Here is a 71,611-nt window from a genome sequence, read left to right as displayed (position 1 = left end):
TGGTACTGTGCAGTGTATATATAGAGGAGGACGGTACTGTGCAGTGTATATATACAGGAGGAGTGGTACTGTGCAGTGTATATATAGAGGAGGAGTGGTACTGTGCAGTGTATATATACAGGGGGAGGGTACTGTGCAGTGTATATATACAGGAGGAGTGGTACTGTGCAGTGTATATATAGAGGAGGAGTGGTACTGTGCAGTATATATATACAGGAGGAGGGTACTGTGCAGTGTATATATATACAGGAGGAGTGGTACTGTGCAGTGTATATATAGAGGAGGAGTGGTACTGTGCAGTGTATATATACAGGAGGAGGGTACTGTGCAGTGTATATATACACAGGAGGAGTGGTACTGTGCAGTGTATATATACAGGAGGAGTGGTACTGTGCAGTGTATACATATACAGGAGGAGGGTACTGTGCAGTGTATATATACAGGAGGAGTGGTACTGTGCAGTGTATATATAGAGGAGGAGTGGTACTGTGCAGTGTATATATACAGGAGGAGGGTACTGTGCAGTGTATATATACAGGAGGAGGGTACTGTGCAGTGTATATATATATACAGGAGGAGTGGTACTGTGCAGTGTATATATACAGGAGGAGTGGTGCTGTGCAGTGTATATATACAGGAGGAGTGGTACTGTGCAGTGTATATATACTGGAGGAGTGGTACTGTGCAGTGTATATACAGGAGGAGTGGTACTGTGCAGTGTATATATACAGGAGGAGTGGTACTGTGCAGTGTATATATACAGGAGGAGTGGTACTGTGCAGTGTATATATACAGGAGGAGTGGTACTGTGCAGTGTATATATACAGGAGGAGTGGTGCTGTGCAGTGTATATATACAGGAGGAGTGGTACTGTGCAGTGTATATATACAGGAGGAGTGGTACTGTGCAGTGTATATATACAGGAGGAGTGGTACTGTGCAGTGTATATATACAGGAGGAGTGGTACTGTACAGTGTATATATACAGGAGGAGTGGTACTGTGCAGTGTATATATACAGGAGGAGTGGTACTGTGCAGTGTATATATACAGGAGGAGTGGTACTGTGCAGTGTATATACAGGAGGAGTGGTACTGTGCAGTGTATATATACAGGAGGAGTGGTACTGTGCAGTGTATATATACAGGAGGAGTGGTACTGTGCAGTGTATATATACAGGAGGAGTGGTACTGTGCAGTGTATATATACAGGAGGAGTGGTACTGTGCAGTGTATATATACAGGAGGAGTGGTACTGAGCAGTGTATATATACAGGAGGAGTGGTAATGTGCAGTGTATATATACAGGAGGAGTGGTACTGTGCAGTGTATATATACAGGAGGAGTGGTACTGTGCAGTGTATATATACAGGAGGAGTGGTACTGTGCAGTGTATATATACAGGAGGAGTGGTACTGTGCAGTGTATATATACAGGAGGAGTGGTACTGTGCAGTGTATATATACAGGAGGAGTGGTACTGTGCAGTGTATATATACAGGAGGAGTGGTACTGTGCAGTGTATATATACAGGAGGAGTGGTACTGTGCAGTGTATATATACAGGAGGAGTGGTACTGTGCAGTGTATATATACAGGAGGAGTGGTACTGTGCAGTGTATATATACAGGAGGAGTGGTACTGTGCAGTGTATATATACAGGAGGAGTGGTACTGTGCAGTGTATATATACAGGAGGAGTGGTACTGTGCAGTGTATATATACAGGAGGAGTGGTACTGTGCAGTGTATATATACAGGAGGAGTGGTACTGTGCAGTGTATATATACAGGAGGAGTGGTACTGTGCAGTGTATATATACAGGAGGAGTGGTACTGTGCAGTGTATATATACAGGAGGAGTGGTACTGTGCAGTGTATATATACAGGAGGAGTGGTACTGTGCAGTGTATATATACAGGAGGAGTGGTACTGTGCAGTGTATATATACAGGAGGAGTGGTACTGTGCAGTGTATATATACAGGAGGAGTGGTACTGTGCAGTGTATATATACAGGAGGAGGGTACTGTGCAGTGTATATATACAGGAGGAGTGGTACTGTGCAGTGTATATATACAGGAGGAGGGTACTGTGCAGTGTATATATACAGGAGGAGTGGTACTGTGCAGTGTATATATACAGGAGGAGTGGTACTGTGCAGTGTATATGTCACGATATGGTATGAAATATCATAAGTTAGTTTTCCTGCTAGCATGCGGGGGCTAAACCCCCCTTCTCTCTGGTTCTCTTTCTTTCCCTGTGTTTCTAGCTGTCTGTGTAGAAGAGCTTGCCTTGTGGGGGAGTTTTATTGACGAAAGGTATTTACGACGGGCATAGCTGCAAGAGAAATTTGTGTTAGCAGGAACTGTTAGAGAAACTTCTAGAATGCATGGGATTTCTTTGTTCTGTTTTTGGAAGATATTATGCAAACCGTTTAAGTTACGAACACCAAAATATATCGTCATAATCACACTCGGAGGATCTACGCATCACTCTAAATACGGGCGTCTAACTCCATCTGGTGAAGAAGTAGGGATTTCTCTGTAAATATGTATCCCAGACAGGGCATATTTGATCTCATCGGAATGCCCACGATACTATGAGATGAACGATGGGTATGGTGCGATTATTTTATGTTCTGTAGCGAAGATACGGGCATCAGATATATTTAATGCCCAGTTAGTGAAACCGAAGAGGTAGGAGGAGTTGGAAAACCAAGCCCTTTCTGTGAGGTCACAGACTGTAGGTTTTAAGTGCTGGCAGGCATCCAAGAGAGTTGAGTTGTGAGTTTTTACCTGAAGCGACCAGACTGCGAGTGCCCAATGCACTGGGATAGATGGAAAGCTCCTAGCCTGTTGCCTGCAATGCAATGATCTAAGAACATGTGAGTTATCTTTTCTTCCTTTAATCCTTTTATTTTTATAATTACCTTGTACATATTTGCAATTGTCTCATTTGTAACATCTTTGTAAAATATCTTTATAAACACTGCCTAAAAATCATTTATGGGGTATATTATTTAATACTAGTTCGTTCTTCCTGCCCTAAACCGTACCCTGTCTCTGAAGGGAATTACGCTACTGTTTTTTGGGGTTTGCTCCAGACCCGTTCAATTGGAGCTGGTGGCAGCGACCGTGTGCCGGCTTTTGGGGAGTCACTGTAGCGACTGCGGCTTGATAATTATTGTTCCTGCCTGAGCGGGAGTAGTTATCGCATCGCTGCAGTACACCCAATAGCCAGTACATAGCAGGCAGCGTCTCTGGCGACTAATTACCCCAGGTGCAGTACCTAATCTGACCTGACAGAAAGGGGGGCGCCAGAGAGCTGCAAGGTTTAAGTGGAACTGTAAGCGGGATACACAAATCCCTGCAGTTCATGGTATATTGAAGAGCAGTGGGATACCTAAAATAAGCCCCTGCTGTAAACTAAGAGGTCAATAGCCTCGTGTGGGTTTTTTTTTTCATCACATTGTGGCAGTGGAGGGATAACTAGGATAAGCCCCCTGCACATGTGATAGCCGTCTGCTGGTCTAAGGTCACCCCCGTCCGTGACAGATTGTGGGCAGCGGCTAAGGGATCCTGACAGTCACGGAGTGAATCGTGACATATTGGTGGCAAGGCGGTGGGATATTAGAGCATTAGTGATTTGGTTTGAGCAATCATTCCTCTCACTAAAAACTTGCAGAAAGTTCTTGCGAGAACTCTGCGCAAATAAGTTTGGAGAACGAACTCAGTGTTTATTAGTCTTGAGACAATTGTGTGTACTGGTGATTATCCCCTCCCTTTTTCTTCGTTTTTCTATCCTATCTTTTATTTGGCAACCATGGCAACGAAAGGAGAAGCCTGGTACAACCAGCAGAAGAAAGACACTCTTGCTGGGATATGCACGTATCATGGCCTGAACCCCCAGAGCATGACCAAGACTCAAATGGTCGCTGAACTGGTGCAATGGGAAGCCGCTCTAGACCACTCACAGAGCCCAGAGGCCGCAGATGCCAGCACCAGCGAACGTGGTGCTGCAGCAGAGGTTCAACCACTGAATACGGGCCCTACTGGCAACCAGGGGGGTGCAGACCACCTCCTGCAGCTGGCTCTGCAACAATGCTCCGCAGATGACCTGGACCGACGTCTGCAGCTGATCCAGCAATACCAGGAGCGAGCCGAGGCCCGAGCCGAGCGAGAGGCCCAAGCGCAGCGGGAGTACCAGCTGCAGATGGCCCAACTGCAAATGCAGGGGTCGTCCCAGTCAAGTCGTGAGCCCAGCAGCGCTCAGACACCAAAGCCCCGGCCCGACCACTTTCCTGTTATGGAAAAGGATGGGGACTTGGACACGTTTCTGCGGGCCTTTGAGAAAGCCTGCAGACAGTACCAGCTGCCTACACAAGAATGGGCACGATACCTGACACCAGGGCTGAGAGGAAAAGCTCTGGAGGCGTTTGCTGCCCTCCCTCAAGAACAAGATGGTAACTATGAGGCCATCAAGCAGGCTCTCATAGCTAAGTACCAGCTTACACCAGAGGTGTACCGTAAAAAGTTTCGGACCCTCCTACGTGGCCCACACGACAGTTACAGTGATGTGGTGCATAGACTGGGGACCCACTTTGACCAGTGGACCCAAGGACTGTCAGTGACCACCTTTACACAGCTGCGAGACCTGATGATCAAAGACCAGTTCTTCCGTCTTTGCCCAACTGAAGTGCGACAGTTCGTGATGGACAGAGAACCCAACGATGTGACGAAAGCAGCGCAGATTGCCGATGCCTATGAGGCCAACCGTAGATCGGAAGTGCGGAAGCCAGTCACCACCAGCTGGAGAGGGGGTAAGCCTGCAGCCAACGCCAGTACCCCTGCCAGCCAACACACCAGAGGTCCTGTCCCCGTGGCCAACAGCACCAGACCTACCACCGAACTTCGCCAGTGTTACCACTGCAGGCAGACTGGACACCTCAGTCACCAATGTCTAGCCAAGCAGAAGAACCCCTCATCCCAGGCCCCAGGGCCTAATGCAGCAGTTCTTTTGGTGGGTGGTGTGGTTGGGAGGGTGTGTGACAACGTACAGCCCGTCACTGTGGGAGGTCGTGTTGCTACAGGCCTCAAGGACACCGGGGCTGAACGAACCCTCATCCGACCCGAACTGGCGGCCCCTGAAGAAATCATTCCGGGGAAAACCCTAACTGTCACTGGGATTGGGGGCATCAGCTGTCCCTTACCGATGGCCCGGGTTTTTATTGATTGGGGTGCCGGGAGCGGGGTGAAAGAAGTGGGGCTGTCTGATAATTTGCCCACTGATGTTTTGTTGGGGACTGATTTGGGGAGGTTGTTTGCATACTACGTCCCTGACACCCCTCCCCAATCTACTAATGAGGGTAAAGTTAACCCTGGGGATGATGATGATGATGATGATGATGGGAAATCGCATGTGTTACCTGACCATGCTTTATCTTGTAGTGATGCATCTGCTAACCATTTTTTCCCTAGGATTGATGGTGAAAATGTTGTACCTGTGCCAACTGTATCTGATAATGATGTTTCTGTAAAAGTTGATGTGTCCATAGGTACAGGAGTGCTCAGCCACGTTGCTCTGCGGAGTGAGACGGCTGAGGAACCCCTAGCAGGGGCAAGTGTCGGTGCTACAAGAAATGGGGAGATACATGGGAACCGTGAGACAGGTGATGCCATGAAATTGACCAGTGCCACCGAGGAAGGTAACTGGCCCATAAGTAGCAATGCTCCTGAGGTGACGGGGGTGGATGGGGAGGTAGAGCCCATAGCAGCGTCGGCTGTTGGGTCTGTAGAAATCCCCGGGGAGACAGCCTACGTAGCTGCTGTCACCCGCAGTCAGAGTGCCCGGAACACAGATACCTGTCTGCCTCCCGGGCCCTCCTCAGTCATCAGTATGATTGAACCAGAGGTGGACCCAGAACAGGTCCCAGAGGGCTCCCGTGGGGAAGGGACCCTAACGTCACTTCTGGCTTCCCCTAGCCAGGAGTTTAAGGCCGCTCTGCACACAGATGCGAGCCTAGAGAGTTTGAGACAACTCGCCGGGACGTCATTCTCTGAAACTGATAAGGAGAAGGTGTTCTGGGAAGGAGGAAGGTTGTACCGGGAGACAGTACCCGGAGAATCACAAAAGGAGTGGTTGAGGGAAAGACAGCTGGTCGTCCCACAGCAATTCCGGGGTGAGTTGTTGCGGATTGCCCATGAGATCCCGCTAGCTGGACACTTGGGGATCAGCAAAACTAAGGCCCGGCTGTCTCAACACTTCTATTGGCCTAAGATGGGGACAGATGTGTCAAACTACTGCCGCTCCTGTATCACCTGTCAAAGAGTGGGGAAGGCGGGGCCTGCTCTTAAGGCTCCCCTGATCCCTTTGCCAGTGATAGAGGAGCCTTTCCAGAGGATTGCGGTGGACATTGTGGGCCCGCTGGCCGTCTCCAGCAGCTCTGGAAAGCGATTTATTCTTACTGTGGTAGACTATGCTACCCGGTACCCAGAGGCAGTAGCTCTGTCGTCAACTAGGGCAGATAAGGTGGCGAATGCCCTGTTGGCCATCTTTTCACGGGTAGGATTTCCCAGGGAAATGCTTACTGATCGAGGGACCCAATTTATGTCTCACCTAATGGAGGCTCTCTGTAAGAAAATGCAGGTGAAGCACCTGGTATCGAGTGCGTATCACCCACAGACCAATGGCTTGTGTGAACGCTTCAATGGTACCCTCAAACAGATGCTACGCATGCTGGTTGAGACACAAGGGCGCGACTGGGAGCGGTACCTCCCACACCTGCTATTCGCTTACAGAGAGGTTCCGCAGGCCTCGACGGGGTTCTCCCCCTTCGAGCTCCTGTACGGCAGGCGTGTCCGGGGACCCCTTGGGTTGGTAAGAGAATCCTGGGAAGAGGAGCCGAACCCTTCTGAAGTGTCCATAGTGGAGTATGTCATGCGCTTCCGTGACAAGATGCAGACCTTGACGCAGTTGGTGCATGACAACATGACGCAGGCTCAGGCTGATCAGAAGCACTGGTACGACCAGAACGCCCGGGAGCGGACCTACCACGTGGGTCAAAAGGTGTGGGTGCTGGTTCCTGTACCAACGGATAAGCTTCAGGCAGCCTGGGAGGGCCCGTATGTCGTCCACCAACAGCTCAACCCGGTCACCTATGTGGTCACGCTTGACCACACTCGGGGTAGGCGAAAGGCCTTTCACGTCAACATGATGAAGGCTCATCACGAACGTGAACCTTTCGTCCTACCGGTCTGCAGCGCACCCGAAGACGGGGAGGAGGACACCCTCCTGGACATGCTGGCCCAAGCCAAGGCCCGTGGGTCCATTGAGGACGTGGAGGTAAGCGCCTCGCTAGATGAACCACAGCGGTTGCAGTTGCAAACCACCCTGGAACCCTTCCGGGTCGTGTTCTCCAACCGGCCTGGAAGGACTGAGTTAGCGGTCCACGAGGTGGACACCGGGAATCACGCCCCACTACGGCGAACACCCTATCGAATCTCTGACCAGGTGCAGCAGATTATGCGCCAGGAGATCGATGAGATGTTACAGCTGGGGGTGATTCGACGGTCAAAGAGCGCGTGGGCCTCACCTGTAGTTCTCGTGCCAAAGAAGGACCGGACCACCCGGTTCTGCGTGGACTACAGGGGGCTCAACGCCATTACAGCCTCTGACGCGCACCCAATGCCGCGCATCGAGGAGCTGCTTGAGAAGTTAGCTGGCGCAGAATACCTGACAATAATGGATCTGAGTCGCGGATACTGGCAGATTCCCCTGAGCCCTGAGGCGCAGGAGAAGTCCGCCTTTATCACACCCTTTGGACTGTACGAGTCCACGGTCATGCCCTTCGGCATGAAGAATGCCCCTGCCACTTTCCAGCGGATGGTCAATCTCCTGCTTCAGGGACTGGAGAAGTACGCCGTGGCGTACTTAGATGACATTGCCATCTTCAGTCCCTCCTGGGATGAACACCTGCAGCATCTTGAGGAGGTGCTCGGGCGAATTCACCGAGCAGGACTGACTATCAAGCCGGGAAAGTGCCAGATGGGCATGAGGGAGGTCCACTACCTGGGGCACCGGGTAGGCGGAGGCACCCTGAAACCGGAGCCTGACAAAGTGGGCGTGATCGTGAACTGGCCCACTCCCAGGACCAAGAAACATGTGATGTCCTTCCTGGGCACTGCAGGGTACTATAGGCGCTTCGTGCAGCACTATAGTAGCCTGGCAAAACCTTTGACGGACCTCACCAGGAAGAAGCTACCCCACATCGTCAACTGGACAGATGGCTGTGAGGGGGCCTTCCAGGCGTTGAAAACAGCACTGTGCAATGCCCCTGTGTTGAAAGCAGTCGACAGCAGTCGACCGTTCTTGGTACAGACCGACGCCAGCGAGTTTGGCCTTGGTGCTGTGCTCAGCCAGGTTGACTCGGAGGACCAAGAGCACCCCGTGTTGTACCTGAGCCGGAAACTTTTGCCGAGGGAAGTGGCCTACTCCACCATTGAGAAGGAGTGCCTGGCCATAGTCTGGGCCCTGCAGCGCTTGCAGCCCTACTTGTACGGTCGCACCTTCACCGTGGTGACTGACCACAACCCTCTGCGCTGGCTAAGCACCATGTGTGGAACCAATGGCAGGTTGCTGCGCTGGAGCCTTGCCCTTCAGCAATTTGACTTCACCATTAAGCACAGAGCGGGCAAAGAGCATGGTAATGCAGATGGACTTTCCCGTCAGGGTGAACCCACGGACGTGCGCATGGAGGCATACCGAGAGGTCCTGCCGCCGTAGCGCACGCTAAAAGGGGGAGGTGTCACGATATGGTATGAAATATCATAAGTTAGTTTTCCTGCTAGCATGCGGGGGCTAAACCCCCCTTCTCTCTGGTTCTCTTTCTTTCCCTGTGTTTCTAGCTGTCTGTGTAGAAGAGCTTGCCTTGTGGGGGAGTTTTATTGACGAAAGGTATTTACGACGGGCATAGCTGCGAGAGAAATTTGTGTTAGCAGGAACTGTTAGAGAAACTTCTAGAATGCATGGGATTTCTTTGTTCTGTTTTTGGAAGATATTATGCAAACCGTTTAAGTTACGAACACCAAAATATATCGTCATAATCACACTCGGAGGATCTACGCATCACTCTAAATACGGGCGTCTAACTCCATCTGGTGAAGAAGTAGGGATTTCTCTGTAAATATGTATCCCAGACAGGGCATATTTGATCTCATCGGAATGCCCACGATACTATGAGATGAACGATGGGTATGGTGCGATTATTTTATGTTCTGTAGCGAAGATACGGGCATCAGATATATTTAATGCCCAGTTAGTGAAACCGAAGAGGTAGGAGGAGTTGGAAAACCAAGCCCTTTCTGTGAGGTCACAGACTGTAGGTTTTAAGTGCTGGCAGGCATCCAAGAGAGTTGAGTTGTGAGTTTTTACCTGAAGCGACCAGACTGCGAGTGCCCAATGCACTGGGATAGATGGAAAGCTCCTAGCCTGTTGCCTGCAATGCAATGATCTAAGAACATGTGAGTTATCTTTTCTTCCTTTAATCCTTTTATTTTTATAATTACCTTGTACATATTTGCAATTGTCTCATTTGTAACATCTTTGTAAAATATCTTTATAAACACTGCCTAAAAATCATTTATGGGGTATATTATTTAATACTAGTTCGTTCTTCCTGCCCTAAACCGTACCCTGTCTCTGAAGGGAATTACGCTACTGTTTTTTGGGGTTTGCTCCAGACCCGTTCAATTGGAGCTGGTGGCAGCGACCGTGTGCCGGCTTTTGGGGAGTCACTGTAGCGACTGCGGCTTGATAATTATTGTTCCTGCCTGAGCGGGAGTAGTTATCGCATCGCTGCAGTACACCCAATAGCCAGTACATAGCAGGCAGCGTCTCTGGCGACTAATTACCCCAGGTGCAGTACCTAATCTGACCTGACAGAAAGGGGGGCGCCAGAGAGCTGCAAGGTTTAAGTGGAACTGTAAGCGGGATACACAAATCCCTGCAGTTCATGGTATATTGAAGAGCAGTGGGATACCTAAAATAAGCCCCTGCTGTAAACTAAGAGGTCAATAGCCTCGTGTGGGTTTTTTTTTTCATCACATTGTGGCAGTGGAGGGATAACTAGGATAAGCCCCCTGCACATGTGATAGCCGTCTGCTGGTCTAAGGTCACCCCCGTCCGTGACAGATTGTGGGCAGCGGCTAAGGGATATATACAGGAGGAGGGTACTGTGCAGTGTATATATACAGGAGGAGTGGTACTGTGCAGTGTATATATACAGGAGGAGTGGTACTGTGCAGTGTATATATACAGGAGGAGTGGTACTGTGCAGTGTATATATACAGGAGGAGGGGTACTGTGCGGTGTATATATACAGGAGGAGTGGTACTGTGCAGTGTATATATACAGGAGGAGGGGTACTGTGCGGTGTATATATACAGGAGGAGTGGTACTGTGCAGTGTATATATATACAGGAGGAGTGGTACTGTGCGGTGTATATATACAGGAGGAGTGGTACTGTGCAGTGTATATATATACAGGAGGAGTGGTACTGTGCAGTGTATATATACAGGAGGAGGGGTACTGTGCGGTGTATATATACAGGAGGAGGGGTACTGTGCAGTGTATATATACAGGAGGAGTGGTACTGTGCGGTGTATATATACAGGAGGAGTGGTACTGTGCAGTGTATATATATATATATACAGGAGGAGTGGTACTGTGCAGTGTATATATACAGGAGGAGTGGTACTGTGCAGTGTATATATACAGGGGAGCGGTACTGTGCAGTGTATATATACAGGAGGAGTGGTACTGTGCAGTGTATATATACAGGAGGAGTGGTACTGTGCAGTGTATATATACAGGAGGAGTGGTGCTGTGCAGTGTATATATACAGGAGGAGTGGTACTGTGCAGTGTATATATATACAGGAGGAGCGGTACTGTGCAGTGTATATATACAGGAGGAGTGGTACTGTGCAGTGTATATATACAGGAGGAGTGGTACTGTGCAGTGTATATATACAGGAGGAGTGGTACTGTGCAGTGTATATATACAGGAGGAGTGGTACTGTGCAGTGTATATATACAGGAGGAGTGGTACTGTGCAGTGTATATATACAGGAGGAGTGGTACTGTGCAGTGTATATATACAGGAGGAGTGGTACTGTGCAGTGTATATATATACAGGAGGAGTGGTACTGTGCAGTGTATATATACAGGAGGAGTGGTGCTGTGCAGTGTGTATATACAGGAGGAGTGGTACTGTGCAGTGTATATACAGGAGGAGTGGTACTGTGCAGTGTATATATACAGGAGGAGTGGTACTGTGCAGTGTATATATACAGGAGGAGTGGTACTGTGCAGTGTATATATACAGGAGGAGTGGTGCTGTGCAGTGTATATATACAGGAGGAGTGGTACTGTGCAGTGTATATATACAGGAGGAGCGGTACTGTGCAGTGTATATATACAGGAGGAGTGGTACTGTGCAGTGTATATACAGGAGGAGTGGTACTGTGCAGTGTATATATACAGGAGGAGCGGTACTGTGCAGTGTATATATACAGGAGGAGTGGTACTGTGCAGTGTATATACAGGAGGAGCGGTACTGTGCAGTGTATATATACAGGAGGAGTGGTACTGTGCAGTGTATATATACAGGAGGAGCGGTACTGTGCAGTGTATATATACAGGAGGAGTGGTACTGTGCAGTGTATATATACAGGAGGAGTGGTACTGTGCAGTGTATATATACAGGAGGAGTGGTACTGTGCAGTGTATATATACAGGACAGGAGGAGTGGTACTGTGCAGTGTATATATACAGGAGGAGTGGTACTGTGCAGTGTATATATACAGGAGGAGTGGTACTGTGCAGTGTATATATACAGGACAGGAGGAGTGGTACTGTGCAGTGTATATACAGGAGGAGTGGTACTGTGCAGTGTATATATACAGGAGGAGTGGTACTGTGCAGTGTATATATACAGGAGGAGTGGTACTGTGCAGTGTATATATACAGGAGGAGTGGTGCTGTGCAGTGTATATATACAGGAGGAGTGGTACTGTGCAGTGTATATATACAGGAGGAGTGGTACTGTGCAGTGTATATATATACAGGAGGAGTGGTACTGTGCAGTGTATATATACAGGAGGAGTGGTACTGTGCAGTATATATATACAGGAGGAGTGGTACTGTGCAGTGTATATATACAGGAGGAGTGGTACTGTGCAGTGTATATATACAGGAGGAGCGGTACTGTGCAGTGTATATATACAGGAGGAGTGGTACTGTGCAGTGTATATACAGGAGGAGTGGTACTGTGCAGTGTATATATACAGGAGGAGCGGTACTGTGCAGTGTATATATACAGGAGGAGTGGTACTGTGCAGTGTATATACAGGAGGAGCGGTACTGTGCAGTGTATATATACAGGAGGAGTGGTACTGTGCAGTGTATATACAGGAGGAGCGGTACTGTGCAGTGTATATATACAGGAGGAGTGGTACTGTGCAGTGTATATATACAGGAGGAGTGGTACTGTGCAGTGTATATATACAGGAGGAGTGGTACTGTGCAGTGTATATATACAGGAGGAGTGGTACTGTGCAGTGTATATATACAGGAGGAGTGGTACTGTGCGGTGTATATATACAGGAGGAGTGGTACTGTGCAGTGTATATATACAGGAGGAGCGGTACTGTGCAGTGTATATATACAGGAGGAGTGGTACTGTGCAGTGTATATATACAGGAGGAGCGGTACTGTGCAGTGTGTATATACAGGAGGAGTGGTACTGTGCAGTGTATATATATACAGGAGGAGTGGTACTGTGCAGTGTATATATACAGGAGGAGTGGTACTGTGCAGTGTATATATACAGGAGGAGTGGTACTGTGCAGTGTATATATACAGGAGGAGTGGTGCTGTGCAGTGTATATATACAGGACAGGAGGAGTGGTACTGTGCGGTGTATATATACAGGACAGGAGGAGTGGTACTGTGCAGTGTATATATACAGGACAGGAGGAGTGGTACTGTGCAGTGTATATATACAGGACAGGAGGAGTGGTACTGTGCAGTGTATATATACAGGACAGGAGGAGTGGTACTGTGCAGTGTATATATACAGGAGGAGCGGTGCTGTGCAGTGTATATATACAGGACAGGAGGAGTGGTACTGTGCGGTGTATATATACAGGACAGGAGGAGTGGTACTGTGCAGTGTATATATACAGGACAGGAGGAGTGGTACTGTGCAGTGTATATATACAGGAGGAGCGGTACTGTGCGGTGTATATATACAGGAGGAGTGGTACTGTGCAGTGTATATATACAGGAGGAGCGGTACTGTGCGGTGTATATATACAGGAGGAGCGGTACTGTGCAGTGTATATATACAGGAGGAGTGGTACTGTGCGGTGTATATATACAGGAGGAGTGGTACTGTGCAGTGTATATATACAGGAGGAGTGGTACTGTGCAGTGTATATATACAGGAGGAGTGGTACTGTACTGTGCAGTGCTGTATATACTGTGTGCGGTGTCGCATTATCTGTAGCTTTAAGATGAAGCTCCTCCCTTTCTTCTAGCTCCGCCCATCGCCGGGGAGTGGTGGACGATACATAGTAGCAGTGATCGGCTGCAGCGATTCCTCCCTATAGACACACGCGGAGACTTCCGGACAGTCGGCGCTTTATACCGGGGGCTCCGGCACCGCGGACCGCGCTCTGTGAGTAGCATTAACCCTTCCCTGTCCTCCTCCCCTCTCTGTGTTATATTTGGGTGGTGCAGATTACCCAGAATCCCCCGGGAGACTGACGGCTCCGAGCAGCGCAGAGAAGTTGGAGGGAGGACAGCAGTGACAGCTGAGCGCCGCTATTGCTCCCTGTTATCAGCCGCCTCTGTCTGATGGCTTCGGGCCCTTTAAGGTTCCTGTTTCTTTTCTGATACTTTGTATCTAATCATCTAATGGGGCAGATTCTCTCCTAATGTGTGACGTCACCAGAGGCGGGGCCGACAACCTCTCACATATATACACAGGCAGGTTGTCGGCAGTGATTGACAAGGGGGCGGGGCCGACAACCTCTCACATGTATACACAGGCAGGTTGTCGGCAGTGATGGACAAGGGGGCGGGGCCGACTACCTCTCACATGTATACACAGGCAGGTTGTCGGCAGTGATGGACAAGGGGGCGGGGCCGACAACCTCTCCCATGTATACACAGGCAGGTTGTCGGCAGTGTTGGCTCCGCGGTCTCTCCTGGATTCCTCCTGTCTTGTTCACTCCTCTCCCTCATTGTCTGTGGGGTAACTGGGACGACATTTTGGGGGTGAATCAGGCTCATCAGGAGATGTGTTGAGATTTGGCTGCCCCCCCGTCCCGTGTCCCCTGATGGCTTGGTGGAATAAGCCGGGAGTGTGGTGGAATAAGCCGGGAGTGTGGTGGAATAGCCCGGGAGTGTGGTGGGATAGCCCGAGAGTGTGGTGGGATAGCCCGGGAGTGTGGTGGGATAGCCCGGGAGTGTGGTGGGATAGCCCGGGAGTGTGGTGGGATAGCCCGGGAGTGTGGTGGAATAAGCCGGGAGTGTGGTGGAATAAGCCGGGAGTGTGGTGGGATAGCCCGGGAGTGTGGTGGAATAAGCCGGGAGTGTGGTGGGATAGCCCGGGAGTGTGGTGGAATAAGCCGGGAGTGTGGTGGGATAGCCCGGGAGTCTGGTGGGATAGCCCGGGAGTGTGGTGGAATAAGCCGGGAGTGTGGTGGGATAGCCCGGGAGTGTGGTGGAATAAGCCGGGAGTGTGGTGGGATAGCCCGGGAGTGTGGTGGAATAAGCCGGGAGTGTGGTGGGATAGCCCGGGAGTGTGGTGGGATAGCCTGGGAGTGTGGTGGAATAAGCCGGGAGTGTGGTGGGATAGCCCGGGAGTGTGGTGGGATAGCCCGGGAGTGTGGTGGGATAGCCCGGGAGTGTGGTGGGATAGCCCGGGAGTGTGGTGGAATAAGCCGGGAGTGTGGTGGGATAGCCCGGGAGTGTGGTGGAATAAGCCGGGAGTGTGGTGGAATAAGCCGGGAGTGTGGTGGAATAGCCCGGGAGTGTGGTGGGATAGCCCGGGAGTGTGGTGGGATAGCCCGGGAGTGTGGTGGGATAGCCCGGGAGTGTGGTGGGATAGCCCGGGAGTGTGGTGGGATAGCCCGAGAGTGTGGTGGGATAGCCCGAGAGTGTGGTGGGATAGCCCGGGAGTGTGGTGGGATAAGCCGGGAGTGTGGTGGGATAAGCCGGGAGTGTGGTGGGATAAGCCGGGAGTGTGGTGGGATAAGCCGGGAGTGTGGTGGAATAAGCCGGGAGTGTGGTGGAATAACCCGGGAGTGTGGTGGGGTAGCCCGGGAGTGTGGTGGAATAACCCGGGAGTGTGGTGGAATAACCCGGGAGTGTGGTGGGGTAGCCCGGGAGTGTGGTGGGGTAGCCCGGGAGTGTGGTGGGGTAGCCCGGGAGTGTGGCGGGTAGCCCGGGAGTGGTGACGGGTCTCAATTAGACTTTTCCTGTGATTGTTCCTCTCCTGGTTTTGGCCACAAATACTGATGTAAAATCCTGACCGTGTGACCGCGGCCTCATGTTTCTGGCTGCAGACAGGCGACGTCCTGCGCTTCATGATGCTCCTTGTTAGGGCAGCATTTCTCTTTAAAATCTGTGCTAGGATTTTACTGTGTAATCTGAGTCCACCAAGAGGTTCTGGAACAGACCCTGATTCCAGCCATGTGTCACTTACTGGACTTTGTTTTGCTGTTTCAATAAAATCAGTATTTTATCAGCAGGAGATTATCGCAGCAGGACCAAGCGTCTTGTGCCTCCGAGTCCACCTGGCCCCAGCTGTAATTCACGGCTATTGTCAATTGGCTGATTTCTGTGCATACGGCGTATCGAGGGCGGGGTTATACACAGAAAGCTGCCAATTAGAGGTGGGGGCGGGGTTACACACAGCTCAACATTTTGAGCCCTGCTACATTTGCAGCGAATAAACTGATTGTGTCACAACTGCCTAATGCACTAAACTAAGTGACAAATCACTGGAATCAGGGTCTCTGCCCCTACATCATACTGCTGTCAGATTACAGACAATAACCTGCTGACAGATTCCCTTAAAAGACGATGATGAATCAGAGCCAAAGTCAATCAAAAGTATGAACCTGCAATCAGAAAGAAGTGCTGCTGTTTGTCACAATGTGTCAGTGCAGTTGGAGCCTCAAGTCTGGAGTCCGGGACGGAGATCTGAGCGGCTGAGACATTGCAGCAAACCCCCAGCTGTGGAGCAGGAGCGCAGATATTTGGGGAATGTGAGAAATGTTTGCAGGTTTTGTAACAACCTTTGCGGAGGCCGCAGCCGCTGTCTTCTCTCCTCTGGGGCGGTGCGTATGGGGGTCGGTGCGTGGCTGGGGGGAGGGCCCGGTGCGTATGTGTGTGTGTGGGGGGGGGGGGGGTCGGTGCATACGTGGGAGCCGGTGCGCATGCGTGGGGGCGGTGAGTGGGCGGTGCGTATGTGGGGGCCGGTTCGTACGTGGAGGCGGTGTGCATGCGGGGAGCGGTGCGTACACGGGGTGCAGTGTGTATGCGGGGGGTTCGGTGCATATGTGGGGGTGGTGCACATGCGGGGGGCCGGTGAGTGGGCGGTGCATACGTGGGGGCGGTGTGCATGCTGGGATTGGTGAGTGGGTGGTGCGTACGTGGGGGCGGTGTGCATGCGGGGAGCCGTGAGTGGGCGGTGTGCATGCGGGGAGCGGTGAGTGGGCGGTGTGCATGCGGGGAGCGGTGTGTGGGCGGTGCGTATGTGGGTCGGCCGGTGCGTACGTGGGGCGGTGTGCATGCGGGGAGCAGTGCGTATGTGGGGGTGGGTGTGTACGCGGGCTGCAGTGTGTATGCGGGGGGGTTGGTGCATATGTGGGGTCGGTGCTCATATGGGGGTCTGGTGAGTGGGCGGTGCGTACGGGGGCGGTGCGGGGGCGGCGCATACGTGGGGGCGGTGTGCATGCAGGGATTGGTGAGTGGGCGGTGTGCATGCAGTGAATGGGTGGTGCGTACGTGGGGGTGGTGTGCATGCAGGGAGCGGTGAGTGGGCGGTGTGTATGCGGGTCGGCCGGTGCGTATGTGGGGCGGTGTGTATTTGGGGGTGGGTGCGTACGCGGGCTGCAGTGTGTATGCGGGGGGGTTGGTGCATATGTGGGGGCGGTGCTCATATGGGGGTCTGGTGAGTGGGCGGTGCGTACGGGGGGCAGTGCGTACATGGGGGCGGTGTGCATGCAGGGATTGGTGAGTGGGCGGTGTGCATGCAGTGAGTGGGTGGTGCGTACGTGGGGGTGGTGTGCATGCAGGGAGCGGTGAGTGGGCGGTGTGTATGCGGGTCGGCCGGTGCGTATGTGGGGCGGTGTGTATTTGGGGGTGGGTGCGTACGCGGGCTGCAGTGTGTATGCGGGGGGTTGGTGCATATGTGGGGGCGGTGCTCATATGGGGGGCTGGTGAGTGGGCGGTGTGCATGCTGGGGGGCTGTGAGTGGGCGGTGCGTACGCGGGGTGCAGTGTGAAGCTTGGCCCTCTTCACCCCTCGGCTTTGCGGTGCGCCTCCTGTACCCGTTGTGCTGTATACCGTGTGCTGGCATAGTCTTTGGAGGACGGGGCCACATCGTCTGCTGCGCTCAGAAAAAGAGGAGAAAACTCGTCCGTTTCCGTAACGTTCGTAGAAGCCAATGTCCTGCCCTGTGTCAATGTTTTCAGCCTTTTTCATGTTGTGTTTTATTTTATCTCCGACCCTCCTCCTGTGTTCGCTGTGCTAGAGGTTCAGGCAGGTGTGGGAGAATGCTGCAGGGGCCAACGAAGAAGCTTCCAGGAACACAAGGGTTACTTGAATTTTGATAAAGTGGAAAAATATATGTAAATCCCATCGTATCCGGTGGACGCCTGTCACCTCCGTCATCCATCATCTGGTGGCACCCCATAATGCTCCATACAGTATAATGAGCCCATATATTGCTCCATACAGTATAATGGGCCCCATATATTGCTCCATACAGTATAATGGGCCCCATATAGTGCTCCATACAGTATAATGGGCCCCATATAGTGCTCCATACAGTATAATGGGCCCATGTAGTGCTCCATACAGTATAATGTGCTCCATACAGTATAATGGGCCCCATATAGTGCTCCATACAGTATAATGGGCCCCATATAGTGCTCCATACAGTATAATGGGCCCCATATAGTGCTCCATACAGTATAATGGGCCCCATATAGTGCTCGAAACAGTATAATGGGCCCCATATAGTGGTCCATACAGTATAATGGACCCCATATGATGCTCCATACAGTATAGTGGATCCCATGTAGTGCTCCATACAGTATAATGAGCCCCATGTAATGCTCCATACAGTATAATGGGCTCCATACAGTATAATGGATCCCATATAGTGCTCCATACAGTATAATGGGCCCCATATAGTGCTCCATACAGTATAATGGGCCCCATATAGTGCTCCATACAGTATAATGGGCCCCATATAGTGCTCCATACAGTATAATGGGCCCCATATAGTGCTCCATACAGTATAATGGGCCCATATAGTGCTCCATACAGTATAATGGGCCCCATATAGTGCTCCATACAGTATAATGGGCCCCATATAGTGCTCCATACAGTATAATGCAGGAATATATTTGATTGTCTATGATCACGCCCACTGAGGTCTGCTACTTCGATTAAAGCTGAGCACAGACACACGCTGCGGGCTTTCCTATACCCTTCCTCCCAACTCTTGCTCCCTGCTGACAATACAGTTGTAATGTGAGACTCTGTCCCCCCCTCTCGAATGCAGTAGTGCCCAGAAAACCAGTCGTTTATCTGAAACCATGTTCTCTTTTGTTCATATACAAACTTAATAGTAAGGCAAAACTTGACCCCAATTAGTGACAGAGATATGAAAGTTATATATTGGGTATGTGCATCGGCAGGGCCATCACCCAGTGTGTTTTCCAATCTCTTGTACCCTGGGTATCCGAGGAACAAATTACTACGTACTCGCGGTGCATAGCCAGGTCCTGTTTGGTCTTAATACACCATGTTCCAAATTATTATGCAAATGACACTTTTCTCGGATTTTCCTAAATGGTCGGTGCAAATGACAGTCAGTCTAATAAAAGTCATCACCCGTTAGAGTATACATCGAATTTTATTGAAGAAACCTCCCAATGATAACAGTATAATCTCCAAAATGAATAAAACCCCACAATGCACTGTTCCAAATTATTAGGCACAGTAGTATTTCTAAACATTTGATATGTTTTAAAGAACTGAAAATGCTTATTTGTGGAATTTGCAGCATTAGGAGGTCACATTAACTGAACAAAAAAGCTCTTTAACTCCAAAACATCCTAACAGCCAAGTCACATGTAACATAGGACCCTTCTCTGATGTCACCTTCACAATTCTTGCATCCATTGAACTTGTGAGTTTTTGGAGAGTTTCTGCTTGTATTTCTTCCCTCCCAGAGCTGCTGTTTTGATGTGAACGGCCTCCCACCCTCATAGATCTTTTGCTTTATGATACTCCAAAGGTTCTCTATAGGGTTGAGGTCAGGGGAAGATGGTGGCCACACCATGAGTTTATCTCCTTTTATGCCCATAGCAGCCAATGACTCAGATTCTTTGCAGCATGAGATGGGGCATTGTCAGCATGAATATGATTTTGCTCCTGAAGGCACGTTTCTGCTTTTTAGACCATAGAAGAAAGTTGTCAGTCAGAAACTATATACTTTGCAGAGGTCATTTTCACACCTTCAGGAACCTTAAAGGGCCCTACCAGCTGTTTCCCCATGATTCCAGCCCAAAACATGACTCCTCCACCTCCTTGTTGACGTCCCAGCCTTGTTGGGACATGGTGGCCATCCACTACATCCATCTGGACCATCCAGTGTTACTCGACACTCATCGGTAAACAAGACTGTTTGAAAATTAATCTTCATGTATGTCTGGGCACACTGCAACTGTTTCTGCTTGTGAACACTGTTTAGGGGTGGCCGAATAGTAGGTTTATGCACCACAGCAAGCCTTTGAAGGATCCTACACCTTGAGGTTCGAGGGACTGCAGAGGCACCAGCAGCTTCAAATAACTGTTTGCTGCTTTGTAATGATATTTTGGCAGCTGCTCTCTTAATCCAATGAATTTGTCTAGCAGAAACCTTCCTCATTATGCCTTTATCTGCATGAACTCTGTCTGTGCTCTTTCAGTCACAAATCTCTTCACAGTATGATGATCACTCTTAAAAATTTTGTATTTTACGAAAACTTAAGTAGTTTTCCTTGAATTAGAATCACCTGGAAAACTAATTATCACGTGTTTAAGATTGATTTCAGTGATCCATTGAGCCCTGAGACACAATACCATCCACGAGTTTATTTGAAAAACAAAACAATTAAATCTTTATGACACTTAAATCCAATTTGCATAATAATTTGGAACACAGTGTAGAATGCTAGCTGCAAAACAAGATCAGTGGTAATTCCGTCGTCGCTATACATGGTTGCATCCTGGGGCTACGGTGGATATGAATGTTCCATAACTCTGAGTCCCTCTGAGAAAGTAGGAGTGCACTCCATAGCTCCGCCCACTCAGTGATGTCACGACCAAGGGGTATAAGACCATGAGAGCTCACTAGCCTTTGACCAGGAAGCTAGCTGAGAGACGCTCTTTGATGTTGCCCCTCCCCCGAGCCACAGCGTTTGCCATGATCTGAAATGATATGAGAGAACTGTAAGTGGTTTTTTTTTTTCAACTTTAATCCCTTTTTATTTGTAATTGTACATAGGATACTTGTATTCTTTTATAATATCCTTTTACCCTTTTGTAAACACTGCCTACCTTTTGGAGTAAAATATATAAAATTACTACCGTAGCTTCGTCTCTCCTTGCTCTATGACGTACTGTCACGTCGTCTGAAGTGAATTATGCTACTGATTTGGGTTGGCTCCAGACCCGTTATTAATTACGGAATCTGAGCTGGTGGCAATGGATTTGTCCTGTTCGTTTGGGGAACCCACCTGAGTGGGAGTAGTTATATCGACCTCGCTGCAGTGTGGCCATAAGCCAGTACATAGCAGGCAGCCTTTCTGGTGACTAATTATCCTAGGTGCAGTACCCTGTCTGGCCTGAGGGTAAGGGGGCGCCAGAGAGCTGCAAGTTCCAAACTGGAAGTGCGATATACTTAAATCCCTTCAGAAAATAACTGGGCAACCAAACAATCTCGTTTCATGACATATTAGTGTAAACGGTTGGGATGATAGAAATATCCTCCGTGTGATGCGTGACAGGCCCTATATAGTGCTCCATACAGTATAATGGGCCACTATAATGCTCCATACAGTATAATGGGCCCATAGATTGCTCCATACAGTATAATGGGCCCCGTATAATGCTCCATGCAGTATAATGTGCCCATATAGTGCTCCATACAGTATAATGTGCCCATATAGTGCTCCATACAGTATAATGTGCCCCATATAGTGCTCCATACAGTATAATGGGCCCCATATAGTGCTCCATACAGTATAATGGGCCCCATATAGTGCTCCATACAGAATAATGGGCCCCATGTAATTCTCCATACAGTATAATGGGCCCCATATAGTGATCCATACAGTATTATTGGCGCTCCATAGTGCTCCATACAGTATAATGGGCCCCATATAGTACTCCATACAGTATAATGGGCCCCATATAGTGCTCCATACAGTATAATGGGCCCCATATAGTGCTCCATACAGTATAATGGGCCCCATATAGTGCTCCATACAGTATAATGGGCCCCATATAGTGCTCCATACAGTATAATGGGCCCCATATAGTGCTCCATACAGTATAATGGGCCCCATATAGTGCTCCATACAGTATAATGGGCCCCATATAGTGCTCCATACAGTATAATGGGCCCCATATAGTGCTCCATACAGTATAATGGGCCCCATATAGTGCTCCATACAGTATAATGGGCCCCATATAGTGCTCCATACAGTATAATGGGCCCCATATAGTGCTCCATACAGTATAATGGGCCCCATATAGTGCTCCATACAGAATAATGGGCCCCATGTAATTCTCCATACAGTAGAGGATTATACTCACTCAGCTGCAGTTGAGGTAGGCACAGGAAGCGATATTGCTGCAATGTCCAGGCAAGTCCATAAACCGCTCCAGATGGCAATACAAAAACAGCCTTTTCCACCACAAAAAGAAAACATAAAGTAAAAAGTCCATAGAACACACACAGAGGCTCCGCCCGCTCAGAACAGTGTCCGGTTCTTTAGGCCTTAGCACAGACCAACACACAGGAGATCCTTACATCTCCAGCTCCAGACCCCGAATGAGACACTCGGCCTCCATTTTATCTGCCAAACCACGCCCCTGGGGTTAGGATATGTTATCAGTCATTCCCACCCATCTATTATGAATGCTCGTAAAACCCAGCCCTGGAATGGCCCACATAACTCTCTCGGCACTATATGTGCTGGAGCATGCTTCCGAGCTCACATCACCGCAGCTAACAGCTGCGATGACACATATCTCCCCTCAAGGACTTGTCGGGTGGCCATCTTGCATATCCTCCCCCCTCTGCCCAATTCTGGGGGGCTTGGGACATTCTGCCAGCAAACAATGGATCCTCGACAGAGCATCAGCATTGCCATGGCCTATGCTCCACATGGAAGTTAAAATCCTGAAGTGCTAGGAACCACCAGGTCACTTAGGCATTGTTCCCTTTCTTCTCCCTCATCCACTTCAGTGGGGCATTTCCTGACACTAGTCTGAATCTCACATAAGAGGTAGTACCTTAGACTGTCCAACGCCCACTTGATGGCTAAACATTCCTTCTCCACTATGGAATAATTCTTCTCTCAGGATAACCACTTCCTGCTAAGATACATTATGGGGTGCTCTTCCCCGTTCACCTCTTAAGATAAGACAGCTCCCAGCCCAACATCCGATGCGTCCGTCTGGGCCACAAACTCCTTGGAGAAATCGGGTGCTATCAGCATCGGCAGTTTGCACAGGGTCAGCTTCAGTTCCTGGAAGGCCGTCTCAGGTTTTGGAGCTTCTTCCTATAGTCATTGCAAAACCACCATTCTCCATCTGATTTCGGCACGAAGACTATTGAACTCTTGGATTTTTTTGATGACTCCCAGGCTCAGCATCCGCTTCACCTCCTATGAGATCACCTCTTGGCGTGCTTCGGGAATCCGATAAGGCATCAAGTTGACCCGGACATGAGGCTCCGTTTTGGGTCTCATGCTCGATGACCTTCGTATAGCCTGGCAGCTCCGACAAGAGGTCCCTGTTCCGCTGTAGCAACTCCCGGCACTGTTGCTTTTGGGCATGTGACAGCGCCTCCACCACCTTAACTTACTCTACGTCCACTTCAGATTTGGCCACCAAACATGGAGCTTCCACGGACTCCCTATCTCGCCATGGCTTAATCAGGTTGACTTGGTGTACCTGGTAGGGCTTCCTTCTCCCTGGTTGGTGGACATTTATAGGTGACATCTCCAAATTTTCAACTGTTTCGCAGGGGCCCTGTCTCTTGACCGGGAATTTGCTCTCCACCGTAGGTACCAGCAACAGTACTCTATCCCTAGGGTCAAAGTGTCTCACCCTAGCCAACCTATTGAATACCCTCGACTGCGCCTCTCGTGCTATGAGGAGGTGTTCTCTCACGAGGGGCATCATTTTGGCAATCCTCTCGCATCTAGGCCACATGCTCGATCACACTCCAGTAGGGTGTAGACTCTGCCTCCCATGTCTCTTTTGCTACGTTGATGAGCCCACGAGGGTATCAGCCATTCAACAGTTCAAAAGGGGAGAATCCATTAGAGGCCTGCAGGACTTCTCTGATGGAGAAAAGAAGGTAGAGTAGTAGACAGTCCCAGTCCCAACCGTACTTCTCTACGACCTTCTTCAACATGGCCTTTAAGGTTTTATTAAACCTCTCTACCAAGCCATCCAACTGCAGATGCTACCAGAATGAGGCCCAGAGTTGTGTGATTTGCAGGGTTTTGCACAACTCCTTCATCACCTTTGACATAAACAGGGTCCCTTGGTCCATCAGGTTCTCTTTAGGCAACCTCAAGAAGACCTGGACCAACTCTCAGGCGATACACTTGGTGGAGGAGTTGTGTAGAGGAATGGCCTCCTGGTATCGCGTAGCATAGTTCAGTACCACCAAGATATACTGTTGTGATCCATGGGTATGCGATCAAATGGCACCTCAATAATGGGCAATGGCACTAACGGGCTACGAAAGTGGGCCATTGGGGAGGTCAGCTGGCAGGTGGGACAGGACCTACAGAAATTCACAATATCCCGGTGACAACCAGTCCAGTAAAACCTCTGGAGGATCCGTTTCTGGGTTTCCTCTACGCCCAGGTGACCACCTAACATGTGTATGGGCCATGCCTAACACTCTGTTTCTCTACGGCCCTGGCACTAGTAACTGCTCTGTTACCTCCCCTCTCAGCTTGGTGATGCGATATCTCTCCATTCACGGAAAAATATGGGTATCGGGTGTCAGCCCCTGGCTCTTGGGCTCCCCCACTAAGTACCGTTACATTATCAAAGGCCCCTTTTAGGGTACCGTTACACTAAACGATTTACCAACGATCACGACCAGCGATACGACCTGGCCGTGATCGTTGGTAAGTCGTTGTGTGGTCGCTGGAGAGCTGTCACACAGTCAGCTCTCCAGCGACCAACGATTCCGAAGTCCCCGGGTAACGAGGGTAAACATCGGGTTACTAAGCGCAGGGCCGCGCTTAGTAACCCGATGTTTACCCTGGTTACCATTGTAAATGTAAAAAAAAAACAACACATACTCACATTCCGGTGCCTGTCGCGTCCCCCGGCGTCCGCTTCCCTGCACTCCTCCTGCATCCTGTGTAAGCGCCGCCGGAAAGCAGAGCGGTGACGTCACCGCTGTGCCCTGCTTTACGGCCAGCCGGCGCTCACACAGGATGCAGCAGGAGTGCAGGGAAGCGGACGCCGGGGGACGCGACAGGCACCGGAATGTGAGTATGTAGTGTTTGTTTTTTTTTTACATTTACAATGGCAACCAGGGTAAACATCGGGTTACTAAGCGCGGCCCTGCGCTTAGTAACCTGATGTTTACCCTGGTTACAAGCGAACACATCGCTGGATCGGTGTCACACACACCGATCCAGCGATGACAGCGGGTGATCCAGCAACGAAATAAAGTTCCAAACGATCTGCTACGACGTACGATTCTCAGCAGGGTTCCTGATCGCTGCTGCGTGTCAGACACAGCGAGATCGTATGGATATCGCTGGAACGTCACGGATCGTACCGTCGTAGCGACAAAAGTGCCACTGTGAGACGGTACCCTTAGAGTTAAATTCTCTGAGTTGGGAGGTTCCAAAGTTTCCCCCGGACACCTCCAGCTCAGGGATGATGGCCTCAGTGGATGCTGCCTCATCCTCATCGCCAACAAGCACACAAAGGGGAAACTTGTCATCTGCTGCCCGTGACGCGGTTTCTTTGGGAGCGACCTGGCTTTTGTCCAGACAACCAGACGTTCCCTCTTTCCCTCCACAAGTCCCAAAATAACACAAAGTCCCGCCCTATTATAATATGGTGCAATAGGTCCTTGACCACGCCGATGTCATCTCATGGGACTCGGTGCCACAGTTTGTGTTTATGACCACTTGGGCCACAGGATAGTATTTAGCATCGCCATGGATACAGCGCGGATGCCCACCCTCCTTTCAGGAATCAGCCGGTGGGGAATTGTGGCCCTCACTAGGGTTACCATACTCTCCGAGTCCAGCAAACTAGTCATTTGTGCCCCATTCACTGTTATGGGTCAGGCCTGCGGCCCATCACCTGGTTGAGGGACAGCACTGCAGGAGGGATATGCGACATGCGAGCAGCGGCGTCCTAGGCTGCACTCCATTGTCTCTGTGGTCATGGGACAACGGGCGGCTAACTGACCTGGGGTATGAACCTCCAACAAATTATACTACTGGACGGGGCCTTTGACTCTGATGCCTCCTGGGCTCTTGGATGTCCCACCCCTTTTTGGTGTACACCCCCTTTGGTGGAGGGTGAGCTGGTTTATTGCCTTGCATCTATTAGCCTGTCCATGACGACCCTCTCCACCATCTGTGCTGGGGAACAGGATTCAGGTTGCAACCATTTTTGGACCAGGTGTAGGAGATGGAACATTTGGGACCGGGGAGGCTTGTGACTGTGAAATGCCCACTCGTGCACCCTGACAGTCAGTCACTCCTAAGCGTGCCAAGATCTCCGCCTTTACCTTGGTGTACTCTTTTCTGTCCTGCAGCATCAAGTCATAATACGCCTTCTGCGGTTTACCTGTCAAATATGGTGCCCGAACCTCCACCCACTGCTCCGAAGGCAATTTCTCCCACTCCGCCAACCTTTGAAACACCAGGAAAGCCTCGACGTCATCACCCGGGGTCATCTTTTGCAATGCTCTTCTTCCCGTCTTCCTCACAAGAGTCATCACCTGGATTTAGGGTTGGGGCGGTCGTCCTGCCACGGATCGCCTCGGCTAGGAGTTCATCTGCTGATGGTGCTGCTGGATATTAGCCGGCACCAGGTGCTTTACCAACTCCTCCATGTTGTCAGATTCCGCTCCTGCAGCCGCTTCCCCCCAGGACAAGCGGTATCCGTGCCCCTTGGGATCCGTGCCCCTTGGGATCCATGCCCCTTGGGATCCGTGCCCCTTGGGATCTGTGACCCTTGGGATCCGTGCCCCTTGGGATCCGTGCCCGTGCTTCTAGCACCAGTTGTAGAGGTTGCACTCACTCGGCTGCGGTTGAGGTCGGCACAGGCGGCGATATTGCTGCAATGTCCAGGCTGGTTTATTCAACATTCATAACCCACTCCAGATGGCAAAACAAAAACGCTGCGTGGTCAGGCACAAAGTGAAAAGTCCATACAACACACAGAGGATCCGCTCAGGATAGTGTCCGGTTCTCTAGGCCTTAGCACAGACCAACACACTGGAGATCCACACATCCCCAGACACTGAAAGAGACACTCAGCCTCCATTTTATCTGCCACAACACGCCCCTGGGTCGGATATGTGAGCGGTCATTCCCACCCATCTTTTATGACTGCTGATAAAACCCGGCCCTGGAATTACATAATTACTCTCTCAGCACTATATGTGCTGGAGCATGTTTCTAAGCTCACATCACCACAGCTAATATCCACAATGACACATAAATCCCCTCAAGGACCTGTTCGGCGCCATCTTACACTCCATACAATATAACGGGCCCCATATAATGCTCCATATAGAATAATGGGCCCCATATAATGCTCCATACAGTATTATGGGCCCCATATAATGCTCCACACAGAATAATGGGCCCCATATACTTCTCCATGCAGTATAATGCGCTCCTTATAATGCTCCATGTAATGCTACATACAGTATTATGGGCCCCATATAATGCTCCACACAGAATAATGGGCCCCATATAATGCTCCATACAGTATTATGGGCCCCATATAATGCTCCACATAGAATGGGCCCCATATATAATAATAATAATAATAATTTGTATTTATATATTACTCCATACACACTAATGGGCCCCCTATAATGCTCCATGCAGTATTATGGGCCTCATATAATGCTCCACACAGAATGGAGCAATATATGGGGCCCATACAGACTAATGGGCCCCATATATTGCTACATGCAGTATTATGGGCCCCATATAATGCTCCACACAGAATAATGGGCCCCATATAATGCTCCATACAGTATTATGGGCCCCTGTTGTGAATTCCGTTCTCGAACTCCCTCCTGTGGTCATGAATGGTACTTCGGTGAGTTCTGTCCGTGGACTCCCTCTGGTGGCTGTGAGTGGAACTGCTGGTTCTGAGGTTGCTTCCTCAGCTGACCTCGTTTGCGGCTAGGCTGGCTTCCTCTATTTAACTCCACTCAGATCGTTACTCCATGCCAGCTGTCAATGTATCAGTACTGGTTCAGATCTCTCTCGGATCTTTCTGATGACCTGTCTACTCCAGCAGAAGCTAAGTCCCTGCTAGTTCATTTGTTGTTCATTGTGTACTGAATATATTTCTTAGTGCTTGCTAAGTTCTAGTCCAGCTTGCTAACATGATATTGCCTTGCTAGCTGGAAGCTCTGGGTTGCAGAGTGGCACCTCCGCACCGTGAGTCGGTGCGGGGGTCTTTTTGCACACTCTGCGTGGCTTTTTGTAGTTTTTTTGTGCTGACCGCATAGATCCCTTTCCTATCCTCAGTCTATCTAGTAAGTCTGGCCTCCTTTGTTGAAACCTGTTTCATCCCTGTGTTTGTGACTTTCCTCTTAACTCACAGTTAATATATGTGGGGGGCTGCCTTTACCTTTGGGGAATTTCTCTGAGGCAAGGTAAGGCTTATTTTCCTATCTTTAGGGGTAGTTAGCTCTTAGGCTGTGAAGAGGCGTCTAGGGAGAGTTAGGTACGCTCCACAGCTATTTCTAGTGTGTGTGTTAGGATTAGGATTTGCGGTCAGCAGAGTTCCCACTTCCCAGAGCTTGTCCTGTTTTCTAGTTTAACCATCAGGTCATTCCAGGTGCACCTAACCACCAGGTCCATAACAGGCCCCATATAATGCTCCACATAGAATGGGCCCCATATATTGCTCCATACACACTAATGGGCCCCATATAATGCTCCGTGCAGTATTATGGGCCCCATATAATGCTCCACACAGAATAATGGGCCCCATATAATGCTCCATGCAGTATAATGGGCTCCATATAATGCTCCATGTAATGCTCCATACAGTATTATGGGCCCCATATAATGCTCCATGCAGTATTATGGGCCCCATATAATGCTCCATGCAGTATTATGGGCCCCATATAATGCTCCACACAGAATGGGCCCCATATATTGCTCCATACAGACTAATGGGCCCCATATAATGCTCCATACAGTATTATAGGCCCCATATAATGCTCCATACAGAATAATGGGCCCCATATATTGCTCTATACAAAATAATGTGCCCCATGTAATGCTCCATGCAGTATAATGGGCTCCATGTAATGCTCCATACAGTATAATGGGCCCCATGTAATGCTCCATACAGTATAATGGGTCACACGTTTTGTGCCATATGCTAAAAAAAAAATAAAAAAATCCTTCCCTCTCCCGTTCCCTTGCTGCTCCGGTCTTTTCAGCGACTACTGTCTTTGCAGTGCTCAGCATAGAGGAGACCCTCTAGTGACATCGTCGCACCTTCTGCCCTGCGGCGTCAGTCACAAGAAGTAGAATAGACTGGACCTGCGGAGGAACAGTGAGAGATGAGTATTTCACGCAGTTTCAATCATGGGGGGTCCCGGTGCCAACGCGCTGTCACCAGGTAATCCTGACTCGGGCCAATAGCCTGCCAGTGTCCTTGAAAGCAAGTGGGCCCCAGCATATGTCGGGTGCACCATGTGGTGACGCCGGCTCTGCCTGCCTGCAAGGGCCCCCGGTGCAGCAGCGGTATGTTCGCCTCTGCATCTGACTGATCCTATTCTGGCTTTGGCTCCAAAAATTGCATCAAAACTTGCACCAGCCGTTCCTACATGATTCTAAGTTACCAGGTTCTGGGGCCATGAGACTGTCTGCTCCTGTGCTCGGGACAGAGCCATGTGACCTTGTAGTAAATATGGAGGCATTGTCACTTTGGTTTGGATCTTGAGGGTTCCTCAGTGAGCCGACATTATCAGAAGGAAATCCTCCTTGTAAATACTTAGGTGGTGAAACTGGAAGTGAAGGTAGAAGATGCCTCAATAAATGTAATCTCTGTGCATTAGGAGATCCACTGCTGGGATCCGGTAAGGTGACTGCACTACTCAAGTTTCTGTTACAGAAAAAATATTCCAATTAATTAAAAGCCCATATTTAGGACCCCCAACTATTCACCCACATTCCTTGAAATCTTCCGGAACCCTATGTAGTCCACAATGTATCGGTTCCATGCTGAATTACACTTCTCTGATATTTACAGGAACTTTTAAGGTTTTGTATGAAAGTTTGCATTACGGGGGCAATGTAGGACCCCATTATGGTTCCAGATATGTAGGTTTTACATCTTCCAGTATCTCCCGTTCCAGGGTTTGGAGAGATCATTGCCGATGGTTGTCACCTTTACATAATGAGGTATATACTGGTGTCTCTGCACTGAATCCATACTGTCTCCACACTAGTTTTAGGGAATTCTATTTTCTATTTTTTATTGTCCTTTACATCACAGGGTCTTCTGTAGGGACCTTTTTATTAACTACTAACCATATACTATATAGCATGGCTCTACCCTATAAATAGTCAGCCTGGGGTTATATAGAGACCTCTGTGTCCTGTAATGGCATTATAATATCCGGCAGGCACTGTAGCTTTGACGTTCTGCTTTTCTCACCATCTTTCTTTTCTCTTTATTTCACTTACCTGCAGTCAACACCTCTGTGGCCTTCAGCTCTCGCACGCACTGCTGCTCGGAGTAAGCGCTCATGGCAGCGATCTTCTCAGGTATGTTGGCATTGGATCTGCCCTACAGGGCTGGCAGTGTCTGGTGGATTGGATCGGATTGCCCTTGGGTTGTGAATGGGTCCTATGTTGGTGCTTCGTCAAAAAGTAATTGCTTATGGAGCCAGTATACAATGTGGCGCGGAGGCAAGCATGCGGCTTGGGTGGGGATATGGAGCATGGGTGGAGGTGGCATTCGCTGTGGATCCATCACCTGCAGTGTAAAAGTTATATAGGAGAGATCTGGCATGGGGCTAGGGTCCCAGGGAGGCGTCTGGCGGCCAGGCAGAGCCCGGGGAGGCATCTGATGGAACCTTTATGGAATCTTGTCTCGCTCTCCACATTGACCCGTACAGTACAGACCAAAACTTTGGACACACCTTCTCATTTAAAGATTTTTCTGTATTTTCATGACTATGAACATTGTACATTCACACTGAAGGCATCAAAACTATGAATTAACACATGCGGAATAATATATACTTAACAAAAAAAGTGTGAAACAACTGAAATTATGTCTTATATTCTAGGTTCTTCAAAGTAGCCACCTTTTGCTTTGATAACTGCTTTGCACACGCTTGGCATTCTCTTGATGAGCTTCATGAGGTAGTCACCGGGAATGGTCTTCCAACAATCTTGAAGTAGTTCCCAGAGATGCTTAGCACTTGTTGGCCCTTTTGCCTTCACTCTGCGGTCCAGTTCACCCCAAACCATCTTGAATGGGTTCAGGTCTGGTGACTGTGGAGGCCAGGTCATCTGGCGTAGCACCCCATCACTCTCCTTCTTGGTCAAAAAGCCCTTACACAGCCTGGAGGTGTGTTTGGGGTCATTGTCCTGTTGAAAAATAAATGATGGTCCAACTAAACGCAAACCGGATGGAATAGCATGCCGCTGCAAGATGCTGTGGTAGCCATGCTGGTTCAGTATGCCTTCAGTTTTGAATAAATCCCCAACAGTGTCACCAGCCAAGCCCCCCCACACCATCACACCTCCTCCTCCATGCTTCACGGTGGGAACCAGGCATGTAGAGTCCATCCGTTCAGCTTTTCTGTGTCGCACAAAGACACGGTGGTTGGAACCAAAGATCTCAAATTTGGACTCATCAGACCAAAGCACAGATTTCCACTGGTCTAATGTCCATTCCTTGTGTTCTTTAGCCCAAACAAGTCTCTTCTGCTTGTTGCCTGTCCTTAGCAGTGGTTTCCTAGCAGCTATTTTACCATGAAGGCCTGCTGCACAAAGTCTCCTCTTAATAGGTGTTGTAGAGATGTGTCTGCTGCTAGAACTCTGTGTGGCATTGACCTGGTCTCTAATCTGAGCTGCTGTTAACCTGCGATTTCTGAGGCTGGTGACTTTGATAAACTTATCCTCAGAAGCAGAGGTGACTCTTGGTCTTCCTTTCCTGGGGCGGTCCTCATGTGAGCCAGTTTCTTTGTAGCGCTTGATGGTTTTTGCCACTGCACTTGGGAACACTTTCAAAGTTTTCCCAATTTTTCGGACTGACTGACCTTCATTTCTTAAAGTAATGATGGCCACTCGTTTTTCTTTACTTAGCTGCTTTTTTCTTGCCATAATACAAATTCTAACAGTCTATTCAGTAGGACTATCAGCTGTGTATCCACCAGACTTCTACACAACACAACTGATGGTCCTAACCCCATTTATAAGGCAAGAAATCCCACTTATTAAACCTGACAGGGCACACCTGTGAAGTGAAAACCATTCCCGGTGACTACCTCTTGAAGCTCATCAAGAGAATGCCAAGTGTGTGCAAAGCAGTCATCAAAGCAAAAGGTGGCTACTCTGAAGAACCGAGAATATAAGACATAATTTCAGTTGTTTCACACTTTTTTGTTAAGTATATAATTCCACATGTGTTAATTCATAGTTTTGATGCCTTCAGTGTGAATTTACAATTTTCATAGTCATGAAAATACAGAGAAATCTTTAAATGAGAAGGTGTGTCCAAACTTTTGGTCTGTACTGTATGTACAGTGGCATGTAAAAGTTTGTGCACCCCTCGGTCAAAATTACTGTTATTGTAAACAGTGAAGCAAGTTGAAGATGAACTGATCTAAAAGCCCTAAAGTTACAGATGACACATTTCCTCTGTATTTTAGGCAAATAAAAAAACTATAGTTTTTTTTTTCTTTTTTTACATTTTAAAAATTCCAAAATTTTTATGGGCCAATGCAAAGGTACTTGTGCACCCTGCATGGTTAGTACCTAGTAGCGCTCCCTTTTGCAAATATCAGAGTTTGTAAATGCTTTTTGTATCCAGATAAGTCTTTCAGTTCTTTGAGGGATTTTCCTCCGTTCTTCCTTGGAGAATTCCTCCAGTTCTGTGAGATTCCTGGGGCGTCTTCCATCTTCTGCTATTTTGAGGTCTCACCACAGATTTTCAATGATGTTCAGATCCTAACGATGATGATGAGCAAGCCATAACCCCAACAGGATAATTACGGTCTGACACCTTGGTCACAGTTATCTGAGCGCACAAATCTTTAAGGGTGCACAAACTGTTTGTTATATATTGTCATCTTTTATACTTTACATTTTTGCGTAAAATACAGAGGAAATGCGTCATCTGTAGCTTCAGGCCTTTTAGATCAGTTCATCTTCATCTTGCTTCACTGTCCACAATAACAGTAATTTTGACCAGGGGTGCACAAACTTTTACATGCCTCTATTTGATGGTGAGTTGAGCGTCCATATTTGGGGAGCGCTCACGGTGATGGATTCTCAGCAGCATCTCGTCTGTATGACGACTTACTAATCCCTCTACCAATAAGTAAACACACTCGCACAAGTCTGCCCTCTTGCATAGGACTGCAGGTTCTGAGTGGGAGGAGCAGTGTAAATATTGATGTATGTAGGCATAATATTTGGTGGCTGGATGATGGTGGGATTCTGCTGGCGTCTCCCAAACAGGAGGATTCTGGGTAATCCCATTGTGCGATGGAGCAATGGCGTCAGCAGCTGGAAACCTCTGGGACCTAAATGTTTGGCGAGGAGGAGGGTCTGCGGGGAGGTCCCGAAAGTCACCGCACATACAACGCAAGCAATGCCTCAGTGCCCAAACTGTAGAGGGCCGCGCTCTGCCTGCAGATCATGTGACCGCACCAACCCATCACCGCGCTCCCTGCAGATCATGTGACCGCGCCAACCCATCACCGCGCTCCCTGCAGATCATGTGACCGCGCCAACCCATCACCGCGCTCCCTGCAGATCATGTGACCGCACCAACCCATCACCACGCTCCCTGCAGATCATGTGACCTCGCCAACCCATCACCGTGCTCCCTGCAGATCATGTGACCGCACCAACCCATCACCACGCTCCCTGCAGATCATGTGACCTCGCCAACCCATCACCGTGCTCCCTGCAGATCATGTGACCGCACCAACCCATCACCACGCTCCCTGCAGATCATGTGACCTCGCCAACCCATCACCGCGCTCCCTGCAGATCATGTGACCGCACCAACCCATCACCGCGCTCCCTGCAGATCATGTGACCGCACCAACCCATCACCATGCTCCCTGCAGATCATGTGACCTCGCCAACCCATCACCGAGCTCCCTGCAGATCATGTGACCGCACCAACCCATCACCGCGCTCCCTGCAGATCATGTGACCGCACCAACCCATCACCACGATCCCTGCAGATCATGTGACCTCGCCAACCCATCACCGTGCTCCCTGCAGATCATGTGACCGCACCAACCCATCACCACGCTCCCTGCAGATCATGTGACCTCGCCAACCCATCACCGCGCTCCCTGCAGATCATGTGACCGCGCCAACCCATCACCGCGCTCCCTGCAGATCATGTGACCGCGCCAACCCATCACCGCGCTCCCTGCAGATCATGTGACCGCGCCAACCCATCACCGCGCTCCCTGCAGATCATGTGACCGCGCCAACCCATCACCGCGCTCCCTGCAGATCATGTGACCGCACCAACCCATCACCACGATCCCTGCAGATCATGTGACCTCGCCAACCCATCACCGTGCTCCCTGCAGATCATGTGACCGCACCAACCCATCACCGTGCTCCCTGCAGATCATGTGACCTCGCCAACCCATCACCGTGCTCCCTGCAGATCATGTGACCGCACCAACCCATCACCACGCTCCCTGCAGATCATGTGACCTCGCCAACCCATCACCGCGCTCCCTGCAGATCATGTGACCGCACCAACCCATCACCGCGCTCCCTGCAGATCATGTGACCGCACCAACCCATCACCGCGCTCCCTGCAGATCATGTGACCGCGCCAACCCATCACCGCGCTCCCTGCAGATCATGTGACCGCACCAACCCATCACCGCGCTCCCTGCAGATCATGTGACCGCGCCAACCCATCACCGCGCTCTGCCTGCAGATCATGTGACCGCGCCAACCCATCACCGCGCTCCCTGCAGATCATGTGACCGCACGAACCCATCACCACGATCCCTGCAGATCATGTGACCGCGCCAACCCATCACCGTGCTCCCTGCAGATCATGTGACCGCACCAACCCATCACCATTCTCCCTGCAGATCATGTGACCTCGCCAACCCATCACCGCGCTCCCTGCAGATCATGTGACCGCACCAACCCATCACCGCGCTCCCTGCAGATCATGTGACCGCACCAACCCATCACCGCGCTCCCTGCAGATCATGTGACCGCGCCAACCCATCACCGCGCTCCCTGCAGATCATGTGACCTCGCCAACCCGTGACCGCGCTCCCTGCAGATCATGTGACCGCGCCAACCCGTGACCGCGCTCCCTGCAGATCATGTGACCGCGCCAACCCATCACCGCGCTCCCTGCAGATCATGTGACCGCGCCAACCCATCACCGCGCTCCCTGCAGATCATGTGACCTCGCCAACCCATCACCGCGCTCCCTGCAGATCATGTGTCCGTGCTCCCTGCAGATCATGTGACCTCGCCAACCCATCACCACGCTCCCTGCAGATCATGTGACTGAACAACACAGCCGTGCCAATCATTAACGCACTCCCTACGCCATACAGGTGCTCCAGCCCGTCACCGCGCTCCCTGCACATTATGATATCATCATTTGGACACCAGGATTATTATGGTCCAGTTATTATATCACATTCTCACATCAGCAGAGATTCCGCTTCATTCACTGCTGGGATTTGGCTGAAGACCAATGTGCTGACTCAGGGGCGAGCGATGGGAGAGCGGGGGAGGGGGCTGTGCGGAATACCTGGGATGGGGGGGCTTAAAGGGGCCGCTGCTCCACCTCCTGACAGATACATAGTGATATATCCTGCAGATTATTACACCACTGACCTCTCTGCAGAGCATCGCTCCTCCACCTCCTAACAGATATAGTGATATATCCTGCAGATTATTACACCACTGACCTCTCTGCAGAGCATCGCTCCTCCTCCTCCTGACAGATACAGTGATATATCCTGCAGATTATTACACCACTGACCTCTCTGCAGAGCATCGCTCCTCCTCCTCCTGACAGATACAGTGATATATCCTGCAGATTATTACACCGCTGACCTCTGCAGAGCATCGCTCCTCCACCTCCTGACAGATACACAGTGATATATCCTGCAGATTATTACACCACTGACCTCCCTGCAGAGCATCGCTCCTCCACCTCCTGACAGATACATAGTGATATATCCTGCAGATTATTACACCACTGACCTCTGCAGAGCATCGCTCCTCACCTCCTGATAGATACATAGTGATATATCCTGCAGATTATTACACCACTGACCTCTCTGCAGAGCATCGCTCCTCCTCCTCCTGACAGATACAGTGATATATCCTGCAGATTATTACACCGCTGACCTCTGCAGAGCATCGCTCCTCCACCTCCTGACAGATACACAGTGATATATCCTGCAGATTATTACACCACTGACCTCCCTGCAGAGCATCGCTCCTCCACCTCCTGACAGATACATAGTGATATATCCTGCAGATTATTACACCACTGTCCTCTGCAGAGCATCGCTCCTCCACCTCCTGACAGATACACAGTGATATATCCTGCAGATTATTACACCGCTGACCTCTGCAGAGCATCGCTCCTCCACCTCCTGACAGATACACAGTGATATATCCTGCAGATTATTACACCGCTGACCTCTCTGCAGAGCATCGCTCCTCCACCTCCTGACAGATACACAGTGATATATCCTGCAGATTATTACACCGCTGACCTCTCTGCAGAGCATCGCTCCTCCACCTCCTGACAGATACATAGTGATATATCCTGCAGATTATTGCACCTCTGCAGACTATCTCACCCCCTACTAGCCTTCCTGGTTTCTTGCTCTCCTGTGTAAATATGTCTTGGGTGTATTTCCCATGGGGAGGTGACGCAGAGTAAATATTCTCTGATCTGCGGTCAGGGTGGGGGGACGGGCGACTTTCTGCAATCTACGGTCACAATGTGTGAAATGATAGAATGAATCCAGCGATTGGGAAATCTCCACCTTTTACCTTGAGGGACACATCAGCTCTGAGATGGTCGGGAGCTGCGGTCACAGCCCATCATTCCCGATACAATGAAAGCCAAACCTCCCTGCGCCCTCTGCGCTCTGCCATACGGGGGTGCACTTACATCCCAGGGTCCCAATATTCCTCTGTCGGGCGCGTCCTTGTGACCATCAGTGTCCTCATCTCAACAGTTACAATATTTTCCTCTCTCCTCCATCCCTGGCCGGTGTCTGCTCCTCCGTGCAAGGACTTTCTCTTCGTAACTTGGTGGTAGACCTGGTGCTAATGCCGCGGGCCGACGAGCCACAGGGTGAAGCCTTCTCATGATCACATAGAATAGGTCAGAACTGGACATTTCCTTTTGTATAAAAAAAGCATGAGAGGCAGAGTCTCCGAAGCAAAGATGGTCAGAGGTCATCGATCCGTGACAACTGCAGCTAAAAATGGTGGAAGAATTCCAGAAAAATGTTCCTCAATGTAAAATCACAAAGGCTGCGAAAGTCCTCCATTAACAGCCATAATCTAATCAGAGATTCTGGAGAAATCCGTGTGCACAGCTGACAAGATCAAGTGGACCAAAAATCATTATGGTTGGAGGCAAAATGGAAAACTGTTCTGTGGTCAGATGAATGAAAATGTAAAATTATTTATGTAAACCCCGGATGCCGTGTCCTACATACTCTGGAGGAGCGGAGCCATCGAGCTTGCTGCAGAGGAGCGGGACCATTGAGCTTGCTGCGGAGGAGCCTGACCGTTGAGCTTGCTGCGGAGGAGCCTGACGGTTGAGCTTGCTGCGGAGGAGCCTGACCGTTGAGCTTGCTGCGGAGGAGCCTGACCGTTGAGCTTGCTGCGGAGGAGCCTGACCGTTGAGCTTGCTGCGGAGGAGCCTGACCGTTGAGCTTGCTGCGGAGGAGCCTGACCGTTGAGCTTGCTGCGGAGGAGCCTGACCGTGGAGCTTGTTGCTGCGGAGGAGCGGGACCGTCGAGCTTGTTGCTGCGGAGGAGCGGGACCGTCGAGCTTGTTGCTGCGGAGGAGCGGGACCGTCGAGCTTGTTGCTGCGGAGGAGCGGGACCGTCGAGCTTGTTGCTGCGGAGGAGCGGGACCGTCGAGCTTGTTGCTGCGGAGGAGCGGGACCGTCGAGCTTGCTGCCGAGGAGCGGGACCGTCGAGCTTGCTGCCGAGGAGCGGGACCGTCGAGCTTGCTGCCGAGGAGCGGGACCGATGAGCTTTCAGCCGAGGAGCGGGACCGATGAGCTTTCAGCCGAGGAGCGGGACCGATGAGCTTTCAGCCGAGGAGCGGGACCGATGAGCTTTCAGCCGAGGAGCGGGACCGATGAGCTTTCAGCCGAGGAGCGGGACCGATGAGCTTTCAGCCGAGGAGCGGGACCGATGAGCTTTCAGCCGAGGAGCGGGACCGATGAGCTTTCAGCCGAGGAGCGGGACCGATGAGCTTTCAGCCGAGGAGCGGGACCGATGAGCTTTCAGCCGAGGAGCGGGACCGATGAGCTTTCAGCCGAGGAGCGGGACCGATGAGCTTTCAGCCGAGGAGCGGGACCGATGAGCTTTCAGCCGAGGAGCGGGACCGATGAGCTTTCAGCCGAGGAGCGGGACCGATGAGCTTTCAGCCGAGGAGCGGGACCGATGAGCTTTCAGCCGAGGAGCGGGACCGATGAGCTTTCAGCCGAGGAGCGGGACCGATGAGCTTGCTGCCGAGGAGCGGGTCCGTCGAGCTCGCTGCTGAGGAGGTACCATCACTACTGAGAAGTATATAGAGGAGGGAGAACAATGGCTGCTCCATTTTGACAATGTCTATTTCAGCAGTTAACGCTCTCCTGCCTCCAGCACAGCACGGCTCTGCAGAAGGAGTTCAGGAGATGAACCGGCCGCCTGTGGTCCAGACCTTCCACAGTAGAAGACATTTGGTGCATTATGAAATGAAAAATCCGGCAAAGACCCCGAACCGCGGAGCAGCGATAATCCGACAACAGACAAGAAGGGGACAACGTTCCTCCCCCACAACTCCAGCGATGGTCTCCTCACTTTCCTGACCTTCCAAACTGTTGTAAGCAGAAATGGTGGAGGTTTCTGGTGCAGAACATTTTTTTTTTTTGCGGGTTGTATATCTGATCCATGTGATGTCATTGGTCCATTATACACCTTCCTGCATTCAGCTACTCCATGAGGAGCGATCTGATGATGTCCCTGGCGGATGCCGCACACGCGTGGTTATCTCCAGGGATCTTCAGTGCCATGTATATGGATACAGCGGCAGGGAGTGTGTGAGGGTCTTGGTTCTGGCAGTCAGCGGGGGCCACCGGCCCATCTGGGCTCCACTACATATCACAACAGGCTGTAAACTGAGATGGTTTTGTTTATGCCCTCTGGTGGCCAGTGTGAAAACTGCAGTCGTGTGTGATTCCTTTACCCTGTGGCACGTCGTGGTGACTCCAATCTATAGGGCTTCTCCGGAGAATCTGTGCCCGGATCAGTGTGATAATCGCTGGAATCCACTACATGCAGTGGGCACAGATATTGTTTTTTGCCCAGAACTCTGAAGGTCGTGGTGTCCGGTGGGGCCGCATTGCATATAATATGGTTACTGGATGATAATTGAAAAAACTTCACTGTATTATCACCTCCTATCAGCCCTCCATAACCTGCCCATTACCCCCAGCTAGAAGACTATGCACAGTATCCGCTCTCCCCACGTGTCTGAGCTCACTCTGCTTGCCGTGTCTGTGCCCACTCTGCCTGCTCGCCGTGTCTGTGCCCACTCTGCCTGCTCGCCGTGTCTGTGCCCACTCTGCCTTCCCGCCATGTCTGAGCCCACTCTGCCTTCCCGCCGTGTCTGAGCCCACTCTGCCTTCCCGCCGTGTCTGAGCCCACTCTGCCTTCCCGCCGTGTCTGAGCCCACTCTGCCTTCCCGCCGTGTCTGAGCCCACTCTGCCTTCCCGCCGTGTCTGAGCCCACTCTGCCTTCCCGCTGTGTCTGTGCCCACTCTGCCTGCTCGCCGAGTCTGTGCCAACTCTGCCTGCCGTGTCTGAGCCCACTCTACCTGCCGTGTCTGTGCCGACTCTGCCTGCCGTGTCTGAGCCCACTCTGCCTGCCGTGTCTGTGCCGACTCTACCTGCCGTGTCTGTGCCCACTCTGCCTGCTCGCCGTGTCTGTGCCCACTCTGCCTGCCGTGTCTGAGCCCACTCTGCCTTCCCGCTGTGTCTGAGCCCACTCTGCCTTCCCGCTGTGTCTGAGCCCACTCTGCCTTCCCGCCGTGTCTGAGCCCACTCTGCCTTCCCGCCTTGTCTGAGCCCACTCTGCCTTCCCGCTGTGTCTGTGCCCACTCTGCCTGCTCGCCGAGTCTGCCGACTCTGCCTGCCGTGTCTGAGCCCACTCTACCTGCCGTGTCTGTGCCGACTCTGCCTGCCGTGTCTGAGCCCACTCTGCCTGCCGTGTCTGTGCCGACTCTACCTGCCGTGTCTGAGCCCACTCTGCCTGCTCGCCGAGTCTGTGCCGACTCTGCCTGCCATGTCTGAGCCCACTCTACCTGCCGTGTCTGTGCCGACTCTGCCTGCCGTGTCTGAGCCCACTCTACCTGCCGTGTCTGTGCCGACTCTGCCTGCCGTGTCTGAGCCCACTCTACCTGCCGAGTCTGTGCCGACTCTGCCTGCTGTGTCTGAGCCCACTCTACCTGCCGAGTCTGTGCCGACTCTGCCTGCCGTGTCTGAGCCCACTCTACCTGCCGTGTCTGTGCCGACTCTGCCTGCCGTGTCTGAGCCCACTCTACCTGCCGTGTCTGTGCCGACTCTGCCTGCCGTGTCTGTGCCGACTCTGCCTGCCGTGTCTGAGCCCACTCTACCTGCCGAGTCTGTGCCGACTCTGCCTGCCGTGTCTGAGCCCACTCTACCTGCCGTGTCTGTGCCGACTCTGCCTGCCATGTCTGAGCCCACTCTGCCTGCCGTGTCTGTGCCGACTCTACCTGCCGTGTCTGTGCCCACTCTGCCTTCCCGCCGTGTCTGAGCCCACTCTGCCTTCCCGCCGTGTCTGAGCCCACTCTGCCTTCCCGCCGTGTCTGAGCCCACTCTGCCTTCCCGCCGTGTCTGAGCCCACTCTGCCTTCCCGCCGTGTCTGAGCCCACTCTGCCTTCCCGCCGTGTCTGAGCCCACTCTGCCTTCCCGCTGTGTCTGTGCCCACTCTGCCTGCTCGCCGAGTCTGTGCCGACTCTGCCTGCCGTGTCTGAGCCCACTCTACCTGCCGTGTCTGTGCCGACTCTGCCTGCCGTGTCTGAGCCCACTCTACCTGCCGTGTCTGTGCCGACTCTGCCTGCCGTGTCTGAGCCCACTCTGCCTGCCGTGTCTGTGCCGACTCTACCTGCCGTGTCTGTGCCCACTCTGCCTGCTCGCCGTGTCTGTGCCCACTCTGCCTGCTCGCCGTGTCTGTGCCTGCTCGCCGTGTCTGAGCCCACTCTGCCTTCCCGCCGTGTCTGAGCCCACTCTGCCTTCCCGCCGTGTCTGAGCCCACTCTGCCTTCCCGCCGTGTCTGAGCCCACTCTGCCTTCCCGCTGTGTCTGTGCCGACTCTGCCTGCCGTGTCTGTGCCGACTCTGCCTGCCGTGTCTGAGCCCACTCTGCCTTCCCGCCGTGTCTGTGCCCACTCTGCCTGCTCGCCGTGTCTGAGCCCACTCTGCCCGCCGTGTCTGTGCCCACTCTGCGTGCCCGCCGTGTCTAAGCCCACTCTGCCTGTCTGCCGTGTCTGAGCCCTTTCTGCCTGTCTGCCGTGTCTGAGCCCACCCTGCCCACCGTGTCTGAGCCCACTCTGCCTGCCCGCCGTGTCTGAGCCCACTCTGCCTGCCCGCCGTGTCTGTGCCCACTCTGCCTGTCCGCCGTGTCTGAGCCCACTCTGCCTGTCCGCCGTGTCTGAGCCCACTCTGCCTGTCCGCCGTGTCTGAGCCCACTCTGCCTGTCCGCCGTGTCTGAGCCCACTCTGCCTGTCCGCCGTGTCTGAGCCCACTCTGCCTGTCCGCCGTGTCTGAGCCCACTCTGCCTGTCCGCCGTGTCTGAGCCCACTCTGCCTGTCCGCCGTGTCTGAGCCCACTCTGCCTGTCCGCCGTGTCTGAGCCCACTCTGCCTGTCCGCCGTGTCTGAGCCCACTCTGCCTGTCCGCCGTGTCTGAGCCCACTCTGCCTGTCCGCCGTGTCTGAGCCCACTCTGCCTGCTCGCCGTGTCTCCCCACCATGTCTGAGCCCACTCTGCCTGCCCGCCATGTCTGAGCCTGCTCGCCGTGTCTACTCACCGTGTCTGAGCCCACTTTGCCTGCCAGCTGTGTCTCTGCATCATGTCTGAGCCCTCTCTGCCTGTCCGCCGTGTCTGAGCCCACTCTGCCTGTCCGCCGTGTCTGAGCCCACTCTGCCTGTCCGCCGTGTCTGAGCTCACTCTGCCTGTCCGCCGTGTCTGAGCCCACTCTGCCTGTCCGCCGTGTCTGAGCCCACTCTGCCTGTCCGCCGTGTCTGAGCCCACTCTGCCTGTCCGCCGTGTCTGAGCCCACTCTGCCTGTCCGCCGTGTCTGAGCTCACTCTGCCTGTCCGCCGTGTCTGAGCCCACTCTGCCTGTCCGCCGTGTCTGAGCCCACTCTGCCTGTCCGCCGTGTCTGAGCCCACTCTGCCTGTCCGCCGTGTCTGAGCCCACTCTGCCTGTCCGCCGTGTCTGAGCCCACTCTGCCTGTCCGCCGTGTGTGAGCCCACTCTGCCTGCCCGCCGCGTCTCTTGTTTCTCACAATTTCTGTTTTCTTACAGAGGGGAAGATGATGCCGTTTGGGGGGATCGCATCAAAGCTGAAGATCGATCGTCTGAAGGCATCTGGTGTGGGGTCTCATGAGTGTGCCGTTAAATACCTCAGCCAGGATTATGAGAGTCTGCGTCAGTCCTGCCTGGAGAACGGGGCACTGTTTGAGGACCCCCATTTCCCAACCGTCACCTCCTCCTTGGGCTTCAAGGAGCTGGGTCCTGGTTCCAGCAAAGTACAGGGTGTCCGATGGAAGCGGCCAACAGTAAGTACCGCTATGGGGTCTGCAATGAGGCCTAGTCAGACTGGCGAAAGGGATATGGACAGGGTCAAGGGTCACATTGGATGATGGGGGGACTGCCATATGCAATAGGCTCCATGTCACAGACACAGGTCCAGTCACGTGCTGGGGAAGCGTGTGTGTCTTGAGTCAGGGGAGGGACACTAATGTAATGGTGTCCTCTGAAGTTTTATGGTACTTTCAGGGGGCTTCTCTTTAGGCAGATCCTCCTGTAATGTTGTGATGACCCCTTTTCCACCTGTACCCTCTCTCTGCAGGAAATCGTCTCGGATCCACAGTTCATTGTTGGTGGCGCAACCAGAACTGACATCTGTCAGGGGGCCCTGGGTGAGTCTGGTATTTAGACACCCCCCAACTCTCCGAATGCAAGGCCGCTGAGCATGGGCCTGCAGGGGGCAGCAGAGAGTTGAGACCCCGGATGTATATAGATCATAACAAGTAATATGGCCACAAGCGCCGATTACTCCGGTCCCTGAATGTGATTGGCTGATCCCAGGAACTGAAGCCTCCAGGGCCCCATCCCCCCACCTTCCCACCTCTCCCGTCCCTCCTGCTTCAACCTGCATTGAACAGCGGCAGCTAATTATAGACAGAGCATTACTGGTTAATCCTTAACTCCTTCACTGCTGGACTGAATGTCTTACATCAGAGATGGGAGGATCAGGGGTATAATACGGCCGTTATTGCTCCATCACCTCTAAACTTTGTTGGGGGCATTTATTAAAGCGCAATGGGAGGCAACAAGCAAATGTTGCTCTAACATCCATCAGGGGGCAGCTAGTTTTTGGTGGCTCCACCTGGGACGTTTTTGAGAAAAATCCCAGGCTTTAGGGCTGCGGTTTGTGCTCTGGGGCTGCTTTTTGTGCTCTGGAGCAACGATTTGTGCTCTGGGGTGGCGATTTGTGCTCTGGGGTGGCGGATGGTGCTCTGGGGTGGCGGATGGTGCTCTGGGGTGGCGGATGGTGCTCTGGGGTGGCGGATGGTGCTCTGGGGTGGCGGATGGTGCTCTGGGGTGGCGGATTGTGCTCTGGGGTGGCGGATTGTGCTCTGGGCGGCGGTTGGTGCTCTGGGCGGCGGATTGTGCTCTGGGGTGGCGGTTGGTGCTCTGGGGTGGCGGTTGGTGCTCTGGGGTGGCGGATTGTGCTCTGGGGTGGCGGATTGTGCTCTGGGGTGGCGGATTGTGCTCTGGGGTGGCGGATTGTGCTCTGGGGTGGCGGATTGTGCTCTGGGGTGGCGGATTGTGCTCTGGGTTGGCTGATTGTGCTCTGGGGCTGCTTTTTGTGCTCTGGGGTGGCGGATTGTGCTCTGGGGTGGCGGATTGTGCTCTGGGGTGGCGGATTGTGCTCTGGGGTGGCGGATTGTGCTCTGGGGTGGCGGATTGTGCTCTGGGGTGGCGGATTGTGCTCTGGGGTGGCGGATTGTGCTCTGGGGTGGCGGATGGTGCTCTGGGTTGGCGGATTGTGCTCTGGCGTGGCGGATTGTGCTCTGGGGTGGCGGATTGTGCTCTGGGGTGGCGGATTGTGCTCTGGGGTGGCGGATTGTGCTCTGGGGTGGCGGATTGTGCTCTGGGGTGGCGGATTATGCTCTGGGGTGGTGGATTGTGCTCTGGGGTGGCGATTTGTGCTCTGGGTTGGCGGATTGTGCTCTGGGTTGGCGGATTGTGCTCTGGGTTGGCGGATTGTGCTCTGGGTTGGATTATTGTGCTCTGGGTTGGATGATTGTGCTCTGGGGCTGCTTTTTGTGCTCTGGAGCAACGATTTGTGCTCTGGGGCGGCGGTTTGTGCTCTGGGGCGGCGATTTGTGCTCTGGGGTGGCGGATTGTGCTCTGGGGTGGCGGATTGTGCTCTGGGGTGGCGGATTGTGCTCTGGGGTGGCAATTTGTGCTCTGGGTTGGCGGATTGTGCTCTGGGTTGGCGGATTGTGCTCTGGGTTGGCGGATTGTGCTCTGGGGTGGCGGATTGTGCTCTGGCGTGGCGGATTGTGCTCTGGCGTGGCGGATTGTGCTCTGGGGTGGCGGATTGTGCTCTGGGGTGGCGGATTGTGCTCTGGGGTGGCGGGATGGTGCTCTGGGGTGGCGGATGGTGCTCTGGGGTGGCGGATGGTGCTCTGGGGTGGCGGATGGTGCTCTGGGTTGGCGGATTGTGCTCTGGCGTGGCGGATTGTGCTCTGGGGTGGCAGATTGTGCTCTGGGGTGGCGGATTGTGCTCTGGGGTGGCGGATTGTGCTCTGGGGTGGCGGATGGTGCTCTGGGTTGGCGGATTGTGCTCTGGCGTGGCGGATTGTGCTCTGGGGTGGCGGATTGTGCTCTGGGGTGGCGGATTGTGCTCTGGGGTGGCGGATTGTGCTCTGGGGTGGCGGATTGTGCTCTGGGGTGGCGGATTGTGCTCTGGGGTGGCGGATTATGCTCTGGGGTGGTGGATTGTGCTCTGGGGTGGCGATTTGTGCTCTGGGTTGGCGGATTGTGCTCTGGGTTGGCGGATTGTGCTCTGGGTTGGCGGATTGTGCTCTGGGTTGGATTATTGTGCTCTGGGTTGGATGATTGTGCTCTGGGGCTGCTTTTTGTGCTCTGGAGCAACGATTTGTGCTCTGGGGCGGCGGTTTGTGCTCTGGGGCGGCGATTTGTGCTCTGGGGTGGCGGATTGTGCTCTGGGGTGGCGGATTGTGCTCTGGGGTGGCGGATTGTGCTCTGGGGTGGCAATTTGTGCTCTGGGTTGGCGGATTGTGCTCTGGGTTGGCGGATTGTGCTCTGGGTTGGCGGATTGTGCTCTGGGGTGGCGGATTGTGCTCTGGCGTGGCGGATTGTGCTCTGGCGTGGCGGATTGTGCTCTGGGGTGGCGGATTGTGCTCTGGGGTGGCGGATTGTGCTCTGGGGTGGCGGGATGGTGCTCTGGGGTGGCGGATGGTGCTCTGGGGTGGCGGATGGTGCTCTGGGGTGGCGGATGGTGCTCTGGGGTGGCGGTTGGTGCTCTGGGGTGGCGGATTGTGCTCTGGGGTGGCGGATTGTGCTCTGAGCGGCGGTTGGTGCTCTGGTGCATTGATGGTCGGGTCTGATTCTTTGCAGGTGACTGCTGGCTCTTGGCTGCTATTGGGTCCCTGACGCTGAACGAGGATCTACTGCACCGCGTCGTTCCTCATGGGCAGAGCTTCCAGGAAGATTATGCAGGGATTTTCCATTTCCAGGTATAACACAGCCGCATCACAGGGCTTTAATGGAGAGATTTATTTGATTTTTAGTTGCGTGCTCCTTCCCGTGTGCTCACTGTATTTGCCCCATCGTCTTCAGATCTGGCAGTTCGGGGAGTGGGTGGATGTGGTGATTGATGACCGGCTGCCAGTGAAGGATGGGGAGTTGGTCTTTGTCCACTCGGCTGAGTGTTCGGAGTTCTGGAGTGCGCTGCTGGAAAAAGCCTACGCCAAGTGAGTAATCACCGAGCCGCCACTGGGGCCGCAGGGGGACCCAGCGCAAATGTAATAGGTAGCTCCTACATACTTGAAGACCCTCCAACATTGGCTGTCACCCTCACTCTTACACTCCGACACTCACATATTCACACTCGGTGATGGTGATATCATCTGTTATTCCACTGCGTCTTTTTGATGGCAGCCCTTATCCTCTCTCTTTCTCCAGGCTGAATGGTTCCTATGAGGCCCTCTCTGGCGGTAGCACCACAGAGGGGTTTGAAGACTTTACTGGTGGGGTCGCCATGATGTATGAACTGCGGAAAGCCCCACGTGACTTGGATAAAATCATCAGCCGAGCACTGTCCCGAGGGTCCCTGCTGGGCTGCTCCATTGATGTAAGTAGCTGCTCATCCTTACACACATCCATCATGGACTTCACATAAGTATGAGATGGTCGGTATATTCATACCATGCCATTGTCATCTGTTATCCATGAATGAGTTTTAGTTCACTAATTACAAATATCCCTTCAGGAAAATTTTCCCTCCCCATTTATACTGACACAGGACTCAGATATCTGTGGGTAGTAACGCCTCCTGGGCTCATGGGGAATAAAGTACTGTCAACTAATGAAAACAAGAAAAAGTTACTGTCTCCATGTAGAGACACAATATGGCTATCAAAGGGTTTCATCTAACATCTAACAACACTTGTCTGAGGGTAATAATAACCGCTACGCCTCTGCTCTCATGGAATGCCCCAGTTTAGCCGTCTGTCTATATTTTATAGGACTCTGTGCAGCCCCCACAGCAGTACCCTTGTACTTTTGTGGGGGTGTTTTTGTTTGTTTGTTTTTCCTTTTTGTAAACTCTAACTTCTCTTCTTAGATCACTAGTGCCTTTGATATGGAAGCCATTACCTTCAAGAAGTTGGTGAAGGGCCACGCATATTCTGTAACGGCTCTCAAGGAGGTAGGGACTGCAATGGGGCTTTCTAAAAGCTAGTACATAATAATCTTTATGGGGTCCACACTGTGGAGAGCGGGTTGAGTGATAGACAGAAATGAGGGAGGAGATGTAGGGGGGCCGCACTGTGGAGAGGACAGGTAGGTGATAGAAATGAGGAGGAGATGTAGGGGAGCCGCACTGTGGAGAGCTTTGTGGGTGAAAACAAGCAGTATAAATTGGATCCTGAAATGTATGGGCCGCCAGTCCAATGACTGGCACAGAGCAGTCCGAGTACCTATTAGCCAGATGGACGACCCTAGCTGCCGCATTAAGGATAGACTTGAGAGGGCAAAGTCGAGTAAGGGGGAGGCCAATTAATAGAGCGTTACAGTAGTCCAGGCGGGAGAGGATCAGGGCAACAGTGAGGGTCTTTGTTGTTTCCATGGTGAGAAAAGGGGCGGATTCTAGAGATGTTCTTTAGGTGTAAGCGGCAAGAAAGGGCAAGAGATTGTATATGGGAGGTGAAGGAGAGATCGGAGTCAAACATAACACCCAGACAGCGTGCCTGCTGCCGGGGTGTTATTATGGTGCCACCCACGGAGACGGAAATGTCAGGTTTAGGGAGGTTAGTAGATGGCGGGAGCAGAAGAAGTTCATTTTTGGAGAGGTTGAGTTTCAGATAGAGAGTGGACATGATGTCAGAGACTGCGGACAGACAGTCAGTGGCGAAGTTCTGTAGTACAGCGGGGTAAGGTCAGGGGATGACGTGTATAGTTGTGTGTCATCAGCATAAAGATGGTACTGAAAGCCAAATCTGCTGATGGTCTGTCCAATTGGGGCCGTGTAGAGAGAGAAGAGAAGGGGCCAAGGACTGAGCCCTGGGGTACCCCGACAGTGAGAGGAAGAGGAGATGAAGGGGAGCCGGAGAACAGAACACTGAAGGAGCGGTCAGAAAGATAGGAAGAGAACCAGGAGAGAGCAGTGTCCTTAATGCCTAGTGACTGGAGCCTAGAGAGTAGGAGAGGGTGGTCAACAGTGTCGAAAGCTGCAGAGGTTGAAAAACTGGAGCAATGATCCTCTAACAGATATACTAGATTCAAGGCCTTCAGTTGTCATCTCCTCCATCAACAGGTAAATTACCGAGGAAAGGTGGAGAAGCTCATCCGCATTCGCAATCCTTGGGGCCAGGTGGAGTGGACAGGAGCTTGGAGCGATAAGTAAGAAAACTGACCTGTGTGGATATAATCTCCACTGTGAGGAGGAGATTGCTTTAACTAGAATTTCTTTGGTATCCATGCAAATTCTTTTTGTCGCCTGCTTCCACTTTGGGTTTTCATTTTCTAGAGGACTCCATGACTTAATAGTCCACAGAAACGATGGTGTCCCACCTCATTGATCACATGTCAACGTAGAGGACTGCTCTCCATGACTTGTGTAGCTGATAGGACTTGAGGAGTTGTAGGCTCTCAGCAGTTGACCCTTCTTTGTCTTCTTCAGCTCTTCTGAATGGAATGAGGTTGATCCATCAGAGCGGGAAGACCTGTGCCTGAAGATGGAGGATGGCGAGTTCTGGTGGGTGTTTAGGAACATTGTCCAATGAGGGGGTTTTCTTGTCATCTTTGATCTTCCATGAATTTTCCTTGTCATTAGGTTTGGGGTCCTAGACAGACAGGAGACCTAGTGAAGCCAATGATAGTAAAGGTATTGGCCCTCTTCCCGTACTCTGGACACTATGAGAAGAGCGAGATAACCAACATATGGTCAAGAGTAATGAAAGTTTCTAAATTGCAGAAAAAAAAATAGAAGGAAGGAACTCCTTAAAGAAAATATATACCGTAATACAAAAAAAATCTTTATTCAGTCAATACATAAAATGTTTAAAAACACAAAAAAGAAAGGTGTACTGCAGAGAATAAATCCGTCCTTGGTGATCCACAGAACTGAGACCGTATAGAGGCCCATGGACATGGGCCAAGAAATAGGTGAAAAATCAAACAACCAAGTTACAGATCGTCCCAAAATAAATACAATAATAAAGGTTTGGTAACAAGATGAGAATCGCTTGTAGGCTGTAAGAGATCTACACTACGCACCCACCAAGACGAAAAAATCCATATGGAAATGTGCGTCTAGTCTGCAGCTATGGCTGTGGATTATCCGTGACCGGACCAGTAAGATCCCCTGATCCCACCAGGTGTCCCCCTCGCGGGATTGTCCAAGTATTTACTGAAGAAAGATTTTCTTGTATTTTTGCTTTTAAGGAGTTTTTTTTTTTTTTCTTCTATTTTTATTTATTTTTTTTTTACTATGAGAAGAGCGATTGGCTAGAGGTCGTAGCATTGGTTATTCACCTCCCTGTATTAGGCCCCATAGTCAGCCATCTTTAGTGTTCTCCTCGCTGTAGACCCCTTACTCCTCTCCGCCGCTCCTCAGGATGTCCTTCCAAGAATTTCTGCGCCAATTTTCACGACTGGAGATCTGTAATCTTACCCCCGACGCGCTCTGCAAAGATGATCTTAGCAAGTGGCACACGACCATGTATGAGGGGACCTGGCGGAGGGGCAGCACCGCCGGGGGCTGCAGGAACAATCCAGGTAAGAGGGGCATGGTGCTCCATGAGCCCTACTGCTCTTTTTGGACACCAAGCACCCACCTCACTTCTGTCTCTGGTTGCAGCCACTTTCTGGATCAACCCTCAGTTTAAGATCACACTTCTGGAAGAGGACGATGACCCAGATGATAATGAGCTTGCCTGTAGCTTCATGGTGGCGCTCATGCAGAAAAACCGCCGGCGAGAGCGAAAGGTGGGCGGAGACATGCACACCATCGGCTTCGCTGTGTATGAGGTGAGTGGCGGGTGCAAGTTTCCCATCTGTCCTTATCGCCCTCCATGCAGTCTTGTCATTTGTCCCCATCAATCATTCTCTTCTTTCCTCCTGTTCCCTGTAGGTCCCAGATGAGGTACGTGCAGCAAACATGGCGTATGATGGACACTGATGGGTTGTGGGGTTGGATATGTGATGGTGGTTCAGGATAAGATGTCCAAATGGCCATCTAAAATGGGGGTCCTTACTGAGAGTGGAGTGGTAAGTGGGTCAGGGGGTCCTGCACCTGGACAGATGGATTGTATGGATCTGCACCTATTACTAGGTCAGGGTCGGGGACACTTAGAGACAAGGATCTGGCAGGAGATGAAGTGGAGGATGAAGGGACCTTCCTCGCCTTCCTTTATTTCTATTCCTCTTCTTCCGTCTTTCGCCTTCCTCCTCCTTGTTCTCCTTCACCTCCCTCCTCCTTGTTCTCCTTCCTCCTTGTTCTCCTTCCTCCTCCTTGTTCCTCTTCACCTTCCTCCTCCTTGTTCCCCTTCGCCTTCCTCCTCCTTGTTCCCCTTCGCCTTCCTCCTCCTTGTTCCCCTTCGCCTTCCTCCTCCTTGTTCCCCTTCACCTTCCTCCTCCTTGTTCCCCTTCGCCTTCCTCCTCCTTGTTCCCCTTCTCCTTCCTCCTCCTTGTTCCCCTTCTCCTTCCTCCTCCTTGTTTCCCTTCGCCTCCAGTTCCTTATCCTCTGGGCTCCACATTTCCTTCTTTGTGGCTGCTTTTCTTTTCCTGGATATGTTCTTGTTTTCTGACGCTTTTAACGCTTACAGTTTAAGGGCTGCCAGTCCGTTCACCTTAAGAAGGATTTCTTCCTACGACACCAGTCCTGTGCCCGCTCCGAGACCTTCATAAACCTGCGGGAAGTGAGCAACCAGGTCCGCCTGCCCCCCGGGGAGTATCTCATCGTCCCATCCACCTTCGAGCCGAACAAGGAGGGAGACTTCGTGCTGAGAGTCTTCACGGAAAAGCAGTCAGAGACGCAGTGAGTGTGGGCGGAGCCAGTGCTGGCGCTGGGCGGAGTCTGTGCCATGTGCGGAGTCTGTGCCATGTGCTAAGTCATAATATTCACCCTGTCATCAGGTCTTTCTCTTCTGCATGCTGCTCGGTATTATTGGGCTGTCGGGGGTCCGACTTCTCACCCTGTTCTTTTCTCTGCAGGGAGCTGGATGAAGAGGTGTCTGCGGATCTTCCGGATCAGGTAGGACCGTGGGATTGGATGTTGCTCTGATAGTTGGGGTCGATCGGTGGTTGAGATGTCGCGGTGATTGGATCCCGTGAGGTGTCGGCCCTGATCTCTGCCGCCGGGGACCTATAATAATAATCTTTATATAGCACCAACATATTCCACAGCGATTTACAGGTTAACAATTCATACACAAGACGTTAGAGATAATACAGTAATTAACCCCTTAGTGACTGGGCCAATTTTTGTAACTCTGACCTGGATCTGGAATGCTTGAATCCAGCCCAGTGACTCTGAGACTGTTTGTTTTTTTGTGACGCATTGTCCTTTATGATAATGATAAATTTAAGGTCCTATGTTTTCTGTTAATTTATAAAAATATTATAAATTTGCCAATTTTTTTTGAAAATTGCAATTTTCGAAATGTGAGTGATTATCCCTGTAATCCAGATACCACAGAAAACCATGAGTAAATAACATTCCCCACATGTCGGCTTTACTTAAGGACATTTGTAAAATGTCATTTTATTTTGTTTGCATTTTCGGAGGTTTAACAACGCAGCAGGAATTTTTGATTTTTTTCAAGGAAATTTACAAAACTCTTTTTTTAGGTACCTGTCCATGTGTGAAGTGACTTTTGGGGGTCCTATATATTGGAAACCCTCAAAAGTGAGACCATTTTAAAAAACGCACGCCCTCAATGCATTCAGAATTAATTTCGGGTAGTTAATTAACCCTTCAGGTGCTTTTCAGGAATTAATGCAAAGTGGCATGATAGGAACGAAAAGTCTATTTCTGCCACCTAAATAATGATAACGTCTGAGCCGGCCGCCTCTAAGGCCATTATTTGTCCATCAGCTGCCCTGACAAACACCAGGACCACATGATTAAGATCTCAGGGTGCCGATGGGGTTAAGGAGGAAGCCCCCACACTCTGTTAACCATCTAGATGCCAGAGTCACTATTGACCGCAGCATTTAAGGGGTGAAACGACTGCAGTCGGTGCCAACACTGATCGTGGCTGATGCAGCAAGTTGTCAGCTACAGTGGACAGCTGTTAGTCCTGAAGCCATCGCCTGTCTCTTATATCACACGTCCGTAAAAAGACATATTGGTGGTCACTAAGGGGTTAAAGCAAAATGAGACGCCCCTGCTCTAAAGAGCTTACAATCTACAGTGAGGAGGGGGAGACACTGTACAGGGGCTTATTATTATAATGGTCCGGCCAGGGAGCGGGGGATGGATAATGGCTGCATGAGATGTCACCAGCCAGTATGTGTGGTGCTCATGGCTGCAGTGGAGAGGACGGGTAGGTGATGAATGAAGGAGGAGATGTAGGGGGGCCGCACTGTGGAGAGGACGGGTAGGTGATAGAGATGAGGGAGGAGATGTAGGGGGGCCGCACTGTGGAGAGGACGGGTAGGTGATAGAGATGAGGGAGGAGATGTAGGGTGGGCCGCACTGTGGAGAGGACGGGTAGGTGATAGAGATGAGGGAGGAGATGTAGGGGGGCCGCACTGTAGAGAGGACGGGTAGGTGATAGAATGAGGGAGATGTAGGGGGGCCGCACTGTGGAGAGGACGGGTAGGTGATAGAATGAAGGAGGAGATGTAGGGGGGCCGCACTGTGGAGAGGACGGGTAGGTGATAGAGATGAGGGAGGAGATGTAGGGGGGCCGCACTGTGAAGAGGACGGGTAGGTGATAGAGATGAGGGAGGAGATGTAGGGTGGGCCGCACTGTGGAGAGGACGGGTAGGTGATAGAGATGAGGGAGGAGATGTAGGGTGGGCCGCACTGTGGAGAGGACGGGTAGGTGATAGAATGAGGGAGGAGATGTAGGGGGGCCGCACTGTAGAGAGGACGGGTAGGTGATAGAATGAGGGAGATGTAGGGGGGCCGCACTGTGGAGAGGACGGGTAGGTGATAGAATGAAGGAGGAGATGTAGGGGGGCCGCACTGTGGAGAGGACGGGTAGGTGATAGAGATGAGGGAGGAGATGTAGGGTGGGCCGCACTGTGGAGAGGACGGGTAGGTGATAGAATGAGGGAGGAGATGTAGGGGGGCCGCACTGTGGAGAGGACGGGTAGGTGATAGAATGAGGGAGGAGATGTAGGGGGGCCGCACTGTAGAGAGGACGGGTAGGTGATAGAATGAGGGAGGAGATGTAGGGGGGCCGCACTGTGGAGAGGACGGGTAGGTGATAGAATGAGGGAGGAGATGTAGGGGGGCCGCACTGTGGAGAGGACAGGTAGGTGATAGAAATGAGGGAGGAGATGTAGGAGGGCCGCACTGTGGAGAGGACGGGTAGGTGATAGAATGAGGGAGGAGATGTAGGGGGCCGCACTGTGGAGAGGACGGGTAGGTGATAGAATGAGGGAGGAGATGTAGGGGGGCCGCACTGTGGAGAGGACGGGTAGGTGATAGAATGAGGGAGGAGATGTAGGGTGGGCCGCACTGTGGAGAGGACGGGTAGGTGATACAATGAGGTAGGAGATGTAGGGGGGCCGCACTGTAGAGAGGACGGGTAGGTGATAGAATGAGGTAGGAGATGTAGGGGGGCCACACTGTGGAGAGGACGGGTAGGTGATAGAATGAGGGAGGAGATGTAGGGGGGCCGCACTGTGGAGAGGACGGGTAGGTGATAGAATGAGGGAGGAGATGTAGGGGGGCCGCACTGTGGAGAGGACGGGTAGGTGATAGAATGAGGGAGGAGATGTAGGGGGGCCGCACTGTGGAGAGGACGGGTAGGTGATAGAATGAGGGAGGAGATGTAGGGGGGCCGCACTGTGGAGAGGACGGGTAGGTGATAGAATGAGGGAGGAGATGTAGGGGGGCCGCACTGTGGAGAGGACGGGTAGGTGATACAATGAGGTAGGAGATGTAGGGGGGCCGCACTGTAGAGAGGACGGGTAGGTGATAGAATGAGGTAGGAGATGTAGGGGGGCCACACTGTGGAGAGGACGGGTAGGTGATAGAATGAGGGAGGAGATGTAGGGGGGCCGCACTGTGGAGAGGACGGGTAGGTGATAGAATGAGGGAGGAGATGTAGGGGGGCCGCACTGTGGAGAGGACGGGTAGGTGATAGAATGAGGGAGGAGATGTAGGGGGGCCGCACTGTGGAGAGGACGGGTAGGTGATAGAATGAGGGAGGAGATGTAGGGGGGCCGCACTGTGGAGAGGACGGGTAGGTGATAGAATGAGGGAGGAGATGTAGGGGGCCGCACTGTGGAGAGGACGGGTAGGTGATAGAATGAGGGAGGAGATGTAGGGTGGGCCGCACTGTGGAGAGGACGGGTAGGTGATACAATGAGGTAGGAGATGTAGGGGGGCCGCACTGTAGAGAGGACGGGTAGGTGATAGAATGAGGTAGGAGATGTAGGGGGCCGCACTGTGGAGAGGACGGGTAGGTGATACAATGAGGTAGGAGATGTAGGGGGGCCGCACTGTGGAGAGGACGGGTAGGTGATAGAATGAGGGAGGAGATGTAGGGGGGCTGCACTGTGGAGAGGACGGGTAGGTGATAGAATGAGGGAGGAGATGTAGGGGGGCCGCACTGTGGAGAGGACGGGTAGGTGATAGAATGAGGGAGGAGATGTAGGGGGGCCGCACTGTGGAGAGGACGGGTAGGTGATAGAATGAGGGAGGAGATGTAGGGGGGCCGCACTGTGGAGAGGACGGGTAGGTGATAGAATGAGGGAGGAGATGTAGGGGGGCCGCACTGTGGAGAGGACGGGTAGGTGATAGAATGAGGGAGGAGATGTAGGGGGGCCGCACTGTGGAGAGGACGGGTAGGTGATAGAATGAGGGAGGAGATGTAGGGGGGCCGCACTGTGGAGAGGACGGGTAGGTGATAGAATGAGGGAGGAGATGTAGGGGGGCCGCACTGTGGAGAGGACGGGTAGGTGATAGAATGAGGGAGGAGATGTAGGGGGGCCGCACTGTGAAGAGGACGGGTAGGTGATAGAATGAGGGAGGAGATGTAGGGGGGCCGCACTGTAGAGAGGACGGGTAGGTGATAGAATGAGGGAGGAGATGTAGGGTGGGCCGCACTGTGGAGAGGACGGGTAGGTGATAGAATGAGGGAGGAGATGTAGGGGGGCCGCACTGTGGAGAGGACGGGTAGGTGATAGAATGAGGGAGGAGATGTAGGGGGGCCGCACTGTGGAGAGGACGGGTAGGTGATAGAATGAGGGAGGAGATGTAGGATGGGCCGCACTGTGAAGAGGACGGGTAGGTGATAGAATGAGGGAGGAGATGTAGGGTGGGCCGCACTGTGAAGAGGACGGGTAGGTGATAGAATGAGGGAGGAGATGTAGGGTGGGCCGCACTGTGGAGAGGACGGGTAGGTGATAGAATGAGGGAGGAGATGTAGGGGGGCCGCACTGTGGAGAGGACGGGTAGGTGATAGAATGAGGGAGGAGATGTAGGGGGGCCGCACTGTGGAGAGGACGGGTAGGTGATAGAATGAGGGAGGAGATGTAGGGTGGGCCGCACTGTGAAGAGGACGGGTAGGTGATAGAATGAGGGAGGAGATGTAGGGTGGGCCGCACTGTGGAGAGGACGGGTAGGTGATAGAATGAGGGAGGAGATGTAGGGGGGCCGCACTGTGGAGAGGACGGGTAGGTGATAGAATGAGGGAGGAGATGTAGGGGGGCCGCACTGTGGAGAGGACGGGTAGGTGATAGAATGAGGGAGGAGATGTAGGGGGGCCGCACTGTGGAGAGGACGGGTAGGTGATAGAATGAGGGAGGAGATGTAGGGGGGCCGCACTGTGGAGAGGACGGGTAGGTGATAGAATGAGGGAGGAGATGTAGGGTGGGCCGCACTGTGAAGAGGACGGGTAGGTGATAGAATGAGGGAGGAGATGTAGGGGGGCCGCACTGTGGAGAGGACGGGTAGGTGATAGAATGAGGGAGGAGATGTAGGGGGGCCGCACTGTGGAGAGGACGGGTAGGTGATAGAATGAGGGAGGAGATGTAGGGGGGCCGCACTGTGGAGAGGACGGGTAGGTGATAGAATGAGGGAGGAGATGTAGGGGGGCCGCACTGTGGAGAGGACGGGTAGGTGATAGAATGAGGGAGGAGATGTAGGGTGGGCCGCACTGTGAAGAGGACGGGTAGGTGATAGAATGAGGGAGGAGATGTAGGGGGGCCGCACTGTGGAGAGGACGGGTAGGTGATAGAATGAGGGAGGAGATGTAGGGGGGCCGCACTGTGGAGAGGACGGGTAGGTGATAGAATGAGGGAGGAGATGTAGGATGGGCCGCACTGTGAAGAGGACGGGTAGGTGATAGAATGAGGGAGGAGATGTAGGGGGGCCGCACTGTGGAGAGGACGGGTAGGTGATAGAATGAGGGAGGAGATGTAGGGGGGCCGCACTGTGGAGAGGACGGGTAGGTGATAGAATGAGGGAGGAGATGTAGGGGGGCCGCACTGTGGAGAGGACGGGTAGGTGATAGAGATGAGGGAGGAGATGTAGGGTGGGCTGCACTGTGGAGAGGACGGGTAGGTGATAGAATGAGGGAGGAGATGTAGGGGGGCCGCACTGTGGAGAGGACGGGTAGGTGATAGAATGAGGGAGGAGATGTAGGGTGGGCCGCACTGTGAAGAGGACGGGTAGGTGATAGAGATGAGGGAGGAGATGTAGGGTGGGCCGCACTGTGGAGAGGACGGGTAGGTGATAGAATGAGGGAGGAGATGTAGGATGGGCCGCACTGTGAAGAGGACGGGTAGGTGATAGAATGAGGGAGGAGATGTAGGGTGGGCCGCACTGTGAAGAGGACGGGTAGGTGATAGAATGAGGGAGGAGATGTAGGGTGGGCCGCACTGTGGAGAGGACGGGTAGGTGATAGAATGAGGGAGGAGATGTAGGGGGGCCGCACTGTGGAGAGGACGGGTAGGTGATAGAATGAGGGAGGAGATGTAGGGGGGCCGCACTGTGGAGAGGACGGGTAGGTGATAGAATGAGGGAGGAGATGTAGGGTGGGCCGCACTGTGAAGAGGACGGGTAGGTGATAGAATGAGGGAGGAGATGTAGGGGGGCCGCACTGTGGAGAGGACGGGTAGGTGATAGAATGAGGGAGGAGATGTAGGGGGGCCGCACTGTGGAGAGGACGGGTAGGTGATAGAGATGAGGGAGGAGATGTAGGGTGGGCCGCACTGTGGAGAGGACGGGTAGGTGATAGAATGAGGGAGGAGATGTAGGGGGGCCGCACTGTGGAGAGGACGGGTAGGTGATAGAATGAGGGAGGAGATGTAGGGGGGCCGCACTGTGGAGAGGACGGGTAGGTGATAGAGATGAGGGAGGAGATGTAGGGGGGCCGCACTGTGGAGAGGACGGGTAGGTGATAGAATGAGGGAGGAGATGTAGGGTGGGCCGCACTGTGAAGAGGACGGGTAGGTGATAGAATGAGGGAGGAGATGTAGGGGGGCCGCACTGTGGAGAGGACGGGTAGGTGATAGAATGAGGGAGGAGATGTAGGGGGGCCGCACTGTGGAGAGGACGGGTAGGTGATAGAATGAGGGATGAGATGTAGGGGGGCCACACTGTGGAGAGGACGGGTAGGTGATAGAATGAGGGAGGAGATGTAGGGGGGCCGCACTGTGAAGAGGACGGGTAGGTGATAGAATGAGGGAGGAGATGTAGGATGGGCCGCACTGTGAAGAGGACGGGTAGGTGATAGAATGAGGGAGGAGATGTAGGGGGGCCGCACTGTGGAGAGGACGGGTAGGTGATAGAATGAGGGAGGAGATGTAGGATGGGCCGCACTGTGAAGAGGACGGGTAGGTGATAGAATGAGGGAGGAGATGTAGGGTGGGCCGCACTGTGAAGAGGACGGGTAGGTGATAGAATGAGGGAGGAGATGTAGGGGGGCCGCACTGTAGAGAGGACGGGTAGGTGATAGAATGAGGGAGGAGATGTAGGGTGGGCCGCACTGTGAAGAGGACGGGTAGGTGATAGAATGAGGGAGGAGATGTAGGGGGGCCGCACTGTGGAGAGGACGGGTAGGTGATAGAATGAGGGAGGAGATGTAGGGGGGCCGCACTGTGGAGAGGACGGGTAGGTGATAGAATGAGGGATGAGATGTAGGGGGGCCACACTGTGGAGAGGACGGGTAGGTGATAGAATGAGGGAGGAGATGTAGGGGGGCCGCACTGTGAAGAGGACGGGTAGGTGATAGAATGAGGGAGGAGATGTAGGATGGGCCGCACTGTGAAGAGGACGGGTAGGTGATAGAATGAGGGAGGAGATGTAGGGGGGCCGCACTGTGGAGAGGACGGGTAGGTGATAGAATGAGGGAGGAGATGTAGGATGGGCCGCACTGTGAAGAGGACGGGTAGGTGATAGAATGAGGGAGGAGATGTAGGGTGGGCCGCACTGTGAAGAGGACGGGTAGGTGATAGAATGAGGGAGGAGATGTAGGGGGGCCGCACTGTAGAGAGGACGGGTAGGTGATAGAATGAGGGAGGAGATGTAGGGGGGCCGCACTGTGGAGAGGACGGGTAGGTGATAGAATGAGGGAGGAGATGTAGGGGGGCCGCACTGTGGAGAGGACGGGTAGGTGATAGAATGAGGGAGGAGATGTAGGGGGGCCGCACTGTGGAGAGGACGGGTAGGTGATAGAATGAGGGAGGAGATGTAGGGGGCCGCACTGTCCTTGTCCCCCTGACCTTGTCCTGCTCACACATCTGAGGGCTTGTTACAATGTATCAGTGAGAGTTGTGCAGGGAGTAGCTGCACTGATACATAGTTACAAGACTCCAGCTGTGTGAGCAGGACAAGGTTGGGGCTGATCTGCAGTCTCAGGAGGGAGGACATGCTGAATGTCTCGGGGTTTTGTCTTCTCAGGAGGACCTCTCGGAGGACGACGTGGACGATGCCTTTAGGAACATGTTCCAGCAGCTGGCGGGAGCGGTGAGTGGGGGACGGGCGGCTCAGGGTTCGGGATCTGCCGGGAGCTGATTTCACTGATTGCGGCTTTTCCTTAGGACATGGAGATCAGCGTCTTTGAGCTGCGGACCATCTTGAACAGAGTGGTGACCCGACGTGAGTGACCCAACTTCTCTACTCCAGTCACATCCAGAGCTGCCCTCACCACTGATATCCCAGAATTCAGTGCTCTGGGTTGCATTGCATTATGGGGGATGGTGCTGTGTGCATCATATACTGCACTGTCCTCCCACAATGCACCACGGCAGCTCATGCTCCATACAGACCGTGTATACTGTGCACCCTGTGCACACGTGTGTATGTATATATTGAGCGTTGTGTGTGTGTGTAGAGTTGTGCTCAAAAGTTTACACACCCCGGCACAATTTTTGCTTTCTTGGCCTTTTTTTCAGAGAATATGAATGATAACACCAACACTTTTCCTCCACTCATGGTTAGTGGTTGGGTGAAGCCATTTATTGTCACTACTGTGTTTTCTCTTTATAAATCATAATGACCCAAAACATCCAAATGACCCTGATCAAAAATTCACATACCCTGGTGATTTTGGCTGATAACATGCACAGAAGTGGACACAGATGGGTGTGAATGGCTACTAAAGGTAACATCCTCACCTGTGACCTGTTTGCTTGTAATCAGTGTGTGTGCATAAAAGCTGAGTGAGTTTCTGGGATCCAGACAGACTCTTACATCTTTCATCCAGCCACTGACATTTCTGGATTGTGAGTCATAGGGAAAGCAAAATAATTGTCAACGGATCTACAGTAAAAGTTAGTTGAACTGTATAAAACAGGAAAGGGATACAAAAAGATATCCAAGAAATTGATAATGCCAGTCAGCAGCGTTCACACTGTGATTAACAAATGGAAAATCAGGAGCTCTGTAAAAACAATACCACGGTCAGGTAGACCAACAAAAATGTCATCCACAACTGCCAGGAAAATTGTTCAGGATGCAAAGAAAAACCCACAAATATCATCAGCTGGAATACAGGACTCTCTGAAAACTAGCGGTGTGGCTGTTTCAAGATGCACAATCAGGAGGCACTTGAAGAAAAATGGGCTGCATGGTTGCGTCACCAGAAGAAAGCCATTACTGCGCAAATGCCACAAAGTACCTTGCCTACAATATGCAAAACAGCACAGAGACAAGCCTCAAAACTTCTGGAACAAGGTAATTTGGAGTGATGAGACCGAAATTGAACTTGTTGGCCTCAACCATAAACGTTACATTTGGAGAGAGGTCAACAAGGCCTATGATGAAAGGAACACCATTCCTACTGTAAAGCATGGAGGTGGATCGCTGATGTTTTGGGGATGTGTGAGCTACAAAGGCACAGGAAACTTGGTCAAAGTTGAAGGAAAGATGAATGCAGAATGTTATCAGCAAATACTGGAGGCAAATTTGCACTCATCAGATCGGAAGCTGCGCATGGGACGTACTTGGGTGTTCCAACATAACAACAATCCAAACCACAAGGCCAAGTCAACCTGTTGGGCAGCAGAGTTTAGAATAGATTGGAGGGGTGCGAGAGTGTTAGAGGGGAGGCCACAGAGCAGGAGGTTACAGTAGTCGAGGCGGGAGATGATGAGGGCATGGACTAGGGTTTTTGCTTTCTGCCAAGAAGAGTGGGCAGCTTTACCATCTGAGAAAATAAAGACCCTCATCCACAACCACCACAAAAGACTTCAAGCTGTCATTGATGTTAGAGAGGGCAACACACGGTATTAAGGAATTGGGGGATGTGAACTTCTGATCAGGGTCATTTGGGTGTTTTGGGTCATTATGATTTATAAAGAGAAAACACAGAAGTGACAATAAATGGCTTCACCCAACCACTAACCATGAGTGGAGAAAACACAACTGTATTCTAAGGGATCGACCACGTAACACACACAGACAAATCACTGACAGCCAGAGTAGACGCTCCGCGTACATACGAGCATCGAATCGGCGCCTTACAAGAAGCGACACATTGGTATTTGCATTCGGTGAGACCTAGCAAAGAAAGCGCTCGGCAGCTCGCGGAGATCATCACCGTGGGGGTAAAACCTGCTCTTTTCTTGCCCTCTCTGAATCAAGCACTGAATCTCTGCACCGCTGCCCCCAGTCTCTTATTGTCTGCAGCGCCGATGTCACATCTTGGGCAGAGCTGAGCCATTGACAGCATCGTTATCAGCATGATCCAGCTTGAGATGAGGTCCCGGTGTCTTACTGTCTCTGCTGCAGCTAAAACACCGGGAGGAGCCGCGCAAACGAGGAGGAGTGTGATACGAAACTAACTGCAGCTGGGTGCTGGGGGGATTCTGAAGCTGCACGCGCCCCTTAATCTTCTCTGCACTCTGGTCATATATGTACAGTGCTAGTTGGGTGCGAGTGTGTGGAGGGTCCCGGCTGTGCCGTCTTCACTGTGTGGAGGGTCCCGGCTGTGCAGTTGCCAGTGAGAGGGGTCCGGCTGTGCCCACTCCATTGTGTGTGTGGTGGTTCCCGGCTACGCTGTTGCCAGTGTGGGGGGTCCCGGCTGCGCTTTTGCCAGTGTGGGGGGTCCCGGCTGCGCTGTCGCCAGTGTGGGGGGTCCCGGCTGCGCTGTCGCCAGTGTGGGGGGTCCCGGCTGCGCTGTCGCCAGTGTGGGGGGTCCCGGCTGCGCTGTCGCCAGTGTGGGGGGTCCCGGCTGCGCTGTCGCCAGTGTGGGGGGTCCCGGCTGCGCTGTCGCCAGTGTGGGGGGTCCCGGCTGCGCTGTCGCCAGTGTGGGGGGTCCCGGCTGCGCTGTCGCCAGTGTGGGGGGTCCAGGCTGCGCTGTCGCCAGTGTGGGGTGTCCTGGCTGCGCTGTCGCCAGTGTGGGGGGTCCCGGCTGCGCTGCCGTCACTGTATGGCGCCGATCTTGCACACACTGGAGACCTCACTGCTTCTGCAGAAGTTTCCTAAAAATCTGTGAATCTGGAGCTAAACATCCACTCTGTGGACACGACGACTGGTGGAGCCGGCACTGTCCGCACCCAGTACTACCAGGCACCAGGGTGACGGATCGTCCCATTGTTGCCCATGTAGAGCCAGCACCTAGGAACTCTAAGTCCGGCCCACCATAGATGATGGTGGTTATTGTTCTCAGCTTCACATTATTTCTGCCAACAGACAAGGACCTGAAGACGGACGGGTTCAGCATGGAGGCCTGCCGGCAGATGGTCAACCTCATGGACGTATCCTTCTCTATGGGATCTGTGGGGAGGATGTTACTGTTGATTACATGGGCTCCGTTCGATCAACATGTGTGGAGGTCAGTGCTGTCCCTCGCGGGCCGGGGTCGGTGCTGTCCTTAGTGGGCTGGGGTCATATCCGTCCCTTCGCGGGCTGGGTCGGTGCTGTCCTTCACGGGCCTGGGTCGGTGCTGTCCTTAGCGGGCCGGGTCGGTGCTGTCCTTCGCGGGCCGGGGTCGGAGCTGTCCTTCGCGGGCCGGGGTCGGAGCTGTCCTTCGCGGGCCGGGGTCGGAGCTGTCCTTCGCGGGCCGGGGTCGGAGCTGTCCTTCGCGGGCCGGGGTCGGAGCTGTCCTTCGCGGGCCGGGGTCGGAGCTGTCCTTCGCGGGCCGGGGTCGGAGCTGTCCTTCGCGGGCCGGGGCCGGAGCTGTCCTTCGCGGGCAGGATTTGGCTCATTTTTGCTTTCTCTCTTGCTCCATCCTGTAGAGATTTCTCGGACTCATGTTTCTGTCAGTCACCACCAGAGGGAGCTGTTGTATGTGTGTAGGTATTAATGTAATGAGCTCCCCCTAGTGGTCAGTGCAGGAGGAGCATGATCGAGTGTGTGTGGCCCCCCGCCTCCTGTGTGTGGCCCCCCGCCTCCTGTGTGTGTTGTGGGCGCACAGTGCAGTGATTTATTTCTTTAACTGAGTCTCTCGCAGAAAGACGGCAGCGGGAAGCTCGGGATTGTGGAGTTTCAGATCCTGTGGAACAAAATCCGGAGCTGGCTGGTGAGTCTGGGGATGAACCGTGGCCGGACTACAACTCTCAGCATGTGTTCTGATGTCGGGTAGCTCACTGTGCACAGAGATCTACCTCACCCTTGTCAAGATCTCTGCCAGCTGTACTGAGAAGAGCCAGAACGTGACCAGTCACTGAGCTGAGGGTTTGTTACAGTGTGTCCAGGCAACACCGAGCCGAACATCTCACTGATACATTGTAACAAACAGCAGTGACTTGTGCTGCTGATGTGTTCAGCTCAGTGTTACCCGGGCTAACACATGGTGCCAAACCCTCAGCTGTGACAAGTTGTACATCGGACAATAGTAGGAGATGGACTGAGCGAAATGTCAGAATTCAGACCCATTTTGCCCCAGATTCGGGGTCTGAGCTGCGTTTGTTGATTAGTTCTGGTTAATGCCATGCTCCCCTATGTCCACAGCAGCACAGTATGGGCTTACCATGTCTCTGCCCCTTTCACATCAGTTTTTTGCCCATCTGGTGACTGATGCTGCGGGTTCCGTTTTTTCTCATAGACTTGTATTAGTGACGGATTGTGACGGATGGCCTCACGTTTCATCCGTCGTTCGCCGGATCCGTTGAAAATTGTTTGTCCAGTGGCCGGAGATGACGGGCAATGTACCTTTTTTTTGTGTCCATTGAAAAATTGGACAACGCCGTCCGTCGTTTGCTCGAATGGAAGCCTATGGCGCCAGATTCCATTTATTTTTATCTGAGCATGCTCCGATTTATTTAGGATTCAATTAGCCGGATCTGCTAGTCGGATCTGTGAAAAACTGATGCAACAGATTCGTTTTTTTGACAATCTGCGACGGATCCATCGAGGAAACGGATTGTGACTGACGGCAAAAAACTACTGTGTGAAAGGGGCCAAACGGACCATGTGGAATATTTAATGATTTAGTCCCACGCCCTCATCTCCCCCAGGATAAGGGGGAAGTGTCCCAGAAGCCATCAGTTTTTACTCTGTCCCCGAGCCAGCGGGACGTCTCTTGTGTCCTCCCTTACCCCGTGCCTCCTTATCCAGGGTTTTAGTCTGCTCCACAGGCGCCACTGCTGACAGTTCCCTTCCGGGTGAAGTAGCTACTTCCTGTCAGCACTTTCTGTCCATCCTTCTCTTGTGGGATCCACAGTGTCTTCCTGTCTCCTCTATGGGCGCTGCCATATTGCTGGTGGTTTTCTGTGATTGTCAGACTTCATCACAGGGGGTGGGAGAAGTTCCTTCCCCTCCTTTTTTCATCCTTCTTAAGTGTTTTTTATCCTGCATGTTTGTCTTATGGCTGGCTATCCAGTGTGTCATCTCGGGATTCTGCCGGCTTTGCCTCTGGCGGCGGGAAAGCGACCTCCAAAAGACATCACGTGGAGTGTGCTTCTGCGGTCTACCCCTCCCAAGTGCAATATCTGCGTTCCCAGTACGGAGGAACCCACAATTAGAGACTTAGTCATATGGGTAAAAGACCTAATAGGTGTCTCCGCAAGATCTAATACCTTACCTTCTAAGGCTCGGAAATGTTCCAGACTTTCCCCTCTCCGCAAGGAAGTGACTCAAGTCTGAAGACCTTATGGTCATTGATGAGATCAGATCTTCATCATCAGATTCTGAGGAAGCGTTGTCTAAGAAAACCTACTTTCCAGTGGAAAAATCAGTCAGGCTTATTAGAGCTGTGCAGGAGGAACGTCCATCAGAGCTGCCTACGACCTCTAAAGTGCTTAGGGCCTTTACTGTGGATGATAAGGTCTTTGACCTTATGAAGGGTGAATGGCAAAGACCAGAGAAGGCACCGTTTCAATCTAAACGGTTTAAAACGCTCTACCCCCTGTATGAGTCTCAGTCTAAAGACTGGCCGTCTCCCCCTAAGGTAGATACAGCAATCGCTAGATTGTCCAGAAAGACTATTGTTCCTTCTGAAGTTGCTGCAAGTCTTAAAGATCCTATGGACCGGAGGATTGAGGTCTCGTTGAAGAGATCTTACTGCTCGGCAGTTGCACAGTCCTCCGTTGGGATCTCAGCCCATGAAACATCTAGGGCCCTTAGACAGTAGCTAGCCAGACTGGAGGAGGATATTGAGTCCAGGGTCTCCGGATGGGATCTACTTAAAGGGTTTAAGCACATGAACCTAGCTGTGGATTTTCTGTGCGAGCTTCGGAACAGATGATAAAGTCGGCGGCTAGGGCCATGGCCCTGTCTACTGTGGGGAGGAGAGCGTTGTGGATTAAGCCATTGTCAGGTGACGTACTTTCCAAATACCATCTCTGTAATCTGGAATATTCTCCAGGAAGGTTGTTTGGCCAGAAGTTGGATTCAATTATAGAGAACCTAGCCGATAACAAAGGCAAGTCCCTTCCTCAAAGACTATCCTTTTGTGGCTTCACCTCGTCCCGTTGGGATCAATCCCATACTTCACCCCCTCTGCCGTTGGCTGTTCCCCTCTGTTGTTGGCTGTTCCCCTCTGCCGTTGGCCGTTCCCCTCCCTCATTGGCCGTTCCCCTCACCCGTTGGCTGTTCCCCTCTGCCCTCCCCCGTTGGCCGTTCCCCCTCCCTCGTTGGCCGTTCTCCTCACCCGTTGGATGTTCCCTTCTGCCATTGGCCATTCTCCTCCCCTGTTTGCCGTTCTCCCCTGTTTGCCGTTCTCCTCCCCCCTGTTTGCCTTTCCCCTCCCCCCCTGTTGGCCTTTCCCCTCCCCCCCCTGTTGGCCTTTCCCCTCCCCCCCCCCTGTTGGCCTTTCCCCTCCCCCCCCCCCTGTTGGCCTTTCCCCTCCCCCCCCCCCCTGTTGGCCTTTCCCCTCCCCCCCTGTTGGCCTTTCCCCTCCACCCCTGTTGGCCTTTCCCCTCCCCTCCCTCATTGGCCGTTCCCCTCCTGTGATTCCTGCTGATTTTCTTCAGAATAGTCCGAGGTTTTATACGTCTGAAAACCCTGTCCCCTAATTGGATGACATTGCCTCTTCCCACACCCTGCACTGTGTGGGGGAAGCAAAGCTGAACTTTGGGATCCAGAAAACGCAGCTCGCAACGTGTGAACATAGCCCTGCGGAGAATCATCAGCGGACATGAGGCGCCAGCAGCCGCACATATCAGCCGCCATCACTATTAGTGTACTGTGCGGCAATCTAGCATCTAACATGCCGGGAAGGTCGGCCATGTCTGTGATTCGGAGTCTCCATCCTTCTGATTATTGCTGGTTCTGTTTTAGGGCGTCTTCCGGGAACATGATGTGGACAAATCTGGAACCATGAGCTCCTACGAGCTGCGCATGGCACTGGAGTCCGCAGGTAAGCTAGGGGCCATCTGTTCCCGGGCCGTGGGGGCTGCCAGGGGGGGGCGCCTGTTCCCGGGCCATGGGGGGGCTCCTGTTACCGGTGCCGCAGGGTGGGGGGGTGACTGCCGCCTATTCCCGGGCCGCCTGCTCCTGGGCCGCAGGGGTCGCAGTCACTTCTCCCCTCTCTCCCTCTGGGGGAATGCCTGTTCCTGAGCCGCGGGGGCTGCAGTCAGTGCCCCTTTCTCTACCTCCGGGGGGGCGCCTGATCCTGGGCCGCAGGGGTCTGTCACTGCCCCTTTCTCCCTCTGGGGGGGTGCCTGATCCTGAGCCGCGGGGGCCGCAGTCACTGCCCTTTTCTCTCCCTCTGGGGGGGCGCCTGATCCTGGGCCGCCGGGGGTCACAGTCACCGCCCCTTTCTCCCTCCGGGGGGGGACGCCTGTTTCTGGGCCGCGGGGGTCTCAGTCACTGCCCCTTTCTCTCCCTTCCGGGGGGGGGGCGCCTGATCCTGGGCCACCGGGGGTCACAGTCACCGCCCCTTTCTCCCTCCGGGGGGGGGGCGCCTGTTCCTGGGCCGCGGGGGTCTCAGTCACTGCCCCTTTCTCTCCCTCCGGGAGGATGCCTGATCCTGGGCCGCGGGGGTCGCAGTCACTGCCCCTTGCTCCCTCCGGGGGTGACGCCTGATCCTGGGCCGCGGGGGTCTCAGAGTCACTGCCCCTCTCCCTCCGGGGGGAGACACCTGATCCTGGGCCGCAGGGGTCTGTCACTGCCCCTTTCTCCCTCTGGGGGGGCGCCTGATCCTGGGCCGCGGGGGTCTCAGTCACTGCCCCTTTCTCTCCCTCCAGGGGGACGCCTGTTCCTGGGCGGCGGGGGTCTCAGTCACTACCCCTTTCTCTCCATCCGGGGGGGCGCCTGATCCTGGGTGGCGGGGGTCTCAGTCACTGCCCCTTTCTCCCCCTCCGGGGGGGGCACCTGATCCTGGGCCGTGGGGGTCTCAGTCACTTCCCCTTTCTCTCCCTCCGGGGGGGCGCCTGTTCCTGGGCCGTGGGGGTCTCAGCCACTGCCCCTTTCTCCCTCCGGGGGGGGGGGGGCGCCTGATCCTGGGCCGCGGGGGTCTGTCACTGCCCCTTTCTCCCTCTGGGGGGCGCCTGATCCTGGGCGGCGGGGGTCTGTCACTGCCCCTTTCTCACTCTGGGGGGCGCCTGATCCTGGGCGGCGGGGGTCTCAGTCACTGCCTCTTTCTCTCCAGGGGGTGACGCCTGATCCTGGGCGGCGGGGGTCTCGGTCACTGCCCTTTTCTCTCCCTCCGGGGGGCGCCTGATCCTGGGCGGCGGGGGTCTCAGTCACTGCCCCTTTCTCCCTCTGGGGGGCGCCTGTTCCTGGGCGGCGGGGGTCTCAGTCACTGCCCTTTTCTCTCCCTCCGGGGGACGCCTGATCCTGGGCGGCGGGGGTCTCAGTCACTGCCTCTTTCTCTCCGGGGGGTGACGCCTGATCCTGGGCCGCAGGGGTCTCAGTCACTGCCCCTTTCTCCCTCCGGGGGGGCGCCTGATCCTGGGCGGCGGGGGTCTCAGTCACTGCCTCTTTCTCTCCGGGGGGTGACGCCTGATCCTGGGCCGCAGGGGTCTCAGTCACTGCCCCTTTCTCCCTCCGGGGGGGCGCCTGATCCTGGGCGGCGGGGGTCTCAGTCACTGCCCCTTTCTCCCTCCGGGGGGGGCGCCTGATCCTGGGCGGCGGGGGTCTCAGTCACTGCCTCTTTCTCTCCGGGGGGTGATGCCTGATCCTGGGCCGCAGGGGTCTCAGTCACTGCCCCTTTCTCCCTCCGGGGGGGCGCCTGATCCTGGGCCGCAGGGGTCTCAGTCACTGCCCCTTTCTCCCTCCGGGGGGGGCGCCTGATCCTGGGTGGCGGGGGTCTCAGTCACTTCCCATTTCTCCCTCTGGGGGGTCTCAGTCACTGCCCCTTTCTCCCTCCAGGATTCCGGCTCAATAATAAGCTGATGCAGGTTTTGGTCGCTCGTTACGCTGACAGCGATCTGGGAATCGACTTTGACAACTTTGTGTGTTGCCTGGTGAAGCTGGAGGCCATGTTCAGTGAGTCCCTGTCTCCTCCTCGTTATTCTGGTGGCCATGATGCCGTGTGGCCTCATCCTCAACTCCTGCCATTTTCTTTCTTTTTTAAGGATTTTTTAAGGGCATCGACCCTGAAGGCAGCGGTGCGGCGGAGATGAACCTGGGAGAGGTGGGTAATCCCCAGCAATGGGCACGCTCTCCGCTGGGAATTCTGATGTAGTCTGGTGCAGTTACATCTGTACATGTAACAAGCTGTTGCTCTCTGGTATCAGCCTGCATTACACATCCTTTTCCAATGTCTTATCCAGTATGGCCACCAGGTGGCAGCAAGACACAGGCAGACTCCACCCAGCCCGGCCCCATCCACTCACAGCAGCCAATCAGAGCGCTCTGGATAAATAGGAGGTGTGCTGTGATTGGCTGTTACACAGGACACATTGTATCTACTTGACAGTTTGTGAACCATTGAGAAGTTTTCAGATTTCTGCACAAATTTTACCTAAAACTGCGTTAAGTTTTCAGACACGTAGAAAAGGGAATCAAGCAGCCGCCCCGATATTTCGCGCCTGTGAACCTTCAGCCCGGGCACGTTGTGTACATTTGTTTCATGGGGTTTTCGGGCCTCCCTAAAAATAATGAATCAATTGACTAATGAAATTAAGGGTCAGAACCAAGAACAAAACAGGAGGAGCCGCCTCCAACACGCACCAAAAATGGCACCGTCCCCCTTAACTCTTCGCTGTCTCTTGCAGTGGCTGACGCTGACGATGTGCGGGTAGGTCCTCCGCCTGCACCCCCGCTCCCGGACCCCGCTCCCACTATCCTCCTGCTATAGGGACATAATCACTAGGACGGAACACGAAGACACCGCTCACATGGCGAGAATGGAGGCCACGGTCCACTCATCGCACTGCAGCCAATCGCAACCCTGGGAGCCCGGTGCCTTGTAGCTCATCAGTGTGGGGTGTCGGGGCCCCTCCAAATGGTGCCCAGCGCTGCCGACCCCCAGTATGAGCGCAGACACCTGTGTATTGTACGTCTCCAGGGACGGAGCTGAACGAGACCCCCAAATGGTCATAACCGCACACTGGTGAAGGGCTGAGTACATGGACTGGGGGGCGTCTGTGTCCTGGGGGGGCGTCTGTCCCGGGGGGCATCAGTCCCGGGGTACGCTGATTGCTGGAACATGGATATTATTAGAGCATGTTAATAAAAAAAACAAAACTGAAAATGTCCCGATGATTCCTGAACATAATCGCTCCGAAAATCCAAGAAGAGAGGGATGGCACCTCTACAGAGACCCCCGGGGTCACAGACTGGACCTGGAATCTACGGTGGTCCTAAACATAGAGCGATGGTCAGCAACTATAGGAGGTCCTGAATATGGGAGAGGGCACGGCTATGGTAGTAGGTCCTATATATGGGGGGCTCTGCAAATATAGGGGGCCCTATATGGGGGGAGCGCAGCAAATATAGGAGGTCCTATGTGTGAGGGGCACTGCCACTATAGGGGGTCTTGTATATGAGAGTGGGGCGTAGCAAATATAAGAGGTCCTATATATGGGGGCACTGCAATTATCAAGGGGCCTGTATATGGGAGGGGAGCGCAGCAAATACAGGAGGTCTTATATAGGGGGGGCACAGAAAATATAGAAGGTCCTATATATGGGGGTGTCAGGAATATGATGTATTTGATTGTTTATGATCACGCACACTGAGCTCTGCTACATCCATTAAAGCTGAGCACAGACACACGCTGAGGGCTTTCCGACCCCCCTTCCTCCCAACTCTTGCTCCCTGCTGACAATACAGCTGTAACCTGAAACTCCAGTGTGGGACTCTGTCCCCTCTCCGTCTCAAATGCAGGAGTGTGCAGAAAACCAGTCTTTTGTCTGAAACCATGTGCTCTTTTGATCATGTACAAACTTAATAGTAAAGCAAATAAGGCAGCACACTGCAGCGCTGAAACATGCAAACATGAAACACGAAAATTGAACTGCATTACTGCACTAGAAATATGAAAAATTTATATATTTGGTATGTGCATCGCCTGGGCCATCGCCCAGAGCGTTTTCCAATTTCCTGTACCCTGGGTATCCGAGAAATGAATTACTGCGTACTCACGGTGCATAGCCAGGTCCTGTTTGGTCTTAATAGAGTGCCAGCTGCAAAACAAGATCAATGGTAATTCCGTCGTCGCTGTACGAGTTTGTATCCTGGAGTTACGGTGGATATGAATGTTCCATAACTCTAAGTCCCTCTAAGAAAGTAGGAGTGCACTCTATAACTCCGCCCACTCAGTGATGTCACGACCAGAGGGCATATCTTAATCCTGCTGGGTTGTGAGTCAGTTTTTGGCCAGGAAGAATGCTATCAGCAGCTCTGCAAGTTGCTCTGATGCATTTTGATGTTGCCCCTCCCCAAGCCACATGGTTTGCCATGATCTGAAATTATATGAGAGAACTGTGTTTATTTTCAACTTGAATCCCTTTTTACACTGTGTTCCAAGTTATTCTGCACAAAGAGTTTCGGAGTGATAAGGTTAGAATTTTTTGTTTGTCATTTAAACTCATTGATAGTGATGTGTGTCAGGGCTCTTTATATCACTGAAAGCAATTGCAGATACCTGTGCACATTAGTTTGGCAGGTGTGTCCAAATAAAGGCAAGACTACTTAAGAAGGCTGTTCCACATTATTAAGCAGCCTACATTTATTGCCAAAATGGGAAAGAAAAAGGATGTGTCGGCTGCTGAGAAGCAACAAATTGTGGAGTATTTAGGTCACGGCATGACTACAATCAAC

At 52.7% G+C, this 71,611-nt stretch overlaps 1 protein-coding gene across 1 annotated transcript; it reads left to right on the top strand.

The window, feature by feature from the left end:
- Nucleotides 1-13,591: 13,591 nt before the first annotated feature.
- CAPN11 (calpain 11) lies at nucleotides 13,592-70,020 on the top strand. The gene is made up of 23 exons (XM_077281952.1): nucleotides 13,592-13,731; nucleotides 30,527-30,601; nucleotides 42,874-43,127; nucleotides 43,421-43,490; nucleotides 46,225-46,343; nucleotides 46,447-46,580; nucleotides 46,792-46,960; nucleotides 47,453-47,536; nucleotides 48,644-48,729; nucleotides 49,010-49,084; nucleotides 49,946-50,106; nucleotides 50,189-50,358; nucleotides 50,462-50,473; nucleotides 51,156-51,367; nucleotides 51,544-51,583; nucleotides 59,417-59,482; nucleotides 59,557-59,614; nucleotides 62,651-62,715; nucleotides 63,411-63,479; nucleotides 66,680-66,758; nucleotides 68,714-68,830; nucleotides 68,920-68,978; nucleotides 69,562-70,020. Exons 2-23 carry the CDS (start codon nucleotides 30,583-30,585, stop codon nucleotides 69,586-69,588), a joined length of 2,145 nt encoding a protein of 714 aa, XP_077138067.1. The 5' UTR covers nucleotides 13,592-13,731; nucleotides 30,527-30,582; the 3' UTR covers nucleotides 69,589-70,020.
- The last annotated feature ends 1,591 nt before the right edge of the window (nucleotides 70,021-71,611 follow it).

This window comes from Ranitomeya variabilis, chromosome 2 (assembly GCF_051348905.1).
Source record: "Ranitomeya variabilis isolate aRanVar5 chromosome 2, aRanVar5.hap1, whole genome shotgun sequence".
Classification (NCBI taxonomy): Eukaryota; Metazoa; Chordata; class Amphibia; order Anura; family Dendrobatidae; genus Ranitomeya; species Ranitomeya variabilis.
This window is presented reverse-complemented; position numbering and strand designations above follow the sequence as displayed.

Excerpts from the sequence above, each read along its gene's own strand:
- CAPN11 (XM_077281952.1), top strand. Across the intron at positions 48,730-49,009 it reads ACAGGAGCTTGGAGCGATAA|CTCTTCTGAATGGAATGAGG; the intron begins GTAAGAAAACTG and ends TGTCTTCTTCAG. Across the intron at positions 63,480-66,679 it reads ACAAAATCCGGAGCTGGCTG|GGCGTCTTCCGGGAACATGA; the intron begins GTGAGTCTGGGG and ends GTTCTGTTTTAG.